At 35.5% G+C, this 72,089-nt stretch overlaps 1 protein-coding gene across 1 annotated transcript; it reads left to right on the top strand.

Moving 5' to 3' along the window:
• Window positions 1–24,011: 24,011 nt before the first annotated feature.
• On the top strand, window positions 24,012–58,902 carry PPIG (peptidylprolyl isomerase G). The gene is made up of 13 exons (XM_044669810.1): window positions 24,012–24,070; window positions 24,787–24,942; window positions 25,657–25,731; window positions 28,629–28,736; window positions 30,813–30,857; window positions 31,670–31,757; window positions 42,772–42,801; window positions 42,896–43,035; window positions 51,684–51,882; window positions 53,679–53,846; window positions 56,258–56,342; window positions 56,974–57,110; window positions 57,585–58,902. Exons 2-13 carry the CDS (start codon window positions 24,882–24,884, stop codon window positions 58,690–58,692), a joined length of 2,244 nt encoding a protein of 747 aa, XP_044525745.1. The 5' UTR covers window positions 24,012–24,070; window positions 24,787–24,881; the 3' UTR covers window positions 58,693–58,902.
• The last annotated feature ends 13,187 nt before the right edge of the window (window positions 58,903–72,089 follow it).

The raw sequence follows: 72,089 nt of genomic DNA, 5'->3' as shown, positions 1-72,089 counted from the left end.
ACCTGACCCCACCTACAGTGCCCAAGCCAAAGTGATTGAGTGAGAAGCTGTATATTATTAGTCCACACAGCTCCTCTGGTTACTTGGCTTGGGGTTGGGTTAATGGATAAGGGTTTATAATGAGATCAATTGGTAATAAGGTTGGATAACAGAGTTGACTGCGATTTAAACAAATATTCCCTTTCCCTTTAGATGTAGCTATTCAATTGCTCTTTAGAATGACACCAGTCTTCACTTAAGTTAATTCAAGGGTTTAATTCTAATAAAACTCAAAGGGGTAGGATCCAGGATAAGGAAAGACGTGTTGGGGATGGCTGCTAAACTATGGGTGCTAGAGTTGGCTGATCAATCAACTAATCAAGTTGGCAGCTGCCTGGAGAGGTTTTTCTCCCTCTCAGACTCTGGTCAGGCCCGGCCATGGCCTTGACCAGGTAAATGAGGGTTTGTGATGTTCTTCTTGATGATAGATGTTAGCAACAGGTGAATTGATATTTGAGGCAATAAGGTACAGGTGCTAGTGTTGCAGGCCTATTGGCCTACCCACCCTCCACCCAGGCCCTTCTCAAGAATCAGACCCTTAAGGGGCTCAGCCCCTGGGTTTTTATGGCAGTGGCAGCAACTATTTTTTGCCCCTGGCTTATGCCATCTGGGTAAGTTCTAAATTCTATAACTGTTCGTTGTCACTCAAGTTGGTCTCCATCTTCTTCCCAGAGGTTGCTAAAACAATGGCTATAAATATTTTTGTACAAATATTTTTCCCTATTGTCTCTTTGGGATACAAACCCATCAGTGATATAGCTGGATCAAAGGGAAGGAAGTAATTTAAAGCCCTTTTAAAACCTCACAACTCCACCAGCAGGATATTCATGTCTCAATTTTGTCACATCCCCTCCAATATTTATCACTTTCCTTTGCTGCCATATTGACCAGTCTCCTAGGTATAAGGTGGAACCTCAGAGTTGTCTTAATTTACATTTCTCTAATTAGGAGGAATTTAGAACACTTTTTCATGTGCTTATTGATAGTTTTTATTTCATCATGTGAAAATTGCCTATTCATGTTCCTTGACCATTAGTCAATTGGGGAATGGCTTTATTTTTTTGTAAATTTAACTTAGTTTGTTGTATATTTGGGAAATTAAACCTTTGTCAGAGAGTTTTGTTATAAAGATTTTTTCCCAGTTTGTTGCCTTCCTTCTAACTTTGGTTGCTTTGGTTTTTTTTTTTTTTTCTGTGCAAAACCTTTATAATTTTATATAATCAGTTATTCATTTTCCATTTTGTAATGCTCTCTATCTCTTGCTTGGTCTTAAATGCCTTCCTTTCCCACAGATCTGTATTTTATTCTATGTTCACCTAATTTATTTGTGATTTCATTATATTTAAGTCATTTATCCATTTTGAATTTATCTTGGTATAGGATATGAGATGTTGATCTAAACCAGTGGTTCCCAAATTTTTTTGGCCTACTGCCCCCTTTCCAGAAAAAATATTACTTAGCCCCCTGGAAATTATTATTATTATTTTTTTAAATTTTAACAGCAATTAATAGGAAAGATAAATGCACCTGTGGCCATCACCGCTCCCCTGGATTGCTGCAGCACCTACCAGGGGGTGGTGGTGCCCTCTTTGGGAATCACTGACCTAAACCTAATTTTTCCCATACTGTTTTCCAATTTTCCCAGCTTGTTTTTGTTAAATAGTGAGTTCTTGAACTAACAACTGGGGACTTTGCGTTTATTGAACACTGGCTTGCTGAGGTCATTTATCCCTAATCTATCCTTCTCTTCTTAGCCAGTACCATATTTTTTAATTTATTTAGACTGCTTCTCCATGGTTACATGATTTATATTCTTTCCCTCCCTTCCTGCCCCCTTCTGTAGCCAGTGGGTTTTATGTATATCATTGATCAAGCCCTATTTCCATATTAGTGCAATGGAGTCTACATCCCCATCAAACCATATGATCAAGGAAATGCTTTTTTCTTCTGTGTTTCTACGCCCACAGTTCTTTCTCTGGATGTGGGTAGCATTCTTAAGTCCCTGAGAATTGTCATGGATTATTGCATTGATACTACTAGAGAAGTCCATTACGTTTGATTGTGCCATAGTGTAGCAATCTCTGTGTACAGTGTTCTCCTGGTTCTGCTCCTTTTGCTCTGCATCAATTCCTGGAGGTCTTTCTAGCTCACACGGAATTCCTCCAGTTCATTACTCCTTTTATTTTTTTAAAACCCTAATATCTTTTATATATATCCTTCTATATTAATTTTATTTGTTACAGGGCTAGGCAATGGGGGGTAAGTGACTTGCCCAGGGTCATACAGCTAGGAAGTGTCTGAGGCCAGATTTGAACCTAGGACCTCCTGTCTCTAGGCCTGGCTCTCAATCCACTGAGCCATCCAGCTGCCCCTCATTATTCCTTTTAGCACAATAGTATTCTATCACCAACAGAATACCACAATTTGTTCAGCCATTTCCCAATCCAAGGCATCCCTTCATTTTCCAATTTTTTGCCACCACAAATAGCACAGCTATAAATATCTTTGTACACTTATTTCTAGAGGGATTTTAAATGGAATGTGCCTAACTCCTGTTGAATTTTGTTGGAAATATATAAAAATGCTAATGATTTGTGTGGATTTATCTTGTACCCTGCAACTTTCCTAAAGTTGTTAATTATTTCCAATAGCCTTTTAGTTGATTTTCTAAGATTCTTTAAGTAGACCATCATATCATCTGCAAAGAGTGATATATAGTTTCCTCATTGCCTAATTTAATCCTTTCCGTTTCTTTTTCTTCTCTAATTGCTACTGCTAGCATTTGTAGTACAGTATTAAATAATAGAGGATAATGGGTATCCTTGTTTCACTCTTGATCTTATTGGGAAGGCTTCTAACTTGTCCCCATTGCAGATTATACTTGCTGTGATGGTTTTAAATATATGCTGTTTTTTATTTTGAGGAATGGTTCTTCTATTCCTATACTTTCTAGTGTTTGCAATAGAAATGGGTGTTGTATTTTGTCAAATATTTTTCTGCATCTATTGAGATAATCATTGTGATTTTTTTTGTTTGATTATTGATATGGTCAATTATGTGGATGGTTTTCCTAATATTAAACCATCCTTTCATTCTTCGTGTAAATCTCACCCGATCATAGTGAATAATCCTCGTGATAACTTGCTTGAGTCTTTTTGCTAGTATTCAAGATTTTTGCATCTATATTCATCAAGGAAATTGGTCTGTAGTTTTCTTTGTTTTTGGTCTGCCTGACTTTGGAATCAATAACATATTTATGTCATAAAAGGAATTTGGTAAGATTCCTTCTTTGCTTATTTTTTCAAATAATTTGTATAGTATATTGGGATTAGTTCTTTAAATGTTTGATAGAATTCACTTGTGAATTCATCTGGCTCTGGGGATTTTTTCTTAGGAAGTTCTTTGATGGCTTGTTCATTTCTTTTTCTGAGATGGGATAATTTAAGTATTATGTTTCCTCTTTTGTTAATCTAGGCAATTTATATTTTTGTAAAATATTCACCCATTTCACCTAGATTGTCATATTTATTGCCATGTAATTGGGCAAAATAGTTCTTAATAATTACCTTAATTTCCTCTTCAGTAGAGGTGAGATCACTCTTTTCATCTTTGATACTGTTAATTTGCTTCTTTCTTTTTTTAAATTAGATTAACTGGCATTTTATCATTTTCATTTGTTTTTTCAAAGTACCAGCTCCTAGTCTTATTAGTTCAATAGTTTTTTTACTTGCAATTTTATTAATTTTCAGGATATTCAATTTAGTTTTTACCTGGGGATGTTTAATGTGTTCTTTTTCTTATTTTTTAAGTTGCAAGCCCAATTCATTGATCTCTTCCCTCTCGATTGCTGATTGCTTTAGGCACTTGGTGATATAAATTTTCTCCCGATTATTCCTTTGGCTGTATCCCATAGATTTTGATATGTTGTCTCCTCATTGTCATTCTCTTTAATGAAGTCCGTAATTATTTCTATGATTTCTTTTTCGGCCCACAAGTTTTGAAAGAATTAGATTATTTAGTTTAAATTTGCCTTTCCATGGACCCTTGTTAAGTATAATTTTTATCTCATTATGATATGAAAAAGTTGTAGTTATTATTTCTGCTTTTCTCCATTTGTTTCCAATATTTCTATGCTCTAGTACAAGGTTAGTCTTTGTACATGTACCATGTTCTTTTTTTTTTAATAGTTTAAATTTTATTTTCTAGAAAAAATTTTTCCATGGTTACATGATTCACGTTCTTACTCTCCCCTCCATCCCACCCTTCATCCCCCATAGCCAACGCACATTTCCACTAGTTTCTTCATGTGTCATCGATCAAGACCTATTTCCATATTATTGATAGTTGCACTAGGGTGGTCATTTAGAGTCTATATCCCAGATCATGTCCTCAACAACCCATGTGTTCAAGCAGTTGTTTTTCTTCTTTGTTTCCACTCCTGTAGTTCTTCTCTGAATGTGGATAGCATTCTTTTCTATAAATCCCACAGAATTGTCTTGGATCATTGCATTGCTGCTAGTACAGAAGTCTATTACATTCAATTTTACCACAGTGAATCAGTCTCTGTCTACAATGTTCTTCTGGATCTGCTCCTTTTATTCTGCATCAATTCCTGGAGGTCATTCCATATATGTACATGTTCTGCTGAGAAGAAGGTATGGTGTTTTTTTTTTTTTTTAATCCCTGTTCAGTTTTCTCCAGATTACTGTTAGCTAGCATTTCATTTACTTCCCTTAGTACTTATTTATTTTTTGGTTTAATTTATCTAGTTCTGAAAGGGGAAGTTTGATATCCTCCCACTAGTATGGTCTTACTCTCTATTTCCTCCTTGAGCTCCTTTAATTTTTCCTTTAGAAATCTAGATGCTATACCATTCATGCATAAATTTTTAGTAATAATATTACTTTATTGTTTGTAGTACATTTAGCAAAATGTAATTTCCTTCCTCATCTATTTTAATCAAATCAGTTTTGACTTTAGCTTTGTCTGGTATCATGATTGCTACTCCTATTTTTTATTACTTTAGATGACACATTATAAATTCTGCCTGACCTTTTACCTTGAATCTGTGTGTCACCCTCCCTCAAATGTGTTTCTTATAAACATGTAGGATTTTGGTTTTTAATCTGCCTTGCTATCTGCTTTTGTTTAATGAGTGAATTCATCCCATTCAGATTGAGAGTTATGATTATTGTGTATTGTCCTCCATCATATTATCCCTTTAAATCCTGCTCTATTCCCTTTCTCTCTGTTCCTCCTCACCAGTGTTTTGCTTTTTGTCACCCCCTCCCACTTTCCCCCTCCCTCTTCCCTTGTCTTATTCCCCTTCTACTTCTCTGTGGGCTAAGATAGATTTCTATACCCCACTGAGTAGGGTAATATAGAATTCTATACCCCACTGAGTATACTTGTTTTATCCTCTCTGAGCCAGTTATGTTGAGATTAAATTTTAAGCATTGCCCTTCACCACACTTATCCTTCCCTCTCATTAATGATTTTTCATGCCTCTTCATGTTATATACTTTACCCCATTCTATCTCTCTCTTCCCTTTTCTCTCAGTGGAACCCTCTCTTTTTTAAGAATTTAAATTTAGGTTTTTATGCTAATATTGTAAGAGGAAAAAAGGAGCTTTTGGTTGGTTATTAATATTTAAAGGTATGGTCATCAAGAATTGAATAAAAATCAATTCTAAAATGATTTTAGTAATTTATTTACAAAATATAAGAGAGAGTGGAAGTAGACAGATGAGAAGATGGTATAGTAAGAGATCTAGCTTAAAGAACTAGACTATGTACTCAAGCCCTGGCTTTACTCTGGCAGGGCTCCAGAGGTCCCAGCCAGAGAGCCTAAAAATCAATTAACAAGGGATTTAGCCACGAGTGCTTCTTCCGATCAGGGGAGCTTCCGGGAGGCTGGTACCTCCAGGGAGGCTAAGGTAATCAGACTTCTTCACTTGCCATGTGTAGTTCTAAGGGAAAGGTTTAAGAACAGTCTCACCAAGTCCAAGGTCCTAGGTAGAGCTTCTCCAGATTCAGTTCCAGGCCGGAGAGTGAGTCTAAGGTCCCAGCCAGCACTCCTCCAGGTTTAGGCCAAAGAGAGCTGAACTGAACTGAACTCCAACTGACTGCCAGGAAGTTGTCACTCCCTTTTAAAGGGGCTTCTTTTGCATCACTTCCTGTGCCTTTCTCTTAGTTTACGTGTCCAGTCACAACAGGTGTTCCAGTCTATCTCTATTACAACCTGCATTCTGCAGCTTATATATTTCATTAATCAATTGCCATCAACTTCTCTAAATCATCTCTGAAGAAATATAGCCACTTAACATCATCTGATCATACCAGCCCTATCATCTATAAGCTAGAGAGCAGAAGTTGTAGCCAAGTGTGGAACCTCACCAAAGGCTTTCCCTGAAAGGGGGATGGCCTAGTTCCTACTAGTTTCCCATAAAATAGATTTATTATTAGTTTTCCTTGAAATCTCTGTCCTTCCCCACCTTTCCTAAATTCCCAACATCCTCTGTTAATATGCTCCTTAGTTAAAGAAATTACCAGTTATAAGAAGCAGTTGTCGTCTTATTGTTCAAACCATCTTCATTCCATGGAATTCTCCATATTTGTTAGGAGTTGGCAGTTGGGATCGACTCCCAGCTATGGGAGATCTTCATAGACATTCCACACAACTTTCAGCTTGTGAATTGATCCCTAACAACTAGAGATATCTTCAATATTGCCTATTACCTTTCAAGCCATATTTATCATCTAAAGATATCTAGTTTAGTCTACTAAGGAGCCATTGGGCCTGGGGCCCTCTGTGTGAAGGACTCTCTAAGCTCTTGCCCGCAGGGGGTTTGAATTGCTACTGGCCCCAACAACTGCCCAAACCCTGCAAACTCTGTTGTGGAGCTGCCTGTCATTTAGCAGCTTGAGAATAACCATTACACACCTTTATTTATAGAGAGAAGGAGAGTGTAAGTGGAAAAATGTAGATAGAAAGACAGATTCTAATAACCCTACTAGCCCTTTTCCTGAGAAGCCAGGCTTAGCCCCAGTAGTGCTTCCCCAAGACTCTTGTTTCCATGTGGATTTCCTGGTAATCCTCAGCCAGAAGTCCCAGTGATGTCTTCAGTCAGGGTTCCACCAACTTGGCCCCTTCCAAAGCCAAGGCAGGAATCTCTGGAACCAGTCTCTCCAAAAGCCAGGAAAGGAAGGCTTCTCCGGAAGTCAGGAAAGAAAATCTAGCTACTCCCTAGCAAACGAAGACAGGATCCAGGGGGAAAGTTTCTTCCTCCAGTTTGGTTCTCCAACGCAGAGTGAATGACTGAATCCTCGAATTGACCTTTTTAAAGCTGTTTTCTCAATATCACTTTCTGTTGCTCCCCCACTACAAACCGATTGCAGTCATTCAATTTTGCCTAGCATGGGGGGTGGGGGTTGAGGAGGGGGTAGTGACCTTTGGAGGTATGAGCTTACCTCTAGTAAGTGACTTGCAACTCTCTTACTTAGTGTCAGGTAGGACTACTTTAAGTTCTTAATTTGTTTAGCTAAAAATAGACAAAGAGAGAGTTAATCCTGTCTTCACATTTTCTGCCCTTGATTGATTCTTTTTACATGTCATTCACATGCATACATACTATTCCATATCATCACATTTACATATACATCATATCATAATCAGCTTAATTCTCCACCCTTTTTCTGAGTAAATTCCTTCTTTCTACTATGAATTTTGAGAATTACAGAAATCCTCTTTCCATGTGGACATATAAACATTTTTACCTTAACGAGTCCCTTAAATTTTCTCTTTCATTTACCCTTTTGAGCTTTTCTTGTGTCTTGGTGTTTGGACTTCAGATTTTTTTGTTTTGGTCTGGCTTATTCCTCAGGAATGCTTGGAAATCTTCTATCTTATTGATTATCCATTTTTCTCCTTGAAAGAATATACTTAGTTTTTCTGGATAGGTGACTTTGGGTTGTAAACCCAGATATTTTGCCTTGCTGAATATTATATTCCATGCCTTTTAATGTTGAAGCTGCTAGGTCCTGTGTGATCCTGATTGCAGCTTCATGATATTTGCATGGTTTCTTTCTGGCCGCTGGAAGTTTTTTTTTTTTTTTTTTTTTTTTGGCTTGGTGCCTCTTGAATTTATCTATTATAGTCCTGGAAGTTGTGGTTTGGATATTTCTTTTTGGAGGTGATCTGTAAATTCTTTCCATTTCAATTTTTTTTTCTTTTTTGAGGATCCCTGGGCAGTTATCTTTGATAATTTCTTGTAATATGATATCCAAGGTTTTTTCTTGATTATGGCTGTCAGGTAGTCCACTAATTCTGAAATTGTCTCTCCTAGATCTATTTTCTAGGTCAGTTTTTTTTTTCAATAAGATATTTCATGTTTTCTCTATTTTTTAGTTCCTTTGATTCTGCTTTGTTGTTTCTTGATTTCTTTTCTAATGAAATCATTAGCTTCTAGATGGTCAATTCTGATTTTAAAGGCCTGACTTTTTCCTCTGTCAGTATTTGGTTCTCCTTTTTCAGTTGGCCCATTTCTTGTATTATTTTCATTTCTTCTTGCATCTCTTTCCCTTATCCTTGCATCACTTTCATTTCTCTTTCCCACTTTTCCTCTGTCTCTCCTAATTGATTTTTGAAGTCCTTTTGAGTTCTTCCAGAATCTATTCCATATTTTTCTTTTGGACTTTGGATGTATTTCTTTTGCTTTTATTGTCCCCTTCTATGTATATACCTTGCTCTTTGTCTCCATAAAACTTCTTTGGAGTTAGGTGCTTTTGTTTTTGTTGTTTGCTCATTTTTCCTATCTAATTATAGTTAAGCAGGTGGGAGGTGGCATGATATGATGGTCTGAGGGCTGAGAGCTCTGAGAGCCCCCTCCCCCTGCTGATTCAGTTGACCTTTGTGGTGCTGATAGTTTAAAATCTTGCCTCATGCTTGGATGTAAGCTTTTGATCTCACTCTGCCCTTGTTCTGGTCAGGGACAGATCAAATCCTAGCCTCAGGCTGTGTACTTGATCCAATCAGGCACACCCTAAATTGTCCTTTCTTGGTGCTCCTCCCTAAGCTTTAGACAAGAAGATCAGTGTGGTACTATCAGCCACCCCAAAGTGTGAATTAAGCCCTTGTCCCAAGTTCAAACTAGAATTCCCTGGGCTGGGGCTCTAGTATTCCCTACAGGTTTGAAATTTCAAGGGGTATGATTTGGTGTTTACCTCCTCTATTTGCCCAGGCAGTATCTCAGGGTATGAATGTTGGTTTTTTCATAGATGCTTGAACCTCAGACAGTAGATGTTGGGTGGGGGTTTGTGGTTCACTCTTGGCTTTCTCTTCCCTCCTTGCTATAGCTTCTTGCTGTGTCTGCTCTTGTTAGGATTATTTCTCAAGCTGCTGTCTATGTTTGTAGATTCACAATGCTGACCCACAGGGGATGGGCCAGTAGAATCAACTTCCCCTGTAGGCAGACACTAAGAGAATTCCTCACTGAAATAGGTCTAGACCCACTAACTCTGGTGATTTATAACCAAAAACTTTCAGATGTAGTGTGAGACTAAGATAATCTGATTACCAATGTATAGATATCTTGAGTTGATTGAGAATGAATCACAGGCTAAAATTGGTGAATAGCCTACAAAACTCCTCACAGTAAGGAATCACCCTCAACTGCCAGGCTCGACAGTGTGAAAATTCTTTTGAAGATGATGGATCAGGCCAGTAAGATAATATTAAATTCTTTAACAGGTAACTATTTTAATTAAATAATGAAGGGATATACTGGTGATAAGGGTATTTAGGAAAGATGGGTATGGATAGAGGTTTTAAGGAAAACTAAAGCTAAAATTTAATTGAGAGAGAATCAGGCAGTTCCCCTACAGGGAAACACCTGACAGAATTCTGCCACTCAAACTTGGTTACAGCATTTGTCTATTCAGCTGCTAGATGACAAAACTAGCTAAACCTAGATGGATACAAGTAGTTGCTGTTCTTCTGTGGTGACTTGTTGATGTTGTTGATATTTGTTGATGATGATGATGAATATAAACTGCAGAGTGCAGGTTATGATAATAATAGACTTAAATAGATGGACCCAGTGTGGATCAGGCTAATACAAATTTTGGTGAAGCTTCTGGGGTTCAAATGGAGAATTTTCTCCCTATCCACCTCTACCACCCACCAACTCAAGACTGAGTTACTTTGCTTTGGGGTGACCTCCTATTACAGTCTCCTCTCACCCCAGTGTCCCAGATGTTTGTTGCCTACCTTTTGAGTTTTTCTTTTCTTGAAAGTTATTTCACTCTGTCTCCTTGCTGGTTCTTTCACTCCTGTATTCATTATGTGGCAATATTTTAAACTTGGTTGGAGAGGATTCTCGTGGTGACACAAAACTACCAAGGATTACTCTGCCATCTTGGTTCCATCCCTAGAAGTCTTTATTTGATTTTTCAAACCATTTTGAGCTCTTCTATTAATTCTTTTTGGGCTTGAGCTCAATTCATGTATTTCTTGGAAGGTTTGGATGCAGCAGTTGTGATGAATAAAGTAATAAAAGCAGAGGATAAGTAGAAAAGAAAAGATCTTTAATAAAAGAAAAAGGTCTTTGTTCCGGCAAGCTCTTGCTTTCCACCTCCGCTCTGCAGTTCCAATGGATCCTCAAAATTCCAATCAAAAAGCCCCTCCCTAGTGGGGGATTGGTCCATTTGTAAACCAATTTGTAGAATGTAAGGGAAAGGGGGAACCCTAGGAGGTGCAGGGAAAGCTAGGGGATATAGTTCCCCAGCATACAGTTTGTCTTAAGGTGCAGAGAATGCTGTGGGATGTAGTTCCCTTAGCATACAGTCTTTTTTTTAAAACACACATCACATTCAGCCCTGGGATCTGTTGGGTGACCAGTCTCCCCAGTTGATACTGCAAACACAACCAAATTTATAACTTCAACCTAAGATACATACAGTTTCTTAGGGGAAAATATAACAATTTGGGTACAAAAAGAAATAAAAGAGAAAAGGAACAAAAAGTTCACTCAGGATCTCTTGGAGCCGTGTGTAGTCTCTAAAGGCATCTTTATGGCTCCTTTCTGGATTTGGGGAGTTAGCTAGTTTCTTACTCTAAAATTACTTTCAAAAGAACTTATACTTTTTATTATAAGATAAACACACATTCCCCCCTGAGGAGGATATTCACACAGGGATCACACAGGGATACATGACGGAGGTATGAGGTATATGAATCATTGCTGCCCCCCAAATAAAAAATCACAAAAATCCAAAATAAAAGAGAAAAAAGTACTGAATGAGTTATAAAATATCAAAATTCAAATCTGATATGTAAAAATCCTAAATGAGGGGAAAAAATTATAACAGGTTCTTGAATTAGGGCCCGATTAAAGTGATATATGCCCGAGAAGCCTGTAATAGCAATCATGTATTTACTCACTCAGCAGCCAGGACCACAGTAAATTACCACAGTATGAAAGACAGAAAAAGGACTAGATTTTTGATGCAAATGGGAAATATCATTCTCTGGTTTGATCTTTCATGTCTCTCAGGGATAGGAGAGCCAGAACAGCCAATGTTAGGTATTTGATAGAAAGTGTTTTACAAGTAGTGTGGAAAAAGGAGTCTTACGTCTAACATGTCAAAGATCATAACCTTGAGACTTTCACAAGGTTCAGATCCTTTCGTTTTGCAAAATCTCATCAACCCTACGAGGATTGGTTTGTCTCTTTGACCTGTATGCTCATTTGGCACCATTCAGGTTAAGTCTTTGCTTTCTTTGCACTGTGCAAGTGAAGTCTGTGCTACTTTTTGATCCCTTTTCCTGGAATCAGACACATTCATGAAGCAAAGTTCCATAATATTTAAACAAGTGGCAGGTTCCAGAGTCTTAAGGCTGTTGGGCATGCATTTACATTTAAGGCTAATGGACATTCTAAACCTAATACTAGTGTAAAATAAAAAATCTTTTAATATTGGTGACGTGCTTCATGTACAAAAAATGGGAGAAAGTAGAAAAAATCAAATACTATGTTGCACATGCAAGGAAAAACAATAATAAAAAATGTTTTTAAAATAAAGAATATATATATAGTTTATGACACAAGGAGAGGTAGAACACAAAAGGTTTCATACCCAAAAATTGAGATCTATTTCCTTTTCATCTTAGACATGATCCACAGTGTGAGTGCAAATTATTTTCACAAAGTAACAGGTTTATAAAACAGTAATACAGTAGGCAATGCACATTGAAAGAAAGTACCAAAATCTCAAAATTCAAAAAAAAAATACCACATGAACTCATCTAAAGGTTACTAATGCAGGTTTTGGCCAATTAGTTTATGAACTTTTACAAAAGTATTTCTCAGAGTCAAGGATAGGATGGTACAAATAAAGACAGTGCAACAGAATATATATCTCCAATAGCAAAATTATAATAGCTGAAAATTGACATAGAGTAACAGATATACACATATATCTGTTAAATATATATTATATATATATATTTTTTAAGACTATCAAAGCAAACTGTTAGTGCAATACAATAGGATATAGTTACTCATCTTCTATAGAAGGTACTCTCTTTACATGGGAGCAATGGATTGAAGAGTCCTTTTCTCCAATTTTAATGGCTGTTGGAGTAGTCAATAGGACTTCGAATGGACTGTCATAGGCAGGTTGGGTTGCCCTAGCATGCCAGAAGTTCTTTATGTAAACTTTGTTACCGGGATACAAGTCATAGAGTGAGAAGTCTACAGGACCTGCTTATACAGCAGCTCCAGATTCATGGAACTCTTACAATTTGGTCTGTAAATCTTGGATCCATGAAGAAATGGAAGTATCTCCACCTAGTAATGATGTATATGCGGGGAAGAAAGGCTTAGCCTTTATAGGAAGATGTCCAAAAAGTATCTCAAAAGGTGAGATGTGTAGATCTTCTCTGGGCCTGATTCCAAGATAAAATAGAGCCAGAGGGAGAATTTCAGGCCATTTTAAATGAGTCTCAGTGCACAATTTTCTAATCGTAGTTTTTAGTTATTTATTTATTCTTTCATCTTGGCCTGAACTCTGGGGAGGGTATGGTACATGGAATTTAGGAGTTATCCCCAAACATGAATAAATTTGAGACAGGATCAAATCAGTAAAAAGAGTGCCTCTATCTGAATCAATGCATGCTGGCAGGTCAAAGTGAGGAATAATTTCTTTTAAAAGCACTTTGGCAACAAAAGCCACTGTGACTTGAGCAGTAGGAGATGCTTCAGGCCATTTGGTCAGTTGATCTACTATAACCAGACAAAATTCATATTGTACAGTTTTAGCTATAGTAATAAAGCCAATTTGCAGATTGTTCAAAATGTTTGTAAGCCAGAGGATACCCACCAAAAGCTTTGTCATGAAAGGCATGCTGATTAAATGCTTGGCAAGTGGGGCAGACTGTACACACTTTAGAGGCTATGGTAGTTATACTAGGGCCTATCCATACTCTTTTAACAGAGTCCACAGTTCCCTTGTTTCCAAAATGACCATTTTTATTAATACATTGGCAAATTTGTTGATAAAAATTTCTAGGGAGTAGGGAGTTTGCCATCAGATGATACCCATACTCCATTTATCAATTTGGCCTAAATTATTAATTCCATTTTTCCACTTCCTTTTCATTATAAGAAAAAGATAGATTTAAATCATCAGTAGTTTTCTATGGTAAAATTAACTCATGCTCTTCTAAGGCCACTAGTTTTGCAGCAGTTTCTGCCCAGTCATTCCCCATGGAGATAGGGTCAGTGTCACGTGTATGGCCTTTAACCAGAGGGCAGAAATAACTTCATTAATGATTTCTGCAGTAGCTATACATTTTCCACCTGATGTTTAAAATCCCCTTTGAAGTCAAAGCATGCCCACTGCATGACATGTGCTGAATGCATATCTAGAGTCTGTGTAAATAGTTGCTTTCTTATCTGTGGCAATTATACAGGCATGTTTTAGAGCTATCAGTTCTGCACCTTGAGCACTTATATTTGAGGGCAGTGAAGCTGACCACAGTGTGGCAAATTCTGTGACTACAGCTATCATATGCCATCCTTCATAAAAGTAAATAGTAAATAGTACTGTGTCTGGATTGTTTAAAGTAGTGTCCAGTAAATCATTTCAAGGTTTTTTAGCCATAGACACTAAAGATTCACAATTGTGCTAAGGTTCTTCTAAAACTGGTAAATCAGGAAGCAAGGTTGCAGGATTTATAACTACATAACATTTTTGTTTGTTTTTAATTATATTTTTATCTTTATTTTGAATATTTTCCCATAGTTACGTGCTTCATGTTCGTTCTTTCCTTCTCCCCAAACTCCTTAACCTCCCTTAGCTGATGCACAATTCCACTGGGTTTTACATGTATCATTGATTAAGACTTAATTCCATATTATTGATAGTTGGACTAGAGTTATTGTTTAGTGTCTTCATCTCCAATAATATCCCCATCAGCCCATGTGTTCAAGCAGTTGTTTTTCTGTGTTTCTCCTCCCACGGTTCTTCTACATAGCGTTTTAATGTAATATTTTCGTTATTCAACAAGGTCACCTCATACCTTGTAATTCTCTGATCAGAAAATGCCTGTGTTGTAACAATGCCTCAACCTCATGTGGACACATTATGGTTACAGGGCATTCTAGTACTAAATCAAGGCTGTGGCAGCTATGCCTCTAAGACACGGTGGTGCTCCTGAAGGTACTGCGACCAGCTGGGCCGAATATTAAGCAACTGGATGCTGAGCAGGTCCCAAAGTTTGAGTTAAAACACCTGAAACTAAAGTAAATGGTTTGTTGTAATTTGGGATGCCTAGAGCAGGGGCAGACAGGATAGCTTATTTTAATTGTGAAAAGAGCCAACAGGTGTTCCACTTCCAATTTTAGCAGTTCAGAGGCTGAATTTTTTGTTAGTGCTATAAGGGGCTTAGTGATTTTACCATAGCAAGGGATCCACTGCCTACAAAAACCTGTTGGTCCAAGAACTGTCCTCAGTTGCTTCTTAGTGGAGGGTGTGCTCAATTTCTGAATATCTTCAATGCGCTTAGGAGAAATAGCAGTTAAAATGAACCCTAAATATTTGACTTTGGGGAGACAACACTGAACTCTTGAGACTTTGTCTCCTCTTCTATGCAGCTCTAAAAGGAGGTGTTTGCTATATTCTTGGCACACTGTGGCATTTGGTGTGGCCAAGAGCAGATCATCCATATATAAAATCAAACTGCTGTGCTCAAATTTAATAGTGTCTGTGTCTTCACTCAGAAATTTGAAAAATAATGTAGGGGTGTCCATGAACCCTTGGGGCAAATTAGCCAAGGTCCACTGGGAACCTTTCCAGGTAAAAAAAATCTATGTCTGCAATCCTCGTGAACCAGAATAGAAAAGAATGTGGAACACAGGACTGCTACAGTAAAGTATGTAGCTGTGCTAGGAATAATAGAGAAGATTGATTTTAGGTTTGAAACTACAGGATGCCTTTTTATGACGTGATTGTTTATAGCTCTTTAAGTCCTGGATGAATTTATAGACAGGTTTTCTATTGGGGCCTAGTTTTGGCTTTTTTGCCGGTAGGTTGAGTGTATTATATTCAGATTTGCAAAGAACTATTATGCCTTGTTTAATTAATTTATCACTGGGGTAATTCCCTGAATTGCTTCCTTTCAGAGAGGGTACTGAGGAATGGAAGTACGTGTGCTAGATTTTGTCTGAATTTGAACAGGAACAGCTGATTTTAGTAGGCAAACATCAGAAGATGATGTTTCCCATAGAGATTTGGGGATATCAGCTGGGATTGTAAAAATGGGTTCCTTCATCTCCTGACTGCTTGAAAGAAGTACAGGGAGCAAATTCAAAGATTCCTCAGGCAATTCCAGTGATATGAAGCCACCTGGAGAGCAAGTTATTGTGGCTCTAAGCCTGCATAAAAGATCTCTCTCCAGGAGATTTATAGGGGAGTTAGGCATAAGAAGGAAAGAATGTGCCACTGCTAAGCATCCTATAGACACCATCTGAGGGGAAAGCTTTGAGACCTTTAGGGCATGGCCCTGATACCCCCATTACATTTAGTGAACCAGTGGAACTACAATCAGAATTAGGTGTATTCCTCAGTAAGGATATGGAGTCTCTGGTGTCCAAGAGACAATCATAATATTTCTAACTTTCAGGGTTACATGAGGTTCATCACTATGGGGGACAGTAGATAGAGATAATTCACATTAAGTCATCAGGGTCTGGGAAATCAAATGTTGTACCCTCTGATTCCAATGCCCTTCCCTCCCCTCACACTTTCATAAAGATCTTTGGGTAGTATCTTGGGCTCCTCTATGCTGAGGGGCAGTCTCACCCTGAGTATAGTTTGGATGAGCTCCACTTTGGATGTATTGTTGTTGGATATTTTGGTATTAATGTGGAGTATTATTTCCATAAATGTTATTATTTCTAAAGTTGTAATTTCTAAAGTTATTATTTCTAATTGCTTATTTCCAGTTCCTACAGTTCATCATTATATGACCCCTTTTTGCACAGAAATGGCATAGAAGTGATTGATAATTTGGATTCCTGCAAAAGGGCGATGGCCACTGTTTGGTCTTCATTCTCTTTTTCTTTTTTATCAAGTCTTTTATTGAAGATTTTATTTTCTTCCTTGATGACTTCTACCAAATCATTTGTCTCCACATTTTTCTGTTCATGACATTTTGGAGACATAAACTGCAACCCTCCTTAATTCCTCATGGTCAATATTAGGCTAGTTTGGGCAGTCTGTTTTAAAATAATCCTGGACCACTTTGCAGCAGTTATTTACAAACTGTTTTCTAATTTGCCTTACATCCCTCTCTTTGGTAATATCAAGGTCTATGTACCTTTCTCCCAGCTCAATAAGTATCCATAAACTGGGAGCATGTCTCATTACCTGATTGCTTAAGGCTCTCAAACTTGGTCCAAGTACATGGCCTGTCAGAGCAATCTCTAATTGCCTTTAGCAGTGCTTCTCTAGCATGACATAGTTGTACATATTCACCTTCATCATTTACATCCCATTTCCGGTCGCGCTCTGGCCAATGAACCACCTTCCTTCCCTGGGCTTTATTAACAACAGAAATAATTCAGTCATCCCAAGGCTTATTGCCGAGGTGGGGCCTGCCTTGGCATGTTAACTTTGTGGTCTATTTCTACCTTTGTGCAATAAAATTTTTTGTGCTGGACTTCCAAGTTGTTTTGGGCTGAAACTAGAACCTCCCATCTCTAGGCCTGGCTATGAATCCACTGAGCCACCTCTACCTGCCCAGGAAACTTGGGTTTTGAAAGCAGAGAATATTGTAGAGTTCTGCAATGTGGAAAGTTTTAATAGAGACAGAAAAAGCAGGTTTGATGGGCTGAAAATTATTTCTGACTGAAGGGATTAAAAAAAAGTGAATTTAGGAAATAACATAGCATAGGGAAAAATAGAATAGATTATGACTGAGAAAAAGGCATTTCATAATGCCTAATTATGAAAAAATAAAATGCTTTTTTTTTTTAAGGTTAGTGAGACCAAGAGTATGGATTATGCCTATGTGCATAGCTGGGTTGGAGTAGAGGAATAGGTCATGGGAATAATGTAGATTGAGAACTGGAAAATTAAGGTATGTGAGAGCAACCATCAAAATGTGGCTTAACAGGCATAGAAGATATGAGATTTTGACATAGTTCTAGTTTATGCAATTTTTAAAAACCATTTGATTCCGTATAGAGAAAATACTTACTAAAGACTGTAAGGGTGGAAAAGGGTTTTTTGGTCAAATGTATTAAAAGGTGGTCGCCAGGGGAAATTTCCCCAATTAAGGAATAACCTCAAGTCAAAATTGACTTTATGGAAGTTTATTTACAATTGAGGAGAGAGAGAGGAAATAAGGAAATAGGAATCTAATTAACCCTCAGCTGAGAGTCAGAGGTCCAGAGGTGAGTGAAGCAAAACTTCATTCACAGAGTCTCTATTAAAGGGAAGTTCCTTAAGTGAAGTTCAGGAAGATTTAGTCTTTAAACTCATCACGTGGAATTCCAAAGAAGATATTGAGAGCAGTCTCACCAAGATCTGAGTCCCAGCCAGCACTCCTCCAGAAACCTTCACCAGCCTTTCACCAGCCTCCTCTCACCTGACTGCCTTCATGGCTTTTATGGTAGTTTCCTGTCCCTGCCCCTTTTCACAGGGGCCAATCACAGCTTCCAAATTATCAAGCACTGTCCAGGGGGTGGTCTTTGTGGAAACTAGTTCACACCTTATGGAGGTGTGAATGCTCATCAAAAAGGTTCACACTTTCTGAGGGTGTGAACAAGTTTCTGAGTTAGAAAAAAGTGAACTCTCCAAGAATCTTGTTGGCTTCTCACCTAGCACTAAGTAGGGTGTGAATTCACTAAGTGATTTTCAAGCTTCTCCCACCTAGTTCAAGCTTGTGTTGATTCAAAGTTATTGCCAACCAAAGTATTAACTTCAACTAGGCAAAGAGAACAAAGGATTCCCTTTTCACAAGTGTGAACTCAAAGATAACCAACAATTCCCTTTTACAAGACTATCCAAAAAGGTGGCTCCTGCTAATATCAGTCATTATCAATATTACTTGAAAAACACTTTCACTTGACTCCATCTCCTCAAACTATTGCCCTATACTCTAGTGATGGCCTATGTTTTATTTTATTTTTACTAATTACATGTAATAACATTTCCACATAAGTTTCCTGATCTAAAATGTCTGGGAAGCAATTCAATTTGGGTTATAAATATATTATTATGCAAAACATTTCCATATTGTTCGTGGTTTTTTTTTTTAAACCCTTACCTTCCGTTTTGGAGTCAATACTGTGTATTGGCTCCAAGACAGAAGAGTGGTAAGGGTAGGCAATGGGTGTCAAGTGACTTGCCCAGGGTCACACAGCTAGGAAGTGTCTAAGGCCAGATTTGAACCTAGGACCTCCCATCTCTAGGCCTGACTCTCAATCCACTGAGCTACCCAGCTGCCCCCCTATTGTTCGTTTTTTTAAAAGAATAATCGTATAAACCCAAATAAGTGAAAAATTGCATGCTTTCACTTGCATTCCAACTCCCAAAGGGTTCTTTCTCTAGGGGTGGATAGCATTCTTTGTCATAAGTTCCTCAGAATTGTCCTGGATCATTGTATTACTGAGCATAGCTATGACTGTCACAATTTATCATTCCACAGTATCTTTGTTATTGTATACAATGTTGTCCTGGTTCTGCTTATTATTTCATCCTGCATCAGTTCATGTAGGTCTTTCCAGCTCTTCCTAAAATTGTCTTGCTCATGACACTCCTTACAGCAAATAGTATTATATCACCATTATATTTCACAGTTTGTTCAGCTGTTCCCCAATTGATGGATGTCCCTTCATTTTCCAGTTCTTTGCCACCACAAAAAGAGCAGCTATCAAAAGAGCTTGAAGAAATGTATTCAAGCTACTTCCACTGCCTTTTCTTCTCCTTAACCTTTTGCATCATCATCATCATCATTCAACTGAAACTATTTTCTCTAAAGTTAAGAACTATTTTTTAATTGCCAAATCTGATCATCTTTTCAGTTATCCTTGAACTCTCTACTTCATACAAACTGTTGACCATTCTCTTTTCTGAATAGTCTTTATTCTCTAGGTTTTCATGACATGACTTCCTCCAGGTTCTACCCTTACTTTTCCGTCTACTTCTTAGTCTTCTTTTACTATTCTGTTATTCAGATCATGCACCTAACTCTAGGCATATCCCGAGACTCTGTGTCCCTCTCTGTTCTTTCTCTAATGTTCTTATTCAGTGACCTCATCAAACTCTACATGAAGGCTTTTCTAATTGCTTCCAGCTGTTAGTGACCTTCCCTAAATTACTTTGCATTTATTTGCATCACTTCTGCATATATTTGTATGTGTGCTATCTCTTCCCCAGAAGAATGTAAGCTTCTTGAGAGTCAGGGTTGTTTCATTTATAATGTTTTATTTATAGTTGCCTAGCACATAGGACATAGGTCCATACTATTTTATTTTAAGATATAGTAACAAATAACTTTGTTCAGACCAGTAGTTATTAACATCAGCAGGAAGATATATTATGATCAGAGATGTTAACTGGAGGATGCTGAAAGCAGAGTACAAATAGAAAAGTTATTTCCTATGGATGGTGGATAGCCACTTTCCATTGTGTTTGTTGCGTCAGTCCCCAGAACATTTCAGTCTCCTAAATAAGATCAGTACTCAATAAGATCAGTATTCAATCAGAAGCATTTTCAACCCTCACCATTAAAGCCAAGTGGATAAAGAATGCTTATTATCCAACTTCTGATTTGCAGGTGTAGTGCTGATTTCATCAGTATGTCTTTTTTTTTTTTTTTTTAACCCTTACTTTCTGTCTTAGAATAAATAGTATGTTTTGGTTCCAAGGCAGAAAAGTGGTATGGGCTAGGCAATGGGGGTTAAATGATTTGCCCAGGATCACACACCTAGGACAGTGTATATATCTTAAAAAGACTCTACGAGTGGACAACCAGCTGGGCACAGAATTGAAGAGGCATAAAGTACAGTGATTACATATAGGAAGTATTTTTAATGACATCAAGCTTCTCATTGGAAAAAAGTAATCTTGTTTTACATCAATATCATAGTATCACAAATTTAGACCTACACAGAACCACAGACCTCAGCTAGTCCAACTTCTTCATTTTACAAATGAGAAAACTGGGGCCCAGAGAGGTTAAATGACTTTGTCAAGGTTGTAAAGGTAATATAAGCAGCAAAGCTTAGGTCTTCTGACCCTAAATCCATTATTGTACCTATGACTGAATTATAATATGTGAAATAGATGCTTAGCATATAATATCATGGACAAAATGGGATAGGGGAACAAGGACAAACTTGACATAAATATGGCATGGAATGATTTGAGTAAGGGAATAGTTAAAGATAAAAATTGGAAAGGGGGGCAGCTGGGTGGCTCAGTGGATTGAGAGCCAGGCCTAGAGATGGGAGGTCCTGGGTTCAAATTAGGCCTCAGACACTTTCTAGCTGTGTGACCCTGGGCAAGTCACTTAACCCCCATTACCTAGCTATTACCATTCTTCTGCCTTGGAGCCAATACACAGTATTAACTCCCAAGATGGAAGGTAAGGGTTTAAAATTTTTTTTGGAAAGGTGGACTCTTATTGTAGGAGGTCAGGGCCAACTTTTTCTGTTTAGGCATTGCAAAACCATATTTTGCCTGGTGGTTGTGAGAAGCCTTGTTAATTGTAGCATATTTTGACAATGTTGCTTTGGGAAAAAACTTGATTGATATAGTAACTACATCTAGATGGAGGTGTATGAGAGAAAAATTGGGGGAAAGTCAACTTAATCCCCACCTCACCCCCTAACTAGAAGTTAGTTTATATTAGTTTAGGTGATATTTTCTCCCCCATGGTTTCCCTCTAAAGATTATGTGTAAAACCCAATTCCCATTTTGCAGTTTTAAAACCATCCCTCCCCAATTCTCTTTGAAAGATAATAGATAGGCAAGCTGGGAGGGAGGAAAGCAAGAATACCTAATAAGAGGGAAGCCACCTGTTGTACAGTACTCAAAAAATTTTTATTGAAATATTGTTCTGAGAGTAATTTTGAGATAGACTAAAATTACAAATTATGAGTTCTTTGATTTCTATATCTGTATAGGTAAAATTATACAGAAAACCTGAAACAGCATACTTTGGGAATTTTAGAACTGGCCATTCTCTGGCCCAAACTGTTAATATTTTGAGTGCTGGACTCCCTCACAATTCATTCTGGGCAATATTCACTTTGTTTTCAGTTATTTTTTACTGGATGGTATGTGTTTTTGTGTTTTAAAGGAAACTAGATTTATATGTAGGTTGAATCTGATTTTTACAAGTTTGAAGGACTATAAACAGTGTAGTTATGCCATCTGCAAACCTTGTTAAAAATTAAAACCTCAGCTGTAATAGTTATCTGGAAAGGCTTTCTATCTTGAGATTTAGGTGGGCTTTTTATCTTTTAAATTTTTCATTTTCCTTGATGTTTTTTGTTTTGGGAGGACATAGCTCTGTTTTTCCATTCCACTCTAATATCTCCCTAACTCTTTAAAAAATTGTTCCAAGAAAATTGGTCAGATGGGGCAACAGCTCTATATGGAAAGATGAGATTTTTCATAGTTACAAAGGGAAAGGAAGAACCTTTAGTTACCTTCTGAACTACCGGTGTACATTTTCTATATTTGCATATGAACTTTAAACACTTTACACATCATCTCTACCTTTAACAATTAGAACTGTCATTCGTTGGCCTCTCTAGCATTGAATAACTACTGTCGAAATAATCCACTTCGTACTATGAACGTGAAAAAGCAAAAATCATACACTTAGAAAAAATGGCAGATTCTTTTAAAAATATTTTGCATTTTAAAAATATCCAAATATGCATGTACTTTATTAAAAAGAAATATATTAATACTTCTAGGTATGTGGTTGCTTTACCAGTGCATAATGAGATTCAAAAATTACTGTACCAAAAAAATTCATCACCCTTTGGTTCACTTGGTGATTAAATCACAGTGACTGCTACTCAGATAAAAAAACAGTTCTAGACCTATACTCAAAACATTTTTAGCTTCATAGGGCCTATTAGAATTTCTTTTCTGCTGGCATAGCCTCTGAACACTGAGGATTAACCTTTGTTCTACAATGAGGGATCAGAGTAGGATTAGACCAAAATGACTTATTTTTTAATATTTTATTTTCCCAATTACATGTAATAATAATTGTCAACATACATTTTCCAAAATTATAAGATCCACATTATCTCCCTCTTTCTGTTTTTCTTCCCTCTTACAGAATGATAAGCACTTTGAAATGGGTTATACATGTATGAGCATGTAAAACATATTTCCTTATTTGTAATTGTGAGAGCATCCTCATAAAAACCAAAACCTTGAAATAAAAGCACAAATGTGAAAAATTGTATGCTTTAATCTGTATTCCAACTCCAACCGTTCTTTCTCTGGAGGTGGCTAGCATTCATTGTCATAAATCCTTCAGAATTGTGCTTGGTCATTATACTGCTAAGAATAGCTAATTCACAGCTAATTATCTTATAGCATTGCTGTTATTGTATATAATGTTCATTTGATTCGGTTTACTTCACTCTGCATCAGTTCATGTAGGTTTTTTCTATTTTTGTTTTTCTGAAATCATTCTGCTCACCATGTCTTACATTGCAATAGTATTCCATCACAATCCTATACCATTATTAGTTCAGCCATTCTCCAGTGAATAGACATCCCCTCAAATTCTAGTTATTTGCCACCACAAAAACAACTGCTACAAATATTTTTGTACAAAAAGGTCCTTCTATCCCCATACCCATCCCCCCTTTTTTTCACTTAGCTTTGGAATATATCTCTAGTTCTGGATCAAAGGGTAGCACAGTTTTAAATGCCTTTGGGCATTGTTCCAAATTGCCCTCCAGCATGTTTGGATCAATTCACAGCTCCACCAACACTATATTAGTGTCCCATTTTTGCCACATTACCTCCAGCATTTATCATTTTCCTTTACTGTCAGGTTAGCCAGTTGATAGGTATGACAAATGATATCTTTGCCATTTTGCCACAAATGATATTGTTAACTGAACTTTGAATTCGTTGTTTCATGGAATTTGTGTCCACCTCAACAGAATAGTATTAACATGATTTCCAGCTAAGACATGGAAATATATATAGAACATAATATTTTTGATGTTCACTAAGATGAGATCATTACCTATATTTTCATTTTTGTGAGTATGTCATGGTTAAAACCAAAAATATAGTATTGCATGCTCATTAGACTTCAACTTCAATACTTTTAGCACCCTATTATGGATGGATTGTTTATATATTTTTATCATATATATAAACTATCAGGTAATCCTTCTACCATTCTAATTTTTTTCTAGGTGAAAGTAGAATTGGATCATCCAATCAGTTGTCCTTGATTTTTGTCTTCTGTTTAAAGGTAAATCTAGTTGTTTACACCTCATTTGTTAACTTTAAAGTATATAGATTGTAAATTGTACCTTACTGGTTAGATTTACAATTTAGGCTTCTATTTGCAAAACTAGAATCAAGTAACATGAATCATTATGTTAAAAGCTCTTAAAGGAATTGAATGATTAAGCTATACTCACACAGTCAAGGATTTGACATTGCATCAAGATGAGTGCTCCTTTCACCAGTGCAGATTGTAGTTCTCAAAAACTTAGCATGACTCTGGCCAAAATACTTGTTACTCTGCCTCCAAACTCATGAGCTCTGAATTTAACCAAGCTAGTTTTTAGAAAACTGAAAGAATATATCGTCCATATTGTACACAAAAGACATTTCCAATTTGATGCCTATCAGATCAGAACCCATGTTTATTCCTATACTATGATAAAGTGTGCTAACAAGACTATAGTGGAAGTTGTAAGTATTCATGTGTAAATTTTTTTTAACAAACTTGTATTAAGTACATATTCTGTTTGAATCACTATTTAGGCTCTGGGATAAAATTACAAAGGTTCAACAGGTCATCTAGAATTCCTAATACCTAAAAGAAAAAATATATAATCTCCTATTGTAAGATTACAAATCTATTGACACCCTGAATTATGCAAAGTCATAAATAACTTGTTTGATGCATTTCAGAAAAATACTACTTAAAAATTTCTATGTGTTCTATTTGTACTCCAGGATTTTTCTACAGAGGCTGCCAAGAAATTGTTGCTGGTTCAATACAGTTTTATTTAAACCCATATTTTGAATGTAGTTTAGAAGTATTTGAAACCATGGGAATAAAGGTCCAGCGTCCTCGATGTTTTTTTGACATAGCCATAAACAATCTACCTGGTAAGAAAATGACTTTATATTTTTTTCTCTTTTTAAAGTAGTATATATTTAATACATGTATAACCCAGATTGAATTGCTTGCCACCTTCAAGAGGGAAGAGGGAATAAGGAAGGGAGACAACTTGGATTATCAAATTTTTGTGGAATTTGTTATTGCATGTAATTGGTAGTAAATGAATATTTAAATTAATATCTATTAAATGAGAGGCAATGTGAAGTAAGTTGATAAGAGAACTTGCCTGGGAGACAGGAAAACAACCCAACTTCAAGCTCAACCTCTGACACATATGCTGACTGTGTGACTCAATCACTTCTAGGTAATGATATAAATTCAGAGAAGGTGCTGACCTGTTTTAGTAGAAAGAGTTTACTAATTTGGGAACTTTCTATACTGATAATAAAACCATAGAGTCAATCCCTAATTTATATATTTAAATAATAAATAAAATTTTTTAGAAGCTGTTGTTTTTTATCATGTCCAACTCTTTGTAACCTCATTTGGGGTTTTCTTGGCTGAGATACTGGACTTGTTTGCCATGACCTTCTCCAGCTTATTTAATGGATGAGGAACATGACAGTTAAATGACTTGCTCAGGGTCAAAGCAACTGAGGGCAGGTTTGAACTCAGAAAGATGAATCTTCCTAACTACACACCTAGCATTGTCCACTATACCACCTAGCTGCTCCTTTTTAAAAACGTGTTATCTTTTTCAGCTGGAAGAGTTGTCTTTGAATTATTTTCTGATGTGTGTCCCAAAACATGTGAGAATTTCCGATGCCTTTGTACAGGTTTGTAGATATTTTTGTCTGTTTTAATCAAGTTAATTTTATAGTGATCTTTTTTGCTATGTTTGAGGATTTCTTCTTATTCTAATATACCAGATTCATAGTGTGGCAATTCATCTTTCAGGAAATATGTTTGACATATAATTGAAGAATCAGAGGTCCTAAGTGATTAGCCAAAGTTCATACATTCTAAAACTCATTTTGATTATCTTTTGAGTAAACATCTACAGTGTACTAGGCACAATGCTAGTCGTCCATGATATAAAAGCAAAAATGAAACAATCCCTCCTATCAAGAAACTTAAAATCTTTATAAAAAGACAACAGACACATGTAAGTATTTATCAAATAAATACATGCTAATTTTGTCAAGGAGGCACTATAAAAGCTCACAGGTAGAGAAAAATCAGGAAAGGTTTCATGTAGAGAAGGTTGTACTGCTTGAGCTGACAAATGTAAGATTTCTGAGTTACTGGAATTTTTTGAATAAGAGAATAACAATTGAATCTTTGCTTTAGGAGAATCACTTTGCCAACTGCAGGATGGATTGAAAATAGAGATAAAACTGAAACAGAGAAACCAATTAGGAGACTATTGCAATGATTCCAGGTGGGGGAAAGAAATGATGAGGGCCTGAACTAAAGTTATTGGTTATATGAGTAGAGAGAAAACAGAATTGATATATGTTGTAGAGATAGAATCAACAAGCTTAGGCAGCTTTTTGGATTGGGGTTATGGGGTGGAGGTGAAGGACATTGAGAACTAAAGAAAAACTTTAAGGATATAAAGCTGAGTAAATGGTGAAATGTTTATATCTTAACAGAAGTAGGGAAGTTCAGAAGAAATGGTTTTGAGGGGGAAGATAAGTTCTGTTTTGGACATAATCAAGTTTGAGGTCCCTTTGGAAATCCAATAGGAGGCTGGCTATGTAGATTAAAAAATATTACTTATCTGTATAGACATGATAACTGAACCTATGAGAACTGATGATATAATTGAGAGACTGAGACAAAGCCTTGCCTGAGGTATGTGGTGTATCTAATGATACAAGAAAAGAGACTAAGAAATAACAGTCACACAAGAGAACTGAGGTAATAATTCCCTATCCAAAAAAATTGATGTTTATATGTAATTCATATCATCACTTAAATCTATTTCTTGTTTTATCTTTAGGGAAGATGACAAAAGATTGATTATTCACTTGTGGGTTTAAAGGCAGTTATTATGTTGTCTTTAAAAAAAACAGTTAACTGAATGCTAGACTATATGAAAAATGCTATATAGTGTTAGTGTTGGAAATTGATCAAAAATGGTATTAGCTGGGCATATCTTCCATTGAGATAGTTACATGTATTTTATTAAAAAGAAACGTTTTGTTGGTGGTGATGGTTACTTAGTGTATAATTTTTAAAAATGAAAGAAACATACTGCAGTGATCTACAGTATAAAGTAGAAGGAGAGGTTAAATAACACATGGAACTTTTAAAAAATATGACTATTTATAGAAAGTGGTAGATTTTTTAAAAATGTAGGGCTAGGAAATGCATTTTTAAAGAACTTCAATAAATTAACATGCAAATTACTCTAAATCCATTTTTTCCTTCACTTTTTCTGAATCAGTTGTAGGATTTTTAGTTCTGTTGATGTTGGTAGTTTGGAAATTTAGGTGGGTTTTTTTCCTAGGTGATGATGTAAATGTGAGTTGAAAGGAAACCAAATATTATCCAAAGGAGTCCTAGATTAAAATTCACAACCTATGACTCTGTCATTGTTACTTTGGACAAGTTACTTTCTTTCTCTAGGTCCTTATCTATGAAAAAGGAAATTGAGAATAAAAGATTTTTACAGTTCTATTAGGTGTTTAAATTCTATGTTTAATAAAACTGCTCTGCTCTCCTTTCTTCCCTTATTTCCTTCTATAGCATATATATTAAATAATGCCCGATATTTTCATTATAGAGTATTATGAGATTAAAATTAATATCCAATAACTCCAAGTATTATATTTTATAAGGTTCATTAATAATCACTTGAAGTAAAAGAAATGAAAGGACAAAAATAAAAGCCTGAGTAAAGCCAACTTTCCCAGCCATGATCAGGAGAAAAGAGAGCAAGAGAGGTGGGGCTACCTCAAAATATATCCTCCCTAAGTAAGGACATAGGTAAACATGTAAATGGGATTTAGAGTCCTGGGGAGCAGATTCTAATTATACAATCCCCCCTGTGATTCCATTGGGAAATGAGCATGTGGAAATGTTTCAGATTTACATGCCTAGTTTCCCCAATGAATTAGTACGCATAACCAACTAATATCTCTAAAGATCTTTAACTAGAGGTACATATAATGTACTTTCTAAGGGGAAATTACAGTAGTATTAAATGGAAAGGAACAAAGGGGTGGGATGTTTATTGTGGGACTAGTAATTATTATTATTTTAAACCCATACCTTCTGTCTTAGAACCAATACTGTATATTGGTTCTAAGGCAGAAGAGTGATAAGGGCTAGGCAATGGGGGTTAAGTGACTTGCCTAGAGTCAAACAACTGGAAAGTGTCTAAGACCGGATTTGAACCTAGGACCTCCGGTCTCTAGGCCTGGCTCTCAATCTATTGAGCCACATAGCTGCCCCCAGAAAATAATTATAAAAATTTTTATCTTAAGTTGAAATGTAGCAGATTCAGAAAAGAACTTAGTGATAACATTTGCTGTAATGAGATTTTTTTTTAGCTGTATTTTTCCATATAGAAACTATGGAAATCTGAGAACAACCAGTCAGAAGTGAAAACTCAAATTCATAACTTTGATCCTAGGAACTCTGTTTCCAGAGGAGTAGGACAAATGTTGAGTTTTACTATTCTCTTTTCCTAATAAATCTTTTTTTTTTTTTTTTTTTTTTTAAGGTGAAAAGGGTACAGGAAAATCTACTCAGAAGCCATTGCATTATAAAAGTTGTCTTTTTCACAGAGTTGTAAAGGATTTTATGGTTCAAGGTGGTGACTTCAGTGAAGGTAGGTGAATCAGCTAACATTTTACCAGTTCCACCCACAAATATATTTGTTGAAGTGAAGGCATATTTTTCTCCTGTTTCCTTGTATTTTTTTTAAATATACATAGTAAACTAGTAGTAACTACATGAGTAATTGGACACATATAAAAAGATTTTATACACAACAACCTTTTTTTTCAAAACAAGTAACAATTTCTATTAAAACCATTAGTGTTGTCCTTACATGAGTAACCATTAGTTTCTGAAACATCATCATTTATACCGTTTGAGGTAAAAAAAAAAAAAAAAAGGAGTGAATTCTAGACAAGGAGGGGACCTTAAGTGAAAAAACACAGAGAGACAGAAAATGGAATACTATGGGTGAGGAGCAATGAGGAGGCCAACATAGCTTGGACTGTAGTGTATAAAAGGGAATAATACATAAATATGGCTGGAAAGCTAGATTAGAACCAGGAAGCAGTTTCTGTTTGATGCTAACTACAATTGGAGTTTGAGAAGGGAAGAGACATAGTAAGGTCTGTACTTAAGGAAATTTAGTTGATAGCTTTGTAGAGGATAGATTAGAGAGGAGGAAGAGGCTTGAGTCAGGGAGATGAATTAGCAAGCCATTGCAAAAAGTTCAGGTTAAAGGTGAAGAGACCCCGAACTGGGGTGATGGCCATATGAATGGAGTGAATGGGTAACAGATGACCACAATGTTGAGGAAGTAAGTCAGGAATATTTGGGCCATAACTGCATATGTAGGGTGAAAAAGAGTGAGAAGTTGGTGAAAACTCAGAGACTGAGCTCTGATTATGGTACTCTGGACAGAAATACCCAAGTTTGGAATTAAGGGTAGTTTTGGCAAAAAAGAAAACAAATCTGGTTTTGGATATGGTCAATTTGGAGTGCCCATGCGACATCAAATTCTAACTGTCTGATAGGCTGCTGAAGATGACAGTGAAGGTCAGGAGAGACTAGGACTGGATGTTTATATCTGGGAGTCATCTGCATGATGATAATTAAAGCAGTGTGAACTGATGAGGTCACCAATGGAGAGAAGAGGGCCAAGATCTGAAACTGGGAATACATCCACAGGACGTGTGTGATATCGATAATCCAGTAAAGAAGACTTAAGAATTGTGGTCATGTAGGTGAGAAAAGAACAAAGGGAAAGAATGAAGTGTTATAGAAACCCAGAGAAGGTAATCTAGGAGAGGGTGTCATATGCTATAGTAAGATAAAGAAGAGGATTGGGAAAAGGCTGTGAAGTTTAGCAAAAAAGTTTTGGCACCTATGTAGACCTGTGTCAGGTGAGTAATGAAGTTGGAAACCAAGTTGCAAAGGGTTGAAAAAAGGAGAAAAGAAGAAATGAGGGCAACATGCATATACATTTTTCTAGAAATCTGGTTAAGAAAGAGAGGATGATACCATAAGGGAATAGTAAGGTCTGGAGTCAGGGTAGACAGGTATGCTTGTAGGTAGCAAGGAAGGAAGCTTGAGAGAAAAAGGTCTAAAATGAAGTGAAGCATTTAGGGATTCATTGTCACTGAGAATGATGGAGGGATATTTGATTAACAATGAATATATACTTCTTATAGTAGAGCAATTCATTAATTGGACAAAAACCTCAAATTTAGCATATTGGCCAGCAATCCTTATAGATTATCTCAGAGTTGTGTAATTCTTTGCACCCTTTGTCTCTTTGTATTACTGACTAAAGAAATGGAATAGTGCTGCATGGGACTGACATGTTCAAGTTTTTATCTGGGTTGCCCTTGTTGGAGAATGTAGATCTAGTGACTAAACTATTGATAATGAGTCTTTGCATTAAGTTAGGCTGGCTCCTGGGTCCATGTTTAAGATAATTGTATTGGGATAAACACTGCTGTTGCAGTCCATAGGCTTCAAAACTCCAGCATCATTTCCATGCTATAATGAGGATACTGAGTAGGATTTCTGTGGAGCTCTGTTTACTTTTGTCAATATTGATTTTTTTTTTAAATATATTTCACTAGACTGAAAACCTGGATTTCTGTGGTTTTTTAAAAATTTATAATATGTGAACTCTTTATATGTAATATTTTTTTGTTCCTAGGAAATGGACGAGGTGGGGAATCCATTTATGGAGGATTTTTTGAAGGTAAATAATTGATGATTGAAATGCATTCAGATTTATTAGAAGGGTATTGTGTATAAGGCTAGCTTTGCATAGTGCTTTGGGAAGTACAGAGAAAAAAATGAGACATAGTCACTGAACTTTCCATCTAGTATATATGCTTAGTCTAAGTGTTTGATTTTGAAATTGAGAAGATGCACAGAAAATCAAATTTGTGATATGTGAGGTCACCAATATGTAAATTATTTAACAACAATGCTTGTAGCCTTTAATCATTTCCTCTATATTCTACTACCAAATACTATGCATATGAACATAAAAAATTTTACATTAAATGTGTTTACCATTTAATACTTACTGTTCTATAATGTTTAGTTCCTCAAATTTCTGAAACCATTAAGATGCTTGTTTAAATAGTCATAAAATAATCTAAAGTGTCAATTTTTCTGCAAATAAATTGGTTTGTTGAATTTTTTAAATATAAGGCATTGTCAAATTAAAGGGGTTTTTTTGTTTAGTCTTTTCCAAACTGTTCTGCAAATATCAGTATATCATATTGTCAGTTTATTAAGCATTGTTGCTTCCAAGTCAACTACAACAGAGAGATCTTTGGCTGCCTTGGTCTTAAAAACTTATGTGGCAACTTCTGTTAATTTTTTAATTTTAAGTTTCAAATTCTCTTCCTTCAGCCCCTTCCTAATCCATTGAAAAGACAAGCAATGTGCTACTGATTATTCATGTGAAGTCATGTAAAACATTTCCAAAATTAGCCAGTCTATTTTTTTGGTGTGTGTATGTACATGCTTAACCTCTAATTGAAAATCTTATTTCTTTAGACGAGAGTTTTGCCGTTAAACACAACAAAGAATTTCTGTTGTCAATGGCCAATAGGGGAAAGGACACTAATGGTTCACAGTTCTTCATGTAAGTATTAATCAGCTGTATAATAATAATCAGTTTATCCAGATTACCTTTTTCATTGCTGTCACTAGTAAATAGAGACAGATTAAGGCTTGGTGTCAGGAAAAAATTGTCAATGAACCATATTTATGCAAATTTTTCATTCCTGTCTGTGGTGAACATTTTTCACCAGAAATCTGTGTCCTGTATTTCCTGTTTGGATAGTATTCATGTATAGATTGCCATATGAACTGAAGATACCACATTTCTGTCTTTGAGAAGCAAATCTAGAGGATCACTATCTTTAGGAAGGAATTAAAAGCTTGAGTTGGTTTTCAGTGGCCAGAGTAGCTAAAGCAGAGACTGACCTGATTGCTAATGGAGTCAGTAAATAATTAAGGCTAACCTTTGGAAATGATCCATATTTATTTCAGTCTTATTCAAGAAAACTTTTCCCAATTCTACAATTCTTGTCCCAATGTCAGTGCCTAAATTCACAGAGGACCAATATTCCTTTGATATCTATAGACCTCTCATCTATTCTTCTTGATCTTTGAATAGAATTATGCTTGTTGCTCCTGACATTTTATGATTCTTAGGGAGCAGGAACTATTTCCTCAGGATCTTTGGTGCCTAACCCACTACCTGGTACATAAGCATCAAAAAATATTTGTTGAATTAAAACCAGTGGAGATGAGTATTAACCATTTCAGAATTAGATATCTAGGCTTCTGAAATTTTTTGCCTTAGACATTACCACTTTGAACCTTTATCTCCCTGCACCAATTTCCTTCAAGTTGCAACCCCTGAACATCCTGTGATCTTCCTTTACTTACCACTCCTGTCCTCTTACTACATTAACATCCTTTTGTCTGTATATGTTTAAGTAGCTGTCCCTTCCATCATTTGATTCTTTCCTAAAATAGAAAACTCTTGTTATGATTTTTATTGCAATTCACATTTCTACTATTACTTTTATGATAAAATATCCCCTACTCTAATTTATTTTTCCCATTTTAAAATTGTTGTACATTAAACACCTCTTTTTGTTGAATCAACTGAGTTATGTAGCTTTCTGTCTAAGATCTGGGGAGGAACATATTGCATTTACCATCTTTTCCTTTTTAACATTTCACATTTTCCTATCCCTTTTGTAATAGCTAAAATTATGAGACTAGTAGTAACTTAATAGCTATATTAAATCAAAGTAGTATAAATAGTAGTAAAGAGAGGGAAAGATAGGAGAGAGGTAGAAAGATACTTAGCTTTCTAATCTATTGGCTTCCATGATGGGCTTGTAGCTAAAACTCCAACAAGGGTCCCCTCAGCTTCTCCATGTGCATGCTGAAGACGACTCCAAAGACCACCTGGTTTCCATTTTATAAGCTCTTTTCTCCACCCACAAGCTCTCACTCATCACATCTCAGGAACCAACCATAGTTTCTCAATTTGCCTGGGCCACCCATGGGGGCAGTGCCTGTGGAATCATTTCTTTTCTTGTTGGTTCCTTGGTTCTTTAACTTCTTTCTCTGAGGGCTTATCTATACCTGAATTACTCAGTGGTATTTGCCCTCCAGGTCACTGAGATATGATTTTTTAAAAAGGAGACACTGGAGAGAGAGAAATTTGCCTGTGACTCTCTTTTACTCCTTTTTTTCCTTTAGCTAGTTTCTTTTATAACTTCTTTAATATTTTCTATTTCTAATGTTTATTATTCTAATATTTATATTTTCTAATAATTGTATAACTTTTTTGATCTTTAATAAGAATGAAAAAACAAACATATGTTCCAATTTTACAAGTGAGAAAAATGAAGCTGAGCAGTAGTCAAAATATCATCACTTTAGAGGTCATCCAACTTCCTTGTTTTGTAGATAAAAAAAATGAGGTCCAGAGACTATAAATGATTCATTTTAAATCATATACCTAGTCAACAGTAGAGACAGAAATAGAATTCCAGTTTAATCATTTCTAAGTTGCTGCCCTTTCTACAATAACATCCTATCTTCCAGAGTTCTTAACCTCAGGGTCCAAGAATTTGGGATTTTTTGTTTTAAAAAATATTTTTATAACTGTGGCATTTTATTTGGTTTCTTTTGTAATCCTATTCATTTACAACATTATTATAAGAAGGGACCTTTGGGCTTTATCAAACTGCCTAAGGAAATCTGACACTAAAAAAAATTAGTAACTCCTGCTCTGTACTGCAATACATGTGGTTGGTTGTTTGTTTTTTAACTACGAAGCACATCACTCTTTTAGGGCTGTTAAATGAGCAAGGAGTTGATTCATTTGTCCTTTTTTCTCAAAAATTCTTAGTTTTCATCTTCACAAGCACAAAGCTTTTAGTCTTTTCTCCACTGCCCTTCACTTGATTTATTTTAGGTATTTATAAGGGGTTTGACTTAGTGTTGGCATTGTACAAAAAATTCCACCTCAGAATCCCATTTAGGGGAGGACTTAGGACTTCATTTTTAGCCTCTAAGTTCCCTATGGATAGATTAACAGAGCATTCTTCTTTGCCTTGGCCTCTTAACACTTCTTTGCTGATAGGGCCAGGATATTGAATTGAAGAATACTGATTGAGTAGAATAAGAATAAGAAAGAAGATGAGAGGGAAGATGGCCTAAGAAAGGGTTGATGCTTTGGAATTGTTTAACTAGAAGAGCTGTAATAGAAAATAAGGTGGTATTTCTTAATTTTAATATCTGTTGAATATGTGAACATTTTAAAAAGAGGGTGCTGTTTTTCAACTTCCATAGATATTTGTTACTCCTTTTGAAACATTAGTATATATGAATCTTATTTCCTCCATTTGTAAACTGAAAGGACTGGTTAGACTATATGATTTCAAAGGTCTCTTCTAGGGGAAAAGAAAGGAAAATCCAGGGGAAGGAAGTAATAGGAGTAGATGTATAGTACTAGCAAGATAAAAGTCACAGAAACTGTAAGGAATGTGCGCTTTTTGTTATAAATAAACATCTTTGACTAGGCATATGATGATTATTATTGCATGGAATGTTTATTTTTTTTGCCTATACTCTTGTTGCTGTGCACGAACTGAATTCATTCATCTTTATGTCCTTTTTGTTTGTTTTTGGTTTTGGGTTTTTTTTTAACCCATAACTTCTGTGTATTGGCTCATAGGTGGAAGAGTGGTAAGGGTGGGCAATTGGGGGTCAAGTGACTTGCCCAGGGTCACACAGCTGGGAAGTGTCTGAGGCCGGATTTGAACCTAGGACCTCCTGTCTCTAGGCCTGACTCTCAATCCACTGAGCTAACCAACTACCCCAAGCTTTATGTCTTAAGACTATAATGTCAGGAGAAGAACATTATAATCACCCATCTTAACTACTTTAGATCCTCTACCAATACATTTTCCAACTATTCTTCTTGTCTTTCTTGATACAAGCTGCCCTTAACAAAATGGAACTCTTACCCCCACAATTGCCTCATTTCTAATTGTTGCCATCTCTACCGAGTCTTCATTGTACTTTTGTTTCTACTTTCTCGATTTGACATTTATTCCTAAAAGATAATACATTCCCTTCATTGTGTCTTTGATGGAGGCCTGAATTAACCCTTTAAGACAGAGGGTTGGCAGAGTACATATATTTATTTTATATATGTTAAGTTAGATGTGAAAACCATCTATTTTCCATATAATTTAGGTTCCCAACAATCAAAAGAAGGCACAAATGTCAGAGTCGTCAGAGATTGATGGTACACAAGGCAGCATGCTGTGGTGCAAAGAAAAGCCCTCTTGTCAGTTCTGACATTTCATTAGCTATGTGGACAAGTCCCTTTCTGTTTGTTACCTATAAAATTAGGAGATTGGATTAGATGTCTCTCAGTTGTCTTCTAGCTCTAAGATTTTGTGAGTATATAAATGTATAAGCAGTTTGATACAAGTAAGTTTGAAGAGGCTAAATGGGGAGGGGAGTTCAGCAAATAATCAGAAGACTTGGAAACTTTTCTATTTAAAAAAAATCCATCCCTTCAAAGAAGAAAAATTGGCGGGGTGGGGGGAGACTTCTACTGGACAGCTCCTGGGTACAGAGCACCGTGCTAAGTGGGAGGGATACAAAAATAATAAAGATACTCCTTACCCTCAACAAGGTTACCAGGAAAGTATATAACTAAACTAAAATATATAAAGTTTTTTTAAAAGTTCTCTTAAAAGAGAGCCAAAGACTAGATCTTAGAAGAGTGAGATAACCATATATGTTAGAAAAATTAATAAAGGCTTTATGTCACATTGTTTTTGAACTGGACCTTGAAAAAATATTAGGATTTTGACAAGTAGAGAAACAGGAAAGGGTATTCTAGGTGGCAGGAACAAAACATAAGGGAGTAGTGGAAAATAAAGTTTGCCAAGACAGGTTGAACATATGTGAATTTTGTGTGTGTGTGTGTGTGTGTGTTTTGGTGGTTGTTTTGTTTTAAACCCTTACCATCTGTCTTAGACTCAATATTGTGTATTGTTTCCAAGGCATAAGAGTGGTAAGGGCTAGGCAATGGGGGTTGAGAGTGACTTGCCCAGGGTCACAAAGCTAGGAAATGTCCGTTGTCAAATTTGAACCCAGGACCTCTCTTCTGTTCTCTAGACCTGGCTCTCAGTCCGCTGAGCCACCTAGCTGCCTCCTTGAATATATGTTCTAATAGATATCATATGTCATACTAAGGCTTAATTTTGTAGTTAATAGAGTACCTCAGAAAGTTTCTGTGGGAACATCCCCATTGTTTTTAATTTTCAGCATTTGCTTTTTCATTAAAAAAAAAAGGCCTCTGATCCTGCTGTCCTTGCAAGCTATTATCCTCTTCTTTCAAGGTAGTACTTCTTCACTACTGAACTTTTTTAAACAAAATTTTTTTTAGTTTAATAGATCTTCACTGACTCTCCCTAGCCAACAGATCCCTGACTTATAGCAAGTAAGTAAACAAAGACACATTAAAATGTACTCCTTATTCTGAACTTATTCTGAACATTCTGTTAAGAGATAGAAACATGCTTCTTTCTTCCATAGGTCTTTTGAATTGTTCTTTTGGTTATGCTTGCTTTGTTGTACTATACCACTTCTACAAGCATTTCCTTTCTGAATTTTTCACATTCGTCATTTGTTATGGTAGAGGGATATTACATTTTGTTCATATGCCATGGCTTGTTTTGTTGTTCCCTTATCAATGAGCACCCACTTGTTTGTAATTCTTTACTACAATAAAATGTACTGCTATAAAACTTTTGTACTTAAGAGATACATTCTGTTTTGACTCAATAGGCATTTCCCAACAATTGCAAAATAACTCCCTCCTCAAAGTACATTTTACAAAAGCAATTTAATAATATCTAGGTGATTTGCTTAACGTCTAAAAAAGAGGATTTGCTGCCTTTGCTTTCCTCACTTTCTAGTCACTTACCAACCTCTATTCTGTTGAAATTGCTCTTCTAGGTCACCAATGGCATCATAATTTTCCTAATGACTTTTTCCTAGTCCTTGTCTTCCTAGAACTTTCTGCATCATCTGATGCTATCAACTTTGATACTCTCCTCTTAAAGATAAACCTACTAGGGGCAGCTGGGTAGTTCAGTGGATTGAGAACCAAGCCTAGAGACGGGAGGTCTAGGTTCAAATCTGGCCTCAGACACTTCCCAGCTATGTGACCCTGGGCAAGTCACTTGACCCCCATTGCCTACCCTTACCAATCTTCTGCCTTGGAGCCAATACGCAGTATTGACTCCAAGACGGAAGGTAAGGGTTAAAAAAAAAAAAAAGATATATCTAGTGCTCTAGCCTGATTCTCCCACTTGTCAGACTTCTCATCAGTATATCTTCTACCCGAATATCTGTCCCCAGTCCCTGCATGTCACTCTTCTCTTGTCTTGTGTTCAGGTCTTACTTCCCTCACCCCAGTGTTCTTCCTCTCATTTCCAACCAGGTCTGGGGGTCTTCTTACTCCTGCTCTCACTTCTCTGTCCTGTCCCAACCCGTCCCAAACACCCCACCCCACCCAAACTTTGCACCAGTCCCATCTGCAGGCAAATTCACATTACGTTAAAAATTGCTTTAGAGGTCTGCAGAATGGGTCCACTTAAAATAAAGATATTCACACTAATAATGGTTCTGTGACTTAATACAACTATTCTGGAAAACAATTTTTAAGTTATGAAAAACAAAATAACTAAAAAGTTCGTACCTTTTGACCCAGATGTTCCACTATTAGTACTTGAAGGAGGACATTGGTAAGAAGTTTCTATATATACCAAAAATATAGCATGAATCATGGTAGCAAAGTATTTGAAATAAAATAGATGACCATCACTTGAGAATTGACTAACAAATTCATCATAGTACATGAATGTAATTGAATATTACTGTGCTATAAGAAATATATATAGACACATAAACTGATACAAAATAAACTAAGAAGAGCCAGGGAAACAACAATACACAATGACTACAGCTATGTAAATGGAAAAAAGCAACCACAAAACTGTTGAAATTGAATCTTGGCAAAAAGTGTGAAGAATAGTTGTGGCCCCAAAATGGTAAGATGAAAGGACAGCTCCTTACACCATTGCAAAAGTGATGAGTCCAGAAGTATGGAACAGTATTTATATAATGTTCGATGTTTTTTTGTTTTTTAATATATTGATACATTTGCTGAGGTTTTCTCTCTTTAAATAAAGTTCACATTGTTAAAGCAGATGGGTCTTGGAGGAGAAAGGCTAGAAGTATAGTACAAATCTAAGTAAACATAAGAGAGATTAGTAAAAAGTTAGTTTTTAAAAGTCATTAATAATCCACCCACCTACAAAACAAAATCTGATTCTCTTTTTAATTTCCTTTTTTGTGTTGATGGTACCACCATTTTCCTGTAGTCATTTTTGCCTCAAATCAACAGTAGCCTAATTCTTTTGGTCCCACCCATTCTTTACTCCTGTCTCAAACACTCTTGCCTAGACTGATTTTTAGTAGTCTTAACTCCCCTGTTGAAAATCTGCAGTGATTCCCCATCACTTAATAAGCATAAATGATCATTTTAAATCAGAGTTAAGATTTACTTCAAGGCACTTCCCTTTTATATGTTCCATGCCAAGCAGACTTCTTGGTCAGCATTCTCCAATATTGTCCTGCTCTTAGCTTTTCCATGATTTGTTCACCCAATCTTGAGCGCATGGAATATATTATTCTTTCTGACTCTTAATAGTCCTTTTCTTTCAAGGTCTACCTTAGTACCAGTTTCCCCTTGTTAGTTTTCCTTGATTCTGAAAGCCAGAAGTTATCTTTCCTTTAAGTTCTAATTTTTTAAGTTCTATATTAAACTCTGCAGTGCCCTTCATCATTTTCTATCTTGTATTACAATTATTTGTGTATATCTTTCTTTCTCCTACTACATTATAATCTTATTGGCAGGGACTATATCTCACTTTTCATCTTCCTATTCTCACTGTCTACTTAATATATTTGTTGATTATTTATGCTTAATATTACTAGTCTTATGCCAGTTTCATAAGAGGAATTATCTTCGTAACATTTCTTGACCATGTTGTCCCACAGTATGGGAGAAATGGTTTTGAGTTCTTTTGGGAACTTGTTGTTATAACAAGGCATCCATCTGGAGAAGTCTAATAGATACTTAAATCAGGAGCTGGGGATAAAAGCTGGAAATTTGAAAGCCAATTGCATAGAAGTGAAAGAAAACTTAAAGAGGATGCTGAGGGAGTGAGGGGAAATAGATGCTGAAAACCGTACCTTGGGGAGAGCTTTACATTTAGAGGTAAGAACATTTAGAACTAGTGAAGGAAGTTAGCGGAGTATTTAGGACTGGAACACAGAGGCAGGTAGGTGGCTCAGTGGATAGAGAGCCAGGCTTAGAGATAGGAGGTCCTTCTTTCAAGTCTGGCCTCAGACACCTCTTTCCCCCCCCCCCCCCTTTTTTTTTTTTCTGTGTGACCCTGGGGAAGTTACTTAACCACCATTACTGCTCTTCTGCTTTGGAACCGATACTTTGATTCTAAGACAGAAGATAAGGGTTTTGTGGTGTTGTTGTTTTTTTTTTTTTTTTTAATGTAGAACACATCATAAAAACGGTGACCATTAAGTTTTGTCATTATACACTTAAGTACCTCATATATTATTTTACACAGAGAAGACAAGATATCTTTTTTGATTTATTGCCAAGGGAAACAAATGGAAGAAAGGTTCAAAAAAGAATCAGCAGCAGTGTCAAATGCTTTAGAGAGATTGAATATTATGTGGAGGCTGTGAGTTGGACATGGGGAGGACCATTAGGGAATTCCAGGACTACAGTTTCAGTTCAACACGTGGAGGTAGAAATAAAGCACAAGTGTTTTAAGACATAAATGAGTTGTGGCCATGAGTGTAAATTATTCAGAGACTCTTCTAATCTCAGAGAAGGGCGGGATATTAGGATAATCCAGTCCTGCATCATTGTTTTGCTTATGATGAGACAGAACCAGAGAGATTGTAATTTTCCCTAGGTCACATAATAATGAGTCAGTGACAAGACTCTTAGACCCAGATCCCCTAATTAGTTTAAGTAGATTGGTCAAAGAAAGGTTCATTTAATCGAAGATGATATGTGTTTTTAGGCAGAAAATTTGGAGTTCCTTTTTAGAAAAAAAGAGAGATTGAAGCAAAAGAGGAGAAAATTGGTAGAAGAGGCATAAAAAAAGAACATATGTAAAGGAATAGCTTTGCCAAGGAGAGAGATCACTTGTTCTTTAGAAACAGGAGTGGAAGAGGATGATGTGGGTGGAAATACAAAGGAGGGAAAATTAATGAGTTTAGTTCAGATAGTTCTGGTTTTAGTAAAGAAAGTAACAGTCATCACTGAGTGTAAGGAGGATGAAATGACATTGTCATCAGCTGCCACCAGCTAAGATCAGATTGCATGAATTATTAGCAAGCCTTGTTAGCACAATTTTAACTTCAACTAACAATTTAGGAGTATTTTTGTGTAGAGAAGGTAGTTGGTGGATAGTGCTCTGTGGCTGGCAGGGCAGAAATATGATATCTCAATGGGGTAAGGAAGTCTAGAATAGGTGTCCAGCTCAATTAAAATTGGTAATCATGGATTTCAGACTTGGCAGGCAGGCAGATACAGACAAAAGATAACTAGTAGTAAAATAGGGAAGGGTTCTAGGACTAGAGGATCACCATGAGAGTTAACATTGAGTATCTTAGGAATGAGAGGGGTAGAAGACAGAAAATTGTTGTTCAGGATGGTGATTTAAACATTGATGGTCTAAAAGATGAACAACTTGAAGTTAAAAACTAGATATATAGGGTGGTGTGTTGTTGGGGGGGGGGGGAGAAGGATGATGAGTATGGGGGAGAAAGGAAGATGAAGGGAAAAGGAAGGTAGCCGGGTCAGCCCCCAGCCCTGGTGGGGAAATGAACCAGAGCCCTTAAGAACAGAACAAATTCAGTAGACTATAGGGATATTAAGGTGGGTTTATTTTAGATTTAGTAAAAGAAAGGTTTGGGAAAGCTAAGAGTTAGATCTCCCATGCAAAAGGCTCTCTCCGGGGAAGAAGGCTCTCCCCGGGCAAAAGGCGCTCTCCTCCCTTCTCCAAAAAAGTCGCCAAGCCCCTTCCCCCTCCCTCCTCCCCCCTTATACTTTCTTAGACACTTCCAATAAAGGAAGTGGGATGTGTGAGGAAGTTATTATAGAGAGTCCTGGGAGATGTAGTCTTCCAGGGTTCAGAGCCATTCCAAAACGCACAGTGGAGAATTGAAGTGATGTAAAAATTGAGGTCTTTAGGCTTGCAGCTACTGAGAAACTGGTGCCAGGGTGGTAGAGAGATGGTTGATGTGAATTTTGAAATCACTTGAAAATTATAGTAGAGTATACCATGACAAAGGAGTAATGTGAGCTGGGTGCTAAAAGGTAGGTAGAAATTCTAGAAATTGAGAGATGATATTGAGAACTACAATGGAATAAGCCATTAAAAAAGAGACATTTTTGCATGATGGCAAAACAATTGTGTAAAAGTGACTAAGGGACCAAAAAAAGTAATGTTCTACCCCTTTTTCCCAAACCCAAGGGAAAGTGGGGGGACAGCATAAGGGATATGGCACAACCAAGAGATAGCCAGTTCTCAGGAAATGGGGGAAGGTTAAAAGACTGCTCAAGGAAGTTCAATAAGGGTTGAAAGCTCATTTATAATAGAATTAGAAAGGGAGTCAAAAGGTGTACTCCAAACAGTAGGCATAAAAAAGAAAAGAACAGTAGGCAGCTACATTTAGACATACAGAAAGGGTATGCTTAAATTGTATAGGAAGGGATGTGAGTATTAGAAGAAGGTAATGGAGAGGAAAGAGTTTTATGCTCAGAATAATGATTCTTAATAACAGGAATTAGAGAAACAGAAGTATGAGAAATAGTATAAAGACAAAGTGGGAAGAGACAAAACTTGTAGGAGTAATCGGTTTCCAGGTTTTAAATTGAAAAGTGTTCTTTAAAATGTGGGGCATAAATTATCTGTGACCTGACATTATAATTCCAATAGACCTTACCAAATTTTACCATGACATATAATCAGTTGATCTTTAGTTTCCTGTATTCAAATTACACAAAACTATATGGTTGACATGAAAAAATAGAAGGTGGAGATTAAAGTAAAACAATTTAATACCTAAAATTTTTTTAATGTTTGCATTTTGCCTAGCATCAGGATTTGACAAAAAACATAGATCTGAAATTATTTTTCCATCATATATTGTTACAAATTTATAATGATTAAACATTTTATTATTTGCTACATATCACATGCTATGAGACACATGATTAAAGTAGTTACATTTCCTCATTCCATATTTAATATTAACATAAAAGCATAGTATAGATCCAGAATGTCTTTTCTTGATTTTAATTCTGTTAATTAAAAATAACATTAATCTGTCTGCAACTTTGTTTCCAATGCAATTGTTTTCTTTTCCTTTTTAGAGGTGCTAACTTTGTTTTTCTCTGACTTTGTTTTAATTCTTCTATCTGATGATGACCTCAAAAGCACAACTAAACCTACACCTCATTTAGATGGGTAAATATTTTTTTCATTTTTTTTCTTGTTACTGTTGAAACTTATTTATTTAAAATAAACTTTAACATGTTGTCATTTTAATTTATCTACATAGGCACCATGTTGTTTTTGGACAAGTGATATCTGGTCAAGAGGTTGTGAGAGAGATTGAAAACCAGAAAACAGATGCATCAAGCAAACCATACGCTGAAGTACGAATACTTAGCTGTGGGGAGCTAATTCCCAAATCCAAAGGTAAGGATACATAGAATATTTCTATCACATATTTAAAATAAGCAGCAACTCCAGGTCATTAAAAAAAATTACCTAATGACTACCTGTAGAGAAAATACTTCTCTTTTTAATTATATTTTGTCCTCTAATTGTATTCTTCATTTATTTAATTTAGATCTATATTTCCTATTTTTAATTTTAAATGTTGCACCTTCCTGCTTCTATATGTAATGAGAAATTAGAAATTTAAGTGGAGCAATTTTAAATTGATAAACTTTTTAAAGAATAAATTCCTTTTCTTCTTGTGAACTCAGCTAGCTTCTAAAATGTTTGGGGAAATACGTTTATTGCAGAAGGTAATTCCATTCTTTATATTTATGCTTTTAATTTCTATCTTTCTTCTGACATGCTATGTATTTAACTTATTTGAGATGTTTTCTTGATTTTGATTAGGAAAATATCCCTTCTAAAATTGCTATCATTATATGCTTTTCCAAGAAATGAACTTTAAGCAGTATTTTATTAAATTGCCTGTATAATCAAATCGTGCTCCCCAAAGAAGCCTCAGAAGTCATAGCCTATCAGTGTCTTTATCAGTGTTGTTCAAAAAAACCCTTTTAAAATTGTGCTCTTGACTCTTTCAGATAAGGAGACTTGTCATCAATTTGGAATCTTAAATATTTTCAGTTTATACAAAAACATAAGTGAGATCAATTTAGAAAAAGCTAAGCCATTGTCCTCATTCAATCTTCTTAGTTTCCCAGAGGTTACAATTTATTTCTCCTGTCTCCTAGCTCAAACCTTGATCATCTTGACAAAATTTCTCATCCCCTTCTTGTCATTCTAAACCAATGCCCAATAAGCTAGTTGTCTGCAAGAACCAAGGAACATTGAAATCACTCTTGGACTCTTCAGCCTCTTAATCATCATTCCTGCCTTTTACCTTTTCTTCCTTATGTAAAACCAGTGGATATAATCTTCTAGTTTATGTACTGCTTAATGCCCTCAGATATAGTAAAGAGTGAAATGTTCATAAAAGTCTTTTAGTTTATTGAAGACAGTTCTTCCATAATAATTTATGTAAAAAATAAAAGACAATGCTAAAGAGAAGAAATCAGATTGCATGAAACTTGGAATTCTAGTATCAGCTCTGCCACTTATTAGCAATATAACCTGGGAGATAACATTCAACTACTTGGCCTTAATTTTCTTTTCTTTAAATGTATTGAAGTAGATGGGCCCTGAAACCTTTCAAACTGTTAACATTTTGGTGATTCTAGAATCTTTGTTAATATTATCATATTGAGGACCCTAGACTTATTGCTGTTAACTGTTAACCATCTTAAAGGATAAGGATGTTGTGATCCGTTAACACTGACTTCTTACCTTACTCATTATTGAGCCATTTACTATTAGCTTTTCTTCTTTTAATTTTTACTTCTAGGGTCTTTTGAGTTGGAACCTATTCCCAAAAATTCATTAGCTGAATATTGTAGGTTTCTTTGCAACTTTTAGGAAACAGAACCTGAAATAGCAAAAAAGAAAAAAAAATCCTTTAGCAGTTTCTATAAACAAATCATTATTTATATGTAAAGAAGCTTTGAGTAATAAAAGGGTAGGATTGATATACTTATTTGATGGGGAAAGAGAATGTGAATTAAGATAAAACACTTATGTAATCTGATTTGCCCTGTCATAAAACACCTATCACTTAGGATATTGTAGCATTCCCCAGGCATTGTTTGGCTTTATATGATCAAGACATGATAGTGTCAGGTATGTCCTTATTCCTGTCCTCTAGAAACTAGGTCAGTTTTCAGAGAAATTGGGGAAGATAGAAATCCCATATAATAACCCTTATCCACACTTCCCTGATGAGGATGTTTCAGGGATGATGTAGGACAGATTACCCAAGCCCATTCTTTTTTGATACACACCTAGAGAAGTGAACAGATATTTATGGCATGAACTTTGTTGAAAGCACAGTGGAAGGTATGTGCTACTTTATGTTTTAGCAGCTGCCATTCAAAATATTTGCCTGAGTGGCTTTTGCCATATTTTTGGATACCACAGGGGCAGTATAGCACATACAGTTTTTAAGCCCCATTTCCTTTTTGAAAATCATAACAAATTGGAAACAGTGGAAAGACTTTGTGTAATATTTTAGGGTGTTCACCATCATATTTTAAAAACTTTGTTTGAGAGTTGTGCAGTGGCACCCCACTTTAAAAAAGAAATAAATACAGAATCTTTTTTTTCTTTTTTTAACTTCCTGAAAGAAAACAAAAAGACTTCTGAAGAAAACTGACTGTCTGGGCCTACCTGTATATTATCTTGGTGAGTCCTGGGCACTCTTCTTGGGCCTTTTTTCCCCTTGCTATTGGAGATCTGCTTCTTGTAGCTATTTCCATATGCCAGAGAAGGTAATTGTTCAGGGCCATGGAGAGGACTCCTGTAGCAAATGTAGAGATGGAATACTGGAGACTAGAGGATGCAGGGATCCTGTGTAGAGGCTAAACAGAGAGCTCTCAGGGCAGAATGGATAAAGGAAGAATGCAGGTATCAAGCAAATAAGCCTCCTTATGACTTATCTTAGCAAAGGTACTGTATGGTTAATACAGGAGCTGCTTGTAACTTAAAACAATTTTTGCAGAAATTACAGAAGCTATTGCCATGATAAGAGGGATTTTTAAAATATTTCTTCAAAATGGAAGGGAGTGGGGAAATATTCAACGATTATCCAAAACTCAATCGTTTTTCAACACAAAAAAAGAAGGACCAATTAGAGTAATAAAGTAGAATGCCAGTGAATCCTATACATAGTTTATTGAAAGCATAGTGGGGAGACTGACTGGAAAATATTTAAGAGACACTATTAAGAGTAAATAAAATTGACCTTTAACAAATGGACAGTTATTTCTAGGTTGAATGGCATGAGAGTGATGTGGTTTCTTTTCAGAGAGCATTCTATGGAAGCTTAGAAATAATTTTCTTCTTTGTGAAGAGTGTGAGATTGGTAGGAGCAAATTCTATGTACTATAAGAGTAGAGGTTTCTCTTTAGAGATGTCTTTTTCCCCTCCCCCTTTCCTTTTTGAGAAGAGATCTAGAATAGTCCTTTGGGGGGGTGGGGGTGGAAGAAAGGTCCCTGATCCATGATTTTATTGGTGTAGTGCAGCAATGGGCAAACTATTCCCCATGGGCCAGATCCAGGTTGTAGTTTTCCCATCACTGCCTTAAGCAGTTCCCTAATCACTGTGCCCGCACATCCAGATGTAGTGATTAGGGAATTGCTTAAGGCAGTGATGGGAAAACTATAGCCTGGATCTGGCCTGCGGGGAATAGTTTGCCCATCACTGGTAGGGCATTCTTAGTATGGATACCACTAACACATCAACTTCAATTGTACTGTATTGGGGGTGGGAGAAGGTGTAAGTAATAAGACATAGATTAATTGGCCTAAGAAACTGGCATTAAAAAGCTCTATCTACTAAAACAAATTTGCAGCTTTTAGTCATTTAATGCAATGGTGTCAAGCATGTGAACAGTGGGCCACACAGAGCCCACAACATTTCCATGATTAAAATATAATCAGGAACTATTTAACAAAATAAATAAAAATTCAGTAAGATAGTTAATATTAATATGTAGCTTTCTGAGTCAGCATATAGCCCACAAGGATTCTTATGTATGGTAAAATTTAGTGGCCCATTTCCACATGAGTTTGACACCACTGGTCTTAGGGAATTGCCTGTGAACACTAAGGCCTTATGGTCCTGGAACCCAAGTCTTTCCTATTCTGAGGCTACTTTTCTCCTTTCTACAAAGTACTCTTATTTCATCTGTAACTCTGATAGCCTTAGAGAATTGTCTGGTAAAGTGACTCGCTTAAGGTCACAGAGTCAGTGAATATTAGAGAGAAGCCTCCAAAGCATCTTTCTCCCTTTCTGACCCCAAACCCCTTAATGGGACCCTGAATAATTGATATTTGGGGGGGGGGATTTTTTCCATGTAATGATGAAGTATTTTTTAAAAGGAAGTAATAATGTAAGTTATTAAACAAAGTTGAAGTCATTCATTAGCCAACTCTCTAGTCTTTCCTTACATATTAGTTCCTACTTTATGGACATCTTTTGCTGTGAAAGGTATTTTTAATTAAGGTGTAGATAGTAACACTGTATAGATCACTTAAAAGTGGTTCTCCATGTTAGTAGCAGAGGTAGAATATAATTTCTTTAGAAAGAGATTCAAAATATTTACTCTTCTCACAGAAAGAATTATTGTACAAATCCTTGCTAGTTCAGTGTTCTAAGAACTTTAATCCATGACAATATATCAGCTAAATTATTTTCTCTCATTTCTTTTCTAGAAACTTACTCCTCTTTGTTCTATTTTTAAATTTTTCTTTCTGTCTCAGGTGTTAAGACTCAAGAAGAGAGGCAGTGTGATATAGCAGAAAGAATGATGATGAACTTGAAACCTCAGAAATTTAGGGTTTAAATCATACCTCCAATACTAAGTAGCTGAATGACCATAGGCAAGTCTCCAAACCTTTCTGGATATATTTCCTTACCTTACAATGGGAAAAATAATAGAACCAGCACTTAAACCTTTTTTGTGTCATGGACCCCTCTGGCAGTATGGGGTAGTCTGGGCACCCCATCTCAGAATTATGCTTTTACTGTATAAAATAAAATACAATAGATTGCAAATTAAGCCAATTATTGAAATACAATTACCAAATATTTTATGGGCCCTAGGTTTAAGAATCTTGCTGTAGAATTCTGTTTCTTAGAGCTTTTGAAGATCAGATGAAATAATGTGTGGTATAAAATACTTTATAAACTTTAAAATTGGTGTTTCTCTTAAATAACGCATTTTAGGGACCCCTTTTTGCCCCTACTTAATAATTTGAGAATAGAGATAATGTCTAGATCACAGGTAGATTAAAAAGTTCCCAAAATACTCAAGATTGCCATGCATATATATCATTTCCAAGATGGTCTTCAGTCCACAGAAAGCACAGAACAGCATAAAGGAGATATAAATGCTCAAAGATAGCTATTCTAACTCTTCTCCTCTAAGAGGCCTATATGATTTTACAACTTAGACTAACAGCCTGAAGTTTGGACTCCCCTGAAAAAAGGAAATGGATTTTATTTGAATAAAAAGGCAACCCACTACTTTCTACCACCATACATCACTAAAATTCTGGTGGGCCCTTTCTTCGATCCTTACTGCTGCCTTTTTTTTGTTTTTGTTTTTGTAATAACCTTTATCTTGCATCTTAGAATCGATACTAAGTATTAGTTCCAAGGCAGAAGAGCAGTAAGGGTTAGGTAATTGGAATTAAATGATTTGCCCAGGGTCACATGGCTAGGAAGTTCAGATTTGAACCCCAAACCTCCTGTCTCTAGGTCTAGCTCTCAATCCACTGAGCTACCCAACTGCCCGCTCCTTATTGTTTCTTAAAAGTTGTAGGGAAGTAAAAGAACAGAGACAAAATGAGCTTCTCAGGTAAACATGGGCAGATAGGGGGAGAATCATAGAATATTGGATCTGGGACAAACCTGAGATTGAACATAATATAGAAGGGAACATTGTATTGAGTCAGAAAAACTATGCTTGCCACCATGACTCCACCATTTATTGCTATAACTGTGGGTACATCTGATCCTTAGTTTTCTAATCTCCAAAATAGGGGTAATACTCATAGCTTTGTTGTGAAGAAAACCCTTTATATACTGAATAGCATCATATCGTACTAGGTGAAATATATCCATTCCCCTAAAATGAGCTCTTTGAAAAGGAAAGGGATATACACTGAAAAATAACCCCAATTAGATACCACACTCAGGTTTTGGGGGAGGTGCATGGACCTGGCATTTCGACTAATAATAGTTTTATTGTAAAGAATTATCTAGGCCAGTGACCTTAGTTTAAAACATTGGCAAAATGAGGCCTAGAGAATTAAAATGATTCACCCAATGCCTTGCAGCCATTTAGGAACAGTGCCAGAACTAGAACTTGGTTCTTTTCTTCCCATTATATCATATCTTAGATTTTACCCCAGGTACATTTATATGGTCCTTTACATATCATAACTCCCATAAAGGTAGGTACAATCAGTTGTGGTATCCCTGTTTTAAAGATAAGGAAACTGGCTGGAAAGAAGTTAAATGATTGTTCATTTGTCACATAGCTAATAAGTTTTAAAACCAGCATTAGAACCCAGGTCTCTCCTAACTCCAAGTCAAGTTCTATTTCATTATTCCCACTTCAGAAATGGGTGCTGGATAATGGGTGCTTTGCCAGCTACTTTATGTTTACCTCATATTCCTCTTCTTTTGAATTCTGTTGATTTTAGTAAACAATATGAAGTGTCCCATCCTCTTCCTTCTGCTTATCCAAATCAAACTTACCCTTCGAGAGCTATCTATGAAGTTTTTCTGGATCCTCAGAAAAATACTATCTTTTTTCTTAATTCCTATACCACTTATAATTTGCTCCATACAATTAAGTAATTAGTTATATGTTATTCTGTACTATTTAGTGTTGCTTCCATAAGTGTTCATCTTATCTTCCCAGCTAGATTATAAAGGAAAGGGATATACACTGAAAAATAACCTCAATTAGATACCACACTCAGATTTTGGGGGAGGTGCATGGGTTCATCTTATCTTCCCAAATAGATTATAAACTCCTGAAAGTTACAAATCATCCATAACTATCCTAGTAAGATATAACTGTATCTTCATCCAATTTAGATACAGTTCATGATTAAAATTTTAGATTATAGTTCTTACTTCCACCAAAAATAGGTCTTGTTTGTTGCTTTGTCACTTCCATAGCTCCTTCAGATTCCACTATTTTCTTCATGAATGTGAATTTTTTTCCTATTATTGCTAGTTTTTCTTCCTTTTGCCCTTCTATACAGTCTCAGAGGAAAATAACACCTAAACTGAATCCCATATATTAAATAACATTAAAAAAAAGTACTCTTTGACCAAACACAGAGATGCTAAACCTGAATAGCATGGGGGGCTTTTGGGGGGAGGATTGTTTTCTTTTTAGTGTCTGCTAACTTATAGTAACATAACTTTACAGTCAAATTGGTCAGTTGTTTTTATTGACATTCCATAACAAAGATTTATAGTAATCATTTCTATTTTAATTTTCGCAAGGAACTTCATGTATTTGAAGATTTCTTCAGTGACATGTAGAGCAAAAAGAGACCTTTTTTGGCACATTTTTTAAAAGTGGGTCACATATAATTAGGAGAAAGTATAATTTGGAATTAGCAAAATATAATTTTTATTTTGCTAATTTTAGTTACAAATCTGAGTCTAGTTTCATGAACATGAAACTCTTTCTAGATATTCTCTATTACTTCCTCTAGTCTTTTTTTTTTCCTTTTTTTATAAACCCTTAACTTCTGTGTATTGACTTATAGGTGGAAGAGTGGTAAGGGTAGGCAATGGGGGTCAAGTGACTTGCCCAGGGTCACACAGCTGGGAAGTGTCTGAGGCCGGATTTGAACCTAAGACCTCCTGTCTCTAGGCCTGGCTCTCAATCCACTGAGCTACCCAGCTGCCCGACCTCCCCACCCCCCCAGTCTTTTTAACGCTGTGTGTTTTAATTATTTTGTGCCCTTTTCCGATTTCTAGCTCTATATTTGTACATAAATAACATTTTCTAAAAATGTTTTTCTTGGTTATTTTTTTTCTTAGCCCCCCCCCAAAACCATAAATTACAACTATATAATTACTTTAAGATATAATCTAGGGGAGAGGCTAGGTGGCTCACTGGATAGAGAGCCAAGCCTGTTTAGGAGATTCTGGATTCAAATGTGGTCTCAGACATTTCCTAGCTGTGTGACCCTTTAACTCCCAGTGACTAGGCTTTTCTACTCTTTTGCCTTCAAACCCAAGTCACAGTATTGATTCTGAGATAGAAGGTAAGGGTGTATTTTTTTTTTAATGTAATCTCATTCATCAGTGAGAAATACTCATATTTACTTAACTGTTTAGTACAAGTTGGATTTTTTTGTCTTTTTCTTAAGAACTCCACATCAATAGGAATTTAACCCCTCTGGGGCATTCGCATCATTAGAAAATAGAAAATAGCATCTACTAGTAACAGCATTTTATATCATGGTAGTTTTGAATTTCATTTGGTTGTCTAGGAAATAAGCAAGGTAGGCAGGTTTATAAAGTAGAAGACTGAGCCAAAGAGCCTCACAATGGTACAAAAAAATTGACACTTGCCTAAAGCTAGAGTTGCTTAATTTAGGTATTAAAAACTAGAGCTGTGTGCCAAGACTTTTTCAAATATATGTGACTTTTTTTCTAGTAAGTAACTTAATGATATTTTCTAAATAATACTGTCTAAGGCTTAGCTATAGGTTGGTATAATTACCATAATTAGGTAGAACACTAACTGGCCTATTACTGAAGATTTAGGTTCTTCCCTGATTTGATTGCTATTGTGCTTTATGATAAAGAACTAACATTTCATTTCTATTGATTATTTTTAACAATTTATTATCTACAGGAATATAAAGATAATTAAATTAAATGGACGTTTTATGAATTTGTAGTATCTGTGAATTTTTACTTACATATCAGAATAAAAATGTTTAACCAGAACATTTCATCATTTTTTATTAAAGCCAAGAAGGAAGAAAAGAAAAGACATAAGTCATCATCTTCATCCAGTGATTCAGAGAGTTCAAGTGATTCTCAGTCCTCTGATTCATCTTCTGATTCGGAAAGTGCTTCTGAAGAAAAATCAAAAAAAAGAAAAAAGAAACACCGGAAGTCCCGAAAACATAAGAAGGAAAAGAAGAAGAAAAAGAAAAGCAAGAAAAGGTTAGTTTTTTACCATTTAAATCAGCGGCAAATATTTCATATTCCTTATAGAAACTGATTAAAATAGAATTGATAACCTGATGGCATTTCCTTTTTTTCTTAAAAATATATGTTTGTGTTCTTAAAATCATCTTAGGGGAAAAATATTTAACTTTCATAGTGATTTCTCTGCATGGTACAAAATTAAAACTTTGATATTGCTGAGCTATTTAAAGAATTCAATTTTGAGAAATTAATTTTCATTTTCTACAAGTCATAATCCAGGTCTTCTTAAAACAACATCAAAAGGACTTGAACTCATAGGTAGTACTAAAGGGAAAGTTAGAGATGATTTAAAATGAAGAAACCAAAACTCAAAGAGGAGAAATTATTTGTCAAGGGCCACACACTGTGTAGCAAAAGGAGAAGTGTATCCAAAATCGAGCATTTCTTAGTCTTTTCATTCTTTGTCTAGAACTCTTGATATTACAACAAGATTCTTTCTCTTCCCTTCTTGTTTTGTGGATTTTATGCCCTGGAGACTTGGGGCAGGTGGGAGGGGGAATTCCTAGTAAACTTTGGGAATTAGAAAAGAATTTTTTAAAGGCTTTAAAGATTTTTTTCCATTAATAAGCATTTCCTTTCTTTTCCTACTTTACTTTCCATTGGATATGGGGCACTTTTATAACAACTCTGCATAAGCAAACAAAAATTCTCTTAATTGTTCATATCCAGAAAGTGTATGTCTCATTTTGTTATTTTGAGTCAATCACCAGTCTATCAGAAGATGTTATACTCTTGTTTCTTGTTTCATCTATGGTAATAGTGGGGATGGGATTTGTGTTTATCCATATAAGGACATCCTAGATAACAAAGTTCCCTCAACTAAATCAGGTCATCACCTTCACTGCAAACTATAGTCTTAGTTGCCTACAGCTCTGAAATGGTAAGTGACTTGTCCAAGATCATAAAACCAGTAGGTGTTTTAAGAGACCAAGCTTCTCTGTTATATCAAGTACTAAGTCTAAGGAAATCTCCCTCCTCTCTGTCTCTATCTCTTCTCTCTTTCTCCCTCTCCCTCTCCCTCTCTCTTTCTCCTTAAAATGAATTAGTTTGATATAAAGTATGTCATAAAATTGATTCACACACCTAGAATTAACATATTAACCCAATTATGATTAATATAACACATACTTAAGATTATAACTCAGGTAATATCCTGGACCTACATTTTTAATCTGGTTACTACATACATGTCCTTTTTTTTTTTTTTTTTTTTTAACTTGGGACTGAATTCTTACTACAAATCACATAGTTGCTAGTATGAATGAAAGGCTGCTTAATTAAATTTCCTTCTTACATACAAAAAAAAATGGATAACCCAAAAGAATTGAAATTGAATGCTAATAGTAAAATCTTATTTAAAGAATGGTGTGCCAGGAGCAGCTAGGTTGCTCAGTGGGTAGAGAGCCAAGCCTGATTCAAATTTAGTATCAGAGCCTTCCTATGTGACCCTGGGCAAGTTACTTAACCCCAGTTGCCTAGCCCTTACTATTGTTCTGCCTTGAAACTAATACTTAGTATCAGTTCTTAGAGGGTAAAGGGTTTTTTTAATTTTGTTTTTTAATTAAAAAAAAAAAAAAGAATGACAATGCCAAAATTTAAGGTGTTACATTTTATTATTGGGGAAATAATGTTTTCATAGCTTTTTGTTCATCATGTGATCACATTGCAATGGCAACAACAAAATCTTGGATAATACTGTTTAGCACATTCAGTTTGTGTATGCGTGTGTGTGTTTCCATCTTTTAATTAAGTTCCTCTACTGAGAGTGAAGATGAAAGCCCTGAAGCACAACCACAATCTACTGTCCGCCCAGAAGAGATCCCTCCTATTCCCGAAAACAGGTTTCTAATGAGAAAAAGTCCTCCTAAAGTAGATGAGAAAGAGAGGAAGAATAGAGAAAGGGAGAAAGAAAGAGAGTGGTAAGTATATGTTTATGGAATATGATATTCCTATTTTTATTGTGGAAATCAGTATTAGAAAAAAGTATCCTGGTTTTCAGCCTGATTTCTAAGAAAATTGTGTTTAGCAAGTGCCCTTAAAAAGTATGCTATAGGGGCAGCTGGGTAGCTCAGTGGGTTGAGAGTCAGGCCTAGAGACGGGAGGTCCTAGGTTCAAATCTGACCTCAGACACTTCCCAGCTATGTGACCCTGGGCAAGTCACTTGACCCCCATTGCCTACCCTTACCACTCTTCCATCTAGGAGCCAATACACAGAAGTTAAGGATTTAAAAAAAAAAAAAGTATGCTATACTTTTTAATTACCTATTGTAAGGAAACCTTCCTAAAAGCATTGACTCGTATTATTATGCTTAGAAATAAAAGGGTTTTTACCATTTCATAAGATTGACTCTGATCTTGGGAGTAGTTTTGTTATATGAATAAAACTATTGCTAGGAAAATATGTAAATTCTGTAAGAAATTTTGCTACATTATTAGTTTATCCAATTGTATATTTATTTTTAGAAACTTTATTTGGGCATATAAAGTAATACTGATTGTAACTCTTTCCTTAATGAATGTTTCCTAAGCACCTCTACTAGGTCATATTTATCAATTCAATAAATATGTCTTGTATGCTTAATCATACATAAGGCACTATGCAAAGTGCTGAGTAATAACAGACTAAGATGTGATCTCTTCCTACAAGATGGTCATAATCTAGGGAATATAATTAAGTTTTATAATTGTGTCACAAGGCTTTAAAATATGGAAAGTACCACAATAATGGTAGAAACTAAAGGCTCTAGAGTTTAAGTGATGAAGACATTAAGGAAAGACTTCATATCATTATACCTTGAGGGATGGATAAGATTTCTGAAGACAAAGGAACGAGGTTTGGGCATTGCAAGTAGCATGGCATGGTATTTGGAAAGAACAGGATTAAATAAAGCAGTACTGAATAGTCTAGCTTGACTGGCTCATGGGTAATGTTCTTGAAAGTGACGGGAGGTAAGTTTAAAAAATGCTATAGCTATATTTTGGGAGGCCTTGAAGGCCAAGGCCTAAAAAATCTAAATTTAATTCAACAGGCAATGGGAAACTATTGAGTTGTTAGGAGAATGAAATGATCACAACTCTTGGCAGGGTGGGATAGATGGATTAGGGGTAGTGGAAATAAAAGATCAGATCTAGGAAAATGAGTTAAGAACCTGAGAGGTAATGAGGATCTAAATTAGGGTAATGAAAGTACTACATAAGCTGTTGTTACTCTTTTTTCCTTATCTAGAGAAAAATTTTTGAGCATTGTGAACTCTGATGTTCCTTCCCATCTAAAATTATACCATTTTATGACTTGATACAACCAATTTGATTTTGAGAACAAGAAACTGTCAAAAAATGCTTTGACCAGTTTAAAAACCAATTTTAACTGGATTATAGACATGGGGAAGTTGGGAATGAGAAAGTTTTGTTTTGGATATGTTGAATTTGAGGTGTGGAAATGGGAGGGTTTGGGAGCAGTACCGAAGATAGACATTTGTGAAGTATATACAATGAGATGAGAGTTGAAACCAAAGGAATAGATGAGCTCTCCTAGAAAGAAAAGAAGGTTCAGAATGGATCCTTTAGTAGAATCCCTACTTTTATGGGACTTTGAGGAAGAGTGAACTTATGAGACAGAAAAGAAATAGTAGAAAATCAGGGCAGTATTGTTACCTTAGCATGTTAATGTATTTGAATATAGTAAAGTTGAATTCTGTTTTTTTAAAAAAAGAAGCTTTTAGAAAACTTTTTATAGGATAGTAAATATGGAACAGCAAAAGACCACATGATCTGAGCCCTGCGTTTTATAAATAAGGAAACAGATTCTAAAAGATTTTGCAGCTTGTCTAAGTTTACCCAGCTATTAAATAATAGAGTAGGCATTCAAATTCAGGATGTCTGTCTCCATATCCAGTCTTCCTTCCACCCTACCCCACTGCTTCCTTTTGGGAGTGCCTAAATGGGTGTTTGTCAGAAATAATGTGGAAAAGATACCTGCATCACATAATAGTTTGGATTATATGGCCTCCAAAGTCTCTTTCAGCCCAGGGAGTTTACAATTCTGTGACTTGCCATCTTCCTTTGAAGTCTTTGTCTACATTCAGGAATATAAGGTAGACTCAAGATGTATTAGCTGAAAGTAGTTCACTGTTGGTATTTTTTCTTTAAACTAATAGTTCTTATTCCTTCAGTATTTAATAAAAATGAAGTTATTACCAAATGGTTATATTAAGTGTTGAAAGTTTATTAATAGGATTAAAATAATCTGCACTATTAGATCAAGAAAGCTATATTTAGTTGAATTTATTTTTTATAAAATAGTGGTTTTTAATTTTCTTTTTACTTCTAGTAATCCATCTAACTCCCAATCTTCATATCAAAGACGACTTCTAGTCACAAGATCTGGAAGGAAAATTAAAGGAAGAGGACCAAGGGTGAGTTTCTTTCAAAGGAATCTTTGTAGCAATTTTTTCCTTCATTGATCTTTATTATGTAGTAAGATTCCCTTTAATATAGTATGTGAAATTCATATTTGTATGACTTGCTGAGTTGGAATTCATACATTTTTTTAAATTACGTTGGTAGGTGGTATTATTTGTGTCATAGGATAAAATGAAAAATTCATGAAACATACATGCAAAATTATGTGTTTAATTGCTTAGTAACTTAAAATTTGAGAGCAATACTTTTCCTTTGTAAGAGGCCTTTAATTATGTAGTACTATCTTAGTATCCCAAAGTTATACACATAATAAATTTTAGTCTAACATTATCTCAGGAATTTTACTAAAGACCTAGAATTCTAGGTCTTTTTAATCTGACTAAAATGGGTGATTGATAGAGAATAGAGGAGAGGAAACTAAGGTATCCAACTGTCTGTCTCATTTCAAACTCAAAGTTATGTACTTCATTGGTTTTGTTGATTTCTTTAGTCATCTATATTTGGAGGGATAGCTGACATTCTTTTGAGGGTAATAATTTACAAAAAAGAAGTATTCACTTGAATATGAGAACCCCTTCAACTGCCATTTTTAATGTATTTGGATGTTTTTATTTCTTCCTCAAGCGCTATCGAACACCTTCCAGATCCAGATCACGGGATCGTTTCAGGCGAAGTGAGACTCCTCCACATTGGAGACAGGAGATGCAGAGAGCACAAAGAATGAGGGTATCAAGTGGTGAAAGGTGGATCAAAGGAGATAAGTAAGATTTAAAACCTTTGTCTTAAAACTATAGTACCTTGGGGGCAGCTGGGTAGCTCAGTGGATTGAGAGCCAGCCCTAGAAACGGGAGGTCCTAGGTTCAAATCTGACCTCAGACACTTCCCAGCTGTGTGATCCTGGGCAAGTCACTTGACCCCCATTGCCTACCCTTACCACTCTTCTGCCTTGGAGCCAATACACAATATTGACTCCAAGACGGAAAGTAAGGGTTTAAAAAAAAACCTAAACAAACAAAACCTATAGTACCTTCCAGCAGTTTGTAGAATAATTTCATTTGTCCTATAGTATGAAAAATGCCTTGATTTGTAAATATTAATGTAAATTGTGCTAACATAACATGCCTTAAAATAATGAAATGGGTATTTGCTACAGTTGTTGGATTTTATTAGCTGATACTAAAATTCTTCTTCCTAATAAAGCATTTCCTAAAGCCCTTCATTTTTTTCTTTTGTAGGAGTGAATTAAATGAAAATAAAAAAGAAAATCAAAAAAGTCCCGCAAGAGGAAAAGAAAGAAAAATATCTGAACACAGACATGTATCAGAAAGTCCAAATAGAAAAAGTGAAAAGGAAAAGAAAACTAAAGACCATAAATCCAACAGTAAAGAGAGGGACACAAGGAGAAATTCGGAGAAAGATGACAAATACAATAAAAGCAAAGCAAAGAGAAGGGCCAAGTCTAAAAGCAGGAGTAAAAGTAAAGAGGAGTCAAAAAGTAAAGAAAGAGATTCCAGGCATAACAGGCATGAAGAGAAGAGAATGCGATCAAGAAGCAAAGAGAGGGATCATGAAAAAGTAAAAGAAAAAGAGAAACATTCTGATTCTCGCCTCAAAGAGCGAGAAAAGAGCAGGAGTAAAGAGAGATCTAAGCGAGCAGAGTCAAAAAATAATGAACATGACCATAGAAGTAAAGACAAGGATAAAAGGGCCAAGTCAAAGAGTAGAGAACGGGAGGTGACCAAAGGAAAGCACAGCTCCAATGGCCGGACAAGGGAACGAAGCAGAAGCAGGGACAAAGGAAGAAGAGCCAGATCTAGGAGCAAAGACCGAGACCGTAGTAGGAGCAAAGAGTACTATAGAAACAGAGAGAGGGAATCCCGGAGAAGAGGGAGATCAAGGAGCAAAGAGAGAAAAGGAACACCAGAAAAATCTAGAAGTAAAGATAGGAGGAGGAGGAGAGAGTCAAGGAGTTCAGGGAGGGAGGAAAGTCAAAGCAGAAACAAAGAAAAAAGTAAAAACCAAGAAACAAAGAGTTCACACAGAAAAGAAAACTCTGAGAATGAAAAAAGGCACTCAAGAAACCATGATAACAGTAGCCGAGACAGCAGTAAGGAAAAAAAAGCCGATAGAAACCAGAGTCCAAACTCAAGGAAACAGAATAGTAAGGACAAAGAATTAAAGTCCTCCACATACAAAAATAAGGAAGAAGAAAAAAACAGATGCTCATTAGAAAAAGAAATCAACCAAAAATCAAAGAGTCAAGAAAGAGACCATACACGAGGTAAAGATAAAAAATCTGATCATGAGTCCAGCCCTGGAACTGATGAAGACAAAAGTGGATGAGTGAGGGCCTCAAACTTTGTATTTCCATTTTTCTCTTTAGGTTTTAGAGACTTGCTGAAGAACACATCTTTTTTGTTGTTTTCCTCTTCCTTTTCGTTTTGGGGTTGTTTTTTTTTTAATGCGGACTTCATTAAGTTTGATCTTTTGATATTCTACAACCTGAATAATTTGTACTGCTAAAGTTTTAATAAACTTGAAATGAGAAAAACACTTTTGTGTAATACTGCGTGCTGTTTAACCCTTCCGTTTCTCTCTTTGTGTTGTAGCCATCCACCAACAGTTACTATGTCTAAGATTTGTTGGATCAATTAGAAACAAATAAAATTGTTAATTGCAATAGCATTTTTTACAAAAGTTTGCACTTCTCATGTTTTAGATATTTTTAAAAGCCATTAAATTGAAAGGAAGTCATATTGGTATTTCTGATCACATTTTAGGGAGTACATTATTGATGTTCATCATAGAAGCTTATAAGAGGATTTTTTTTATTCCAAGAAAGCAATGCTAATTATATGGTTTTTCTGAATAATTATTTTTAAATTTTGATCTTGTAACTTGTGCATTAAACACAGAAAACTGTCTATTTAGTCATTTTGTTTTACTTTACATCTGTTTCTTTGTATTTTAAGCTGTGCTTGTCAGTTTGTTTCCTTATGATGTTTTCTATACTTATTTTTCACTTGCAGAAATGTCAAATTGGATTCAATTTTAGTATTTAGGAAAGTCATGCTTATCTGATCAGTTGACATAAGTAGAAATAGTCTTGGCTTGCTGTTATGCAGTGTCAGGTAGAAACTATGCTTAGGAAATAGATTTTAAGTGTGATTTTAAAAAATAGATTATCCCTTTTTTATTCAAGAATAATCAGAATTAGGACTAGTGGTATTGGTTTTCCATTGAGTTATTTCCTGAGAAAATATCTCTATTGAGCATTCATTTACATGTACAAGACCTTACATATTAGCCTGAGCCTAAAAATAGCTAGCATTGTTAGTGTTGACTTTTGAAATTTGTTCCAATTGGCTCCATACATGAATTGTTATTCTCTGCAAGCTTAAACAGTTTACTTCTTTATCTAAAATCTTCTTGGAAATTTAAAAATCAAATTGCAGGAATTTGTTATGAATGTATTTCTTACAGTGACACTGTAGCATATTTTATCAAAACTAAATTTTTCAAAATTGCTTTAAACTGTTCATCTTGATTTTAACTTTAGCTTAATATTTACAAAATGTCATGTGTTGCAGAAAATCACAAAATTGGCACTATTCAAATAGAACCAAAAATTAGCTTTAAAGTGACATTTTTAAAAAATTGCTTATTTTTATGGTATACGGCTTTTCTCCCTGTTCTTTTAAGAAAACAGGATAACCAGTCAAACACAAAAGTTATTTCATTGTGCGAGTAAGGGAGCAGGAACGTCTATGATTCCAGTTCCTAGGAGACTTTTCTCATTAAGATAGTGTCAGTTATATTCATAATGCAACTTCTAAGTAAATCCAGTAACTATTGAATGATGCTTTTTATGCTTAATAAAGTAGTGTTTAATATATGATACTTATTGTTATCACTTTAATAAAGAAATAATGCTTTTTCTATTGTGTAGTCATTTAATGATATAGAATCAAGGGATACCATATCCTTCCTTTCCCTTGGAAAAACAATCCCAAATAGATTTCACTAGGGTGGTGGGTTTTGATCTTTAGGCTTAATCCCATATCAGTGAAAGCATTTGCTATTATTTGACATAAATTTAAAGAATTACGTTTAAATAGTGCTTGCTATAAATTGATTGTTTCAAGCTCATTGGATGAAAGGCGATACTTATTAAAAGACCTAATATTAGTATGATCAAAAGCCAGTTCCAGGTTTTAAAAGGGCATATACACTTTTGGACTTAAAACACACACTTAAATTGGGCTTTTCTTGTAAAAATTCTGTTAGTTCCCATATGTCATTTAGTGGGTTTTGTATGCATTTAATTTCAATATTTAAAAAAACAAACATTTTTTTGAAAGTTATTTTTTCCTTCATAGGATTTCAAAAAGTATTTTTTAAATTAACCATTTGCTATATGTTCTTGTATTGTAATAGCAATTTTACAAGAACAGAGAAATAATCTGGGGAAAACTGGAGGAGACATTTTTTTGGCTGCTACAGCATTAGAATGAAAATTTAGCAGCCAAGGAATAAGGGAGGAAAGACAATCAGTTGAATTTTGATTTCAGAATTTTAATAACAAGCAGATAAACTATATGAATGCTACATGAACTACATGTTTTTGAATCATAAGTAGACTAATATTTTCTCTTCTTGAAATACTGAATTTATGTCCTATTTTGAATGTTATATGTTTTAATGTTTTTTATCTTATTAGTCATGACATTTAACATACTCAGTTGTGGTTGACTCTAAGAAAAGCTATCAAAGTCTTTGCTGTTACATTCACTTAACAGTATTTGCTATCCAGAATTATAGTTCAAAGTTACAATTGTTCAAAATTATAATTGCAATATATTTGACTTGATATCCTTTTAAAATAGTTCATTTTTTTCTTGTTGAATTATATTGTTTCAAGCCCTTTGGTTACTTTATTGGAGTGATCCCCATATATATAATTTTGGAGCTTTTGTGATATAAAAATGTAATGTTACTTCTAATGTTTTGGGTTCTTGTGTGCTCTTCAAACTGGAATTATTGACCACAGAAATTGTGGTAGTAAATTAACTTTTGATGTAATATCAGCTCTTTAGGGAGAAACTGTTTTTGAAAATTTTATTCAGCGAATCTGTACAATAGTATGGTTGTCTATAAACACCTAATTGAGGTGCTTAAGAAAATTATACTGTGACAAATTTGAATTTGCACATATTGGCTTTCAGAATTAACTTTTTTTTCTAGGAATAAACAGAATTATTGACCATATGATTTTCCTTTGTATTATTTGAAAGCAATTTATTTAATCTGGAATAGTTCAGATTGTCCTTAACTAACATTGTGAACATATATAACTATATATGTACATATCTTTATGTTGGAAGAGAATGGTACAGAACATTTTCATGCTTTAAAAATTACGTTAATTATTAGAGTTCTGTTATCTTAATTATAAAATTACTTCATTTTTAGATAGTCCCTCTGTTTATTCCAGACAATGTTTCATCATTCTCTGAACTTATTAAGGTCCTTTTAAAGGAAATTGTTGTGATTGCCTTCGCTAAAAGTCATCTGTTTGCTATTGGTATTTAAAGGCATTCTATTTAATTAATTACTATAAGTAGACACAAAGCATGTGTTTTCCTTGTTATATCCCTTCTTCCCTTGGCTACCCATTATAGTTATTTTTTTAAAGAAAGGAAATCTTTTTCAGTAAGGTAGGAGTGAGATAAGTAACTGAGTTTTTTGAGTAGGTAACTGTTTCTAAGCACTGTCTCCACCATCACTCCTTTGTGTATATAGCTTTTTTGGAAGATTGAAAAGGATATTGAGTATTTGGGTATATAGGTTGGGTGTTATCACTCTTTCTGTGGCCGCTCTGCTTGTTGAAGGAAAGGCATAAATGAAGTTCATATACTTCATTTTACTTAACTCAGAAGTCACTGTGATAATATATATTTTTTTAAACGAGAAACAAAATTCAAATGTAAAGTTAGTTCAAAAATACTGCTTCATTCTAGCAAATGTTAAATTGTTTTCTGCAAACCACATTTTGCAAAATTTAAATTTCAGAAACTCGATGTATTAACTTTTATAGCTTAAACATTGTATTTAATAAATAACATAATAAAACAATAATTTGTAGTTCATTTCTTTTTGTCTGAAATCATTAAGACCACGGAAACATGCAGAAGCCAGTTTTGTAATTTGTGTAAACTTGTTTTGGAGTCATTTTAGAATCTAGAGTAAATGTCTTCATTTTATTGCTTTATATTTAAATGTATGTATCAGCCTTTCAGCAAACTATCAAAATTTAAATGGAGCATAGAGTGAACTAGTTAATTTGTATTATTGTATATTGGAAGGCTGGCATTTTTAAAAAATCAGTTCAGATTTTATAGCATACAAAATGTGTCTGCAGCAAATCTTGCATCCATGCTTGACAATTTTAATCTTACCTTTGTAAATCTATAAATGTTGCTGATTTGTATGTAACATCTACTGGTAGCTTTTTATAGTAAAGCTCCAGTTTATTTGAGAAGAGTTATGTGTTTCAATATAAATTATTTGGGATCTAGCTAATCACTGAAAATTTGTGACAGCTATGGAAGCCAATAGAAAAATGTTCTGATTATTAAATGGATTAATATGTGTAACATGGAATGCATTAACTGGTTAATTTTATTAATCCTAAAGCTTTGGGTTTTTTTTTTTATTATGGCTATTATGAACCAGGAGAAAATGTAAAATGTGAGCATTTAATGTGGACTGTGTAACTTGTGTATTAAAATATTTTCAGAAATACTTAACTGCTTTTCATATTTTCACTGACTCCTGGATTTGTGCCCTACTTTTGTTTTCACTTCCTTTTAACAGTGGCATTGTAAAAGATGCTCATTTCTACCTCTTCTCCAAAGCTATCCACTTATTCATTTCTGCAGTTCAACAAAGCTTAATGTTCATCAAAGCCTTTTTTAACTGAGGGTTTCTAAAGTCAGAGTAGCAAAGTTTATAATTTTGGTTCCAACTTTCCCACACAGCTCTGGTCATCAGGTAGGTCTGCTTTTAAAATTAATAGGCACTTAAATGCACATCCAAAGAAAACTGAAATTGGAGTCAGGTGATCTATATACCCAGCTCTTCAGAACCCTATTGAACCTTACCTTACTCTTATCTAAGATGGAGAGAAATACTTACACTTATTATACAATCATTATGAAAATCAAGATATAGTGTATATTAAATATTTTGTAACTTTTAAAATGCTATGTAAATGTTCAGCTATTTTCATTTCTAATGAAATTTAAACCATAAGTTTCCAGTTAAATAAAACATCTTTAAAAGTTAATGATAGGGGCAGCTGAGTGGCTCAGTGGATTGAGAGCCAGGCCTAGAGACGGGAGGTCCTAGGTTCAAATCTGACCTCAGACACTTCCCAGCTGTGTGATCCTGGGCAAGTCACTTGACCCCATTGCCGAGCCCTTACCACTCTTCTGCCTTAGAACCAATATACGGTATTGATTCTAAGATGGAAGGTAAGGGTTTTTTTTAAAAAGTTAATGATACACCAATATCTCTAACAGAACAACTATTTTATAATGAAATTAAATATGTCTATAAATTAGCCATAAAAGAAGTTTGTCTCATTTTCCTACATGAAGCTTAAAAAGTAGTAGTTAGTAAACTGTTAAAAGGAAACGATAGTATTCCTCATTAATGATGATTCAAGTAATTACCAAATTCACTTAGACCAGAAACTAAAAGACTTCATTCTTTAAAGATTACATCTTTAAGATGGTGATGCATATTAACTCTTGGAAGCAAACTTAATAGACGTTTCTTTGATGTTTTCCTGACTAGATCTGAGAGAATACCATTTCCAATTAATATTCACTTTTATAAACCTTATTCCAACGCCTTTAATCTTAAAAGAATTAGTCTCATGTTTTATCATTCCCTACTGTTGTTTTTGTATTTAAACTAGAGCTTATTAGTGTCATATAAAACTTTTCACAAAATTCAAGAAGCACTTCTTCCTTTTTTAAAAAATAGCAATACCACGAGTTTTTAATTCACAGGTACCACTTACTAAAAGCAAACTTGGTATACAAAATTTTGTGTAATTTGCCAAACAAAATTCATTTATTTTACATTGTTGGCCAGAAATTAAAGATTAAAGTGTTGCCAATTTGCAAAAAGTGATACTAGTAGTTTGATTCTTGTAGCATGGCATAGTGGTTAAAAACACAGGACCATTGTAATTCATTCTCATACAGGATGTGTTGAAGGGCAAGTGACAACACCTTGGAACCTCAGTTTTCTGTAAAGTTGAGATTAAATAATCCTTGTATTACTACTTCAAAGTACTATGTAAATGCAAGTCACTAGATACTATAGATATCCAAAGAGGAGTGCAATCTGGTACAATTGATAGTAGGATTGAGAATTAACACTGAATATAGAGCCGTGATGGTGAACCTGACATGGGTGCCAAAGATGGCACACAGTACTCTGGGCACTCAGCCACCTACCCATCTCAAGAGTTCATTACTAGAAAGGCAGAGAGACTTGGGCGGAGCTGTTCCCCTCCCCCTCTCCACCATGCCTGATGACTTTTCTTTTTACATCCCTCACCCTTCTGCCCAGCAGCCCAATGGGAGTGCATAGGCTGTAAAGGGCAGCTCATAGGGCAGAGCTGGAGGAAAGCAGAGCAATCCAGCCACTCTCCTCCCCTTCTCTACACACTGAAGACGTTCCTCACTTCACCCACCCATCAGCCCAATAGGAGTGCTTCCTCCCTCCACTGCAATGAGGTAAGGGGGGGTGGCATACCCAGCCTGTGTGGAGGAGGTTGGACACAGCACTCAGTATGGGGGCAAGGGTGGGGCCCAGGACTGTCTCTAAAAGGTTCGCCATCATAGATATGGAGGATTTGGATTTGAATCCCTATTTGACTTGGGCCAAGCTACTTATTCACTATCAACCTCCATTTTATCAAGTATAAAATGAGGCTGGGTTAACCAGATGATTTGAGTGCCTTCAGCCCCAAGGCTTTGCTCCCTCCTATTTTTTTTTAATCCTTAACTTCTGTGTATTGGCTCCTTGGTGGAAGAGTGGTAAGGGTGAGCAATGGGGGTCAAGTGACTTACCCAGGGTCACACAGCTGGGAAGTGTCTGAGGCCGGATTTGAACCTAGGACCTCCCATCTCTAGACCTGGCTCTCAATCCACTGAGCTACCCAGCTGCCCCCTGCTCCCTCCTATTTTTAAAAGTTGGATCTTCTAGGAGTCCCATGATTTAGGAGTTTGCTATGACCATGTGACATCACAATGTCCAAGATGGATCACCATCCCATGGACTATCAACATTTAAAATCTGTTTCAAATGTTACAAAGGGAAATTACATGAGAACCACATTTCTCATTGGGTTTCTAACACCCATTGTACCAATACATTGACCATTATAATTACTCTCACTATCTAGAGGTTTTACTTGTTATTTTATCCATTTCTGCAAGGAATAACACTTCAGATTTACAATCTAGATTAATAACATATAATTGTTTTTATTGCCAGACTTGCTGGAGCGTACCAATCCTTTTACTTTCACCATCTAGATTTTTCCTATAAAAATGGATACCTAATCTGTATTTTATTACTTAATAGCTATGGGAAGATCTTTCTGGTCTCTGAAGGGGATAAAATATGAATACGCTATCTAAATTGTATAAAAAGGTATGGAATTCTTTGGTGTTGCCATTTAATTATCAAGTTTTACTGAACTCTACCTTGCTCAAGAAGTGTCACATAAGGGCTAAAAAAAGTCCACTAAAATCTGACCTTTTGAGATTTTTTAGTTTAACTTTTAAAATTGTGATATATGTATATATGTATTTTGGTCAGTTTCTGGTTTTTGTTAAAAACACTGTAGGATTTCTCTTAGTATAACTATTTCTGTACTTTTAAGTCAGTTCTTTTCAACTTGTCTTTGAAATCTAGTTTCTCACTAAGTTGTGTTTGTGATGAAATTCTTTTAGAACTAATTGTTTATACTTGGAAAATTGAATGCATTTTTAAAGTTATTTTTATTCTCTTATTAAGGTATCCTGATATAATGTAATTTGAATGTTTCAAAATGTCATATGATTTGAGCTTACAAAAGGCACAGCCAAATAGTAGTTTTAAATGAAGACAATAATTCCTCTTGGAAATGTTCTTTTTTCTTTTTTTTTTTTTAAAGTAAATATATCTTTCTAGGGAATATTTTGGCACTGGACCCAAAAAGCTGAACTCATTGACTATACATCTGTTAAAAATAGTTCTCATCATTTGTTTTACATTGAGTATTAAATCTGCATCCTTTCTGCACACAATACGTAGACACCCCTGCACAACCATCTTACCAACTATAAAACTTCACTGCAACATGTAAAGTTATGTAGTGAGAATTCTGGTATACTGGCAAGAGGTGAAATTTGGTAATTATTGCATGAATAAGGAGTTTCACAGGATATTTCACTAATGTTGGGGGGGGTGATTAACACTATGAAAATGGTGATACTTTTCCTTTATCACCCAGAATTAGAACAAGATTCTAAGGAAACAACAGCAACAACAAACAATATCAAGAGCCAAACTCCAGAGACTAGAAAGTGTAGAAGATAGTATTAATAGGCAATCAGTCCGTTGAGCATTCAGGGCAAATTAGAACAGAATACAGAAAATTATCTCATTCTTCTCTGCCCTTCTCCCTCAAATTAGATGTTAATTTACTATATCAAGACCTTAACCTTATTAAGACTTTACCTTGGGGGCAGCTGGGTGGCTCAGTGGATTAAGAGCCAGGCCTAGAGATGGGAGGTCCTAGGTTCAAATCTGGTCTCAGACACTTCTTAGCTGTGTGACCCTGGGCAAGTCATTTATCTCCTCCCCCAACCCCCCATTGCCTAGCCCTTACCACTCTTATGCCTTGGAGCTAATACACAGTATTGACTCCAAGATGGAAGGTAAGAGTTTTAATAATAATAAAAAAAAAAAAACTTATACCTTATACCTTAGTCCCTTTCCTATCTTCTAGTCTTGATTCCTTGAAATGGAAGGCTGCCATAATTCAGACATAAAGATGTGAAATCTTTGTACTACTCTAATTAATGGCTTATGTTTGTTGCATTTTTTTCTTCTGTTGAGAATGGAATAAACTGCATATTATTAATGCCAGAATCAATAAACAAGGCAATCATGTGGACATTAGTGACCTAAAAAGGCATCTCCTGTGTAACCTTCAGGTCACTTTTACTTTCTTAACTATTACAGTCAGAGGGTTGAATTTATTTTCTGCCTTCCAGCACTAATGTGTTTTATGAATCACTTTTGGTTTAGAAGGGAGGTAAAACAAAACAAAACACTTTAAATCTTGCAACTGGAATTCTATTATAAAAGACCTCAGTTTATCTTGTCCTACTGGCACCTGTATAGAGATCCCTTCTGCAATATCTCAGTCATACAATCTTCATTTGAAAACCAATATTGCTGAAATATTCGCTACCTCTCAAGAAGGGAAAGATACCATCTTTGAGAAAACTAATTGTTATAAAGTTTTTCCTTGTATCCAACAAAAATATGCTTCTTCAATTTCTAACCATTGCTCCTATTTCTGCTGTTCAGGAAAAAATCAAAATAAATCTTAAGTTTTTTTACATAAGTTATTTAAATATTTGAAGATAGATCCATTTCTCCCTATGCCTTGGGCTCTTCTAGCTAAACATTCTCGGGTCCTTTAACCTTCATTATGAGGGAGGATTTTTTTATACCTGATTGCAGGCCCATTCTACCTTACGTATGTCCATCTTAAACTAACATACACAATCATTATCATTGTGACCTTTGGCAAGTCAGCTTCCCCTTGACGTGAAAAATAAAGAAAAGGATAGTATCTGAAATTCCTCTCAGCTATAACTATGCATAAGAATACAAGCACCACATGACAAGGATAGAGTTCAGCAAGCAAACACTTTCATCCCAAACACAGCTACTATCAATGTATATATTGATGATATATTTTATCTTGCATCTCTAGCATTTTGGATAACTATTACATTACTGCTTTATTTTTGGCTTATAGTCCATCAAAATCTCCAAGACCTTCAAACTGCTTTGGGTTAGGGTGTGCTGGAACTAATTGTTCAGTTTTTAGCATGAGCATTTACACCATGGGGATGGGAAAATACTACAAATCAAGACATTGTCTTGAAGTGATGAGGAAAATGTTGATAATACAAGTTAAACTTTAAAGTGCCTTAGAATTTTTTTTTCTGCAAGGTGGTTGTTAAACTTTCCTGTTTTGTCCATTCTTTGATTATTTGAAGAACCCAAATAAAGTACTTAATAGTTTTCCCCATTTTATTAGACATTGCCCATCTGCCACCAATGGCTGACATTACCTCATCTGAGCCTGGCAACAAACCTACTAAAGAAATTTTCCATATTATGCAAAAAATATTTTCCACATGAACTTGAAATTCAAAAAAGGTTATAACTTGCCCATAGTCATATAGCTGTTAGGTATAAGAACCCAGGTCTGGCTGATTTCAAACACTTTGGTAGACTAAAACTAACTATGCAACTAGATGTGATTTTGGAGTTGGTTCTGTTTGCTACTTGTTCTTTGTATGACTTCAAACAAATTTTTCTTCTCTAGGCCTCAGTTCCTCATAAATAAAATGAAGGGTAGAGCAAGATGACCTCTGAGATCCCTTCTAGCTCTAAATCCATAATCCCATGTCTGCTAGAGACCTCCTTTCAGGTTTTCATTGTTGCTTTTCTTTTGGTCCAGGAATTCAACCAATTCCAAATCAGCCTAAACTATATATCACAACAATCATGAGAGAGCTTGCAAAATACCTTGCTGGATTTGGAAATTTTGTTTGCCAGTCTAGCAACTTGTCAAAAAATGAAAGGTTTACCTGACATGATTTGTCCTAGGTAACCAATGTAGATTCTTAGTGATCATCTGTTTGGGGGCCAACAAACTACCCCTTTAGCAGAATTGAGTTGATAATTCAATGCAATGAACCTAGAATCTCATTGATATCCCATTCAAACTTTATCCTGTGGGACCATTTTCCATATCTTCCTCTATAATAGTGGACCAGAATTATTCAATTGCATGTTATCATCAGGATAATAGGCATTTTTCATCCATTTCATTTTCCTGATATAGTTAGTTAATCTGAACTCATTAGGGTCATGTTTAAGAGGACCTACAATATCCTGAGTTTAACATAATCAACATAATATCTACAAACAGAAACATCTGTACACCTTTGCAATCCATACAGAATTCTTCCATTGCTCCTGTTCTGGACAGGCTCTATGATGCCGGCAAACAACTTTGGCAAGCACATATCCTGTTTTGTTCTTTTCTTGATGTTGATCATCTAATAATTTCTTTGGTACTTCTTTCAAAGAACTTTTGTATGATTTTGTCATGGGCACTTAATAAAGGAGAGCAGCCTTTTGCTCTACCAAAATCCCTTTTATTTATGTCAAAAAAAATTAGTATAGTAGGATCCTGGATTCCTTGAATTTTGAGGTCAATCATGTGACCAAAAAATGTGGTCTGCTCTAGTATGTTATCAAAACCCATTTGTTGACAAGTGTAGGGTTTTTCCCCCCAAAAAATTTTTGTAAACATTGGGAAGTAGACAAATGGGTTGGTAGTTACATGTTATTTTAATCTGATGTTTCTGAGTGTTTGATAGTCTCTAAACCATTCCCTCAACTCCTATAAAATTGTATTCTTTCCAGTATGAATTTCTTCTTGGAATACTTTGTCTAGTTCAGCTGTTTTTCTTGTCTTTTCTTTAGAATTGTCCCCACTTCCCTCATGCATCATGTGAGGGCTTTTTAAAAAAATTTTTTAATCATTTATTAATATTCATTTTTATTAGACATTTATTAATATTCGTTTTTAATCTGTTTACATACTTTATGCCCCTACTTTCCCCTTCACCCCCCGCTCTCCCCCGACCCATGGCCAACGCACATTTCCACTGGTTGTAACATGTGTCCTTGTTCAGGGTCTATTTCCCATTCATGTTCGCCTCAGCCCATGCATTCAAGCATTAATATTCATTTTTAACATGGTTACATGATTCATGCTCTTACTTTCCCCTTCACCCCCCGCACTCCCCCCTACCCATGGCCGACGCACATTTCCACTGGTTTTATCATGTGTCCTTGTTCAAGACCTATTTCCAAATTGTTGTTAGTTGCATTGGTGTGGTAGTTTCAAGTCCACATCCCCAATCATGTCCTCCTCAGCCCATGTGTTCAAGCATTTGTTTTTCTTATGTTTCCTCTCCTGCAGTCCTTCCTCTGAATGTGGGTAGCATCTTTACCATAAATCCCTCAGAGCTGTCTTGTGTCATTGCATTGTTGCTGGTACAGAAGTCCATTACATTCGATTTTACCATAGTATATCAGTCTCTGTGTACAATGTTCTTCTGGCTCTGCTCCTTTCACTCTGCATCAGTTCCTGGAGGTCTCTCCAGTTCACCTGGAACTCCTCCAGTTTATTATTCCTTTTAGCACAATAGTATTCCATCACCCGCATATACCACAGTTTGTTCAGCCCATGTGAGGGCTTTTAATGGCCAAACCCACATGTTGGTGGCTGCACTGTCATTGATGGAGGGAATAGTTTGTTATAGAATTCTTTGGAGTTTTTTAGGTTTTATCAATGCTTTTTCTTTCATTTCATTCAGTCATTTCTGGAAATACCTTTTCATCCTCTGTACTTATCCCTGAGAACTGAACTCTTGTAGCAAAGAAAAACAGGTAAGCAAAACCACTTGTTTAATATGACTACATCAAATAATGCCCACGACAGTTTGTCTCATTTTTCTGTCTCTACCAAGGAAAGGGAGGTATGTTTTATTATCTTTTCTCCTAGACTACTTATTACTGGTTTTTTGATTGCTCATAATTGAGTTTTTTCACTTTTGTTTGCATTGTTGTAGTTACTGTGTATATTGTACTTTTGGATCTTCCCTCTGCATTAGTTCATACAAATTTCATGTTTCTATTAATTTATCATCTGGCATATTGAAGGATAATATTTCATTACATTCATATACCAGTTTATTCAGCCATTTTCCAGACTATGGAAATTCTGTTTGGGGTCATTTGATCTTTATTTCTGCCTTTCTTCCCCCTTGGGATATAGGCATAGAAATTGAATTGATGAGTCAAAGCATATGAAGAAATCACTTCTTATATAGGCCCAAATTGATGTCCAGAACAGCTGGACCAATTCCCAGTTCTGCCAACAGTGAGCACCAGACCGCTCTTCCCCCAGCATCTTCCAACAGTGTTATCATGCCTTGAAAGATTTTTGTTTTGCTTTGTTTTCTTCCAGATTCAATCCTAAATAATAATAATTATATATATATATATATATATATATATCTTTACTGGTCTCTTGTAAAACTTTCTGTAAACTTGTTCTTCCTTTATTTTTTTATGAGATGACTGCTCATCATTTTCCCCCATGAGGGTTTACAAACCTGTTTGTATTTAATTTTTTTAATTCAAAGATATTTTCCCAATTACATGTAATAATAAGTTTAAATATACTTTTTACAAAATTATAAAGATCTATCTTCTATTCTCCCTTCCCTCTCCACACTTGGAGATGGTAAACAATTTGATCTGGGCCATGCATGTATTATCATGCAAAA

This window comes from Gracilinanus agilis, chromosome 3, assembly GCF_016433145.1.
Source record: "Gracilinanus agilis isolate LMUSP501 chromosome 3, AgileGrace, whole genome shotgun sequence".
NCBI classification, from domain to species: Eukaryota; Metazoa; Chordata; class Mammalia; order Didelphimorphia; family Didelphidae; genus Gracilinanus; species Gracilinanus agilis.
This window is presented reverse-complemented; position numbering and strand designations above follow the sequence as displayed.

Coding starts and splice junctions, on each gene's coding strand:
- PPIG (XM_044669810.1), top strand. CDS start 24,882: ATGGGAATAAAGGTCCAGCGTCCTCGATGTTTTTTTGACATAGCCATA. Junction 28,737..30,812: donor AGGTGGTGACTTCAGTGAAG/GTAGGTGAATCA, acceptor TTTTGTTCCTAG/GAAATGGACGAGGTGGGGAA. Junction 51,883..53,678: donor AAAAAGAAAAGCAAGAAAAG/GTTAGTTTTTTA, acceptor CTTTTAATTAAG/TTCCTCTACTGAGAGTGAAG.